Consider the following 71510-nt stretch of genomic DNA (forward strand, 5'->3'; position numbering starts at 1 on the left):
GCTCAAGACTTGATTCAACTTACCTGGCCCCCAAAGGAAGAGTAAGGACCCCTTTCATTCTTTCCTGCAAGTAAAAATTGTTGGCATTGTGAGAAAATACATATGAAACGAACACTCACACAACACTTCAAACAAAGTCCAAATGTTACAATTATTGGAAGAAATCGGAAGTCAATGCCAGAACATGGTGTTTAAGAGTGAATCCACTTGCTTAGGCCAAAGAGGGGCTCGATTACCCTAAGCAACTTCCAGGGCAACCCATGGGGCAGTTGCTACATCGGCAGCTTTGAGATCAACGACCAAAAATTGGTAAATCTCACCACTAACTCCTGTGCCAAGGAATGGGGAAGATAGTCCATCGTGTTCATTGTAGTGTGAGCCTTCTCCATAGTTCTGGAAAATCAAGACAGAAGCAGGTCAAAACTATAAAACATGCCCCAACAACACCTTTAGACCGCAAACAAGGCACTGGGTCTACCTCTACCTGGTTAAAAGAGGGACTGTTCTGATCTCCAGCAGCCCAGGGACTACTACGTTCTTCCATACCTACAAAGCAAGTGATCACACAGTGTCAGAGCAATACTTCGATTTTGGCATGCACTAAACCTTCACATCAAGGCCCATTTTAATTTCTCTTTACATGCATTAAGACCTTTGGATGTTTCGTGGGTGGTTCTGTATTTGTTAGACAGCCTCTGAATCTCATCCAAAACCATCACACCACACTAATATCCATGTCATTTAGCAAGTCTCAACATCACTGACCATAAAGGGAGCATTCATTCAGTCACTGGATCTCATTAAACCAAGTTGGGGGGAGGAGTATCACGGCAAGCAGAACAAAAACAGGCTGATCAAAGAATTGTGAAATTAGCATCATTGTACATTTGGGAGTGGACACCCATAGGGACAACACAAGTCTCAGTTCAAGACATACAGGATACGGAGTGTTAAAAGGTTCTCCTCATAGCCATCAATATGCTTTATATGTAGAAAAATGGATATTCTAAAACATTATAAAGTGTACTGGAGCAGAAACTCCTCATAAAGCATTCCCCTCTGCCTCCTGTCTTATGCCTTAATGCAAAGCTCTCCAAAGACACATGGCTTAATTGCATGCTGATTTGCATGATTGTGCATATTAATGCAGTTGGTTTATGAATATTCATATTCTCCTTTTGATTTTTTTTTTTAATGTCTAATTAAAAATGTGTGAGAGAAGAGGGGTCTCAGCCAGAGCGGCCACTGAAGGCTGAGCATGAGTGATGAAGCTAACAAAGCAGAGCAAATAGCGACATCCATACTGACAGCCGTGATCTATGGAGCCAACGCAGGCAGCATGGGAAATGAAGTGGGCACTGACTGAGTGAGTGAAAGAATCTCCCTGGCAGAAGCATCTTATGTGGGGGAAAATGAAGTGGCAGAGCTACAGATTCAGACACAGAAGGACCAGATAAGATGTTTAACATGAGGAATGGTTTGGATCTGTCAGACTGTTACAATGGTAGAATTTTTTCTTTCTTTCTTTTTTTAAATTTTTTTTATGAATGACCATTTTAGCAACCTAAACTGTTTATTTTTCAGGCAAATTTTGTTGTGTATATATATATTTTGGGTTATTGGCCACTTATTTGCTGGAATCATCAAAATGCAATTCTACAAAGACAAATCTGACATTCAGTCAAGCAGGAACTGATTCCATTTCCTGCGTTCAGGAAAGATAATTTCCTTTATACAGTCCTTTAAATACATCAGCTACACAGCATGCCATTATTCAAGTTCAGATGGAAGCAGTTATCGAAAGTAAAGCTATAATGGCTTGAGGTGTGTGTGTGTAAAGCCCCATTCACACTGCACATTGGTCCCGGAAAATTGACGGATTGTCTTCTGTGTGAACGTAAACACATCCCGGGATTGATTCAAAAGCCGGAACTAATGCCGTAAAGGCCGCAACAAAAAAATATGTGCGAACTGTAATGAAGCAGAGATCAGTTAACTCCTCACCATCCACGCTAAAGCTGAGATTGTTCGCCAGCTACAGTGAAAGTAAATGTGCCTGGCGTTTTCGACTCGTAAATTACATGTCACATCATGATGTCACAAGTCATTATGGGACCTTAACGGGTTGTGTGTGAATGCATGCACATATTCCAGGAAATCACTGGCAGTGTGAATGAACCAAAATCTAACGATCCGGGAACAATTGCCGGGACACATTACTTGTGTAGTAATCCAGAATTTCAGTGTGAAAGGGGCTTTAATGTGCTGGGTTTGACCAGGGGGGAAATGGGCTATGTCCTGTCCTAACCTTGTCCTCAGTGGGTGATGTGTTAGGCAGCTGTGGAGGTGAGCGAGAGAACGCCTGGTGAAGTCCTCCCATGCAAACAATCCCACAAACACCATGGCTATGGAGGAGGAGATGGCTTAATGCAATTAGCACCCTCCCGAGCACTTTTGTCTTTAGGAACAGATGCACATCTGAAGGCCAAAGCATTCTCTAAACATATCCTTACTTTGTGGATGGTCAGATTGAATAGTAGAGGACAGTCGAAGTTTAACTCTTGACCAATGGTTTAAAATTGAAAAGCAATCCAGTCCATGCTAAAAGGTCAAGATCACAGCTTTTGTTCATTTGCAATACTTTTTATGACCTCAAGGAATGTTCAATATAGGTTCATTAAATGTCAAGCTCTTTCAATAGCATTTGTGACATGCTAGCACAGAAAATAAAATTTCCTTTATCCCTTAATTCTTTAAAAGGCAATACAATAAATGTTAAAATACAAGGTTTTGAATTTACAGCTACAAGACATCCGTTTTAACATGAGACTAATTGGATAAATTGCAAATAATAAAAATAAAAAATGAGTTGACCAAGAAATTAATTTTTGTGGTCATTGAGAATGTGTTCACAAACTATGCCAAAAGAGCTTAAGATGTACTGAACTCATAATTCCTTTAAGAGTTTTAATGAATAGTGCTAAGAAACTGTCCCTTGGACCTCTGTCTCTCAATAGCGAATCTAAGTACATGTCATACCCCTGTTATACCAAGTTCACAGGGTGAGGCTTATGTTGACTTATGTGGAGACCTTCTAGAAGCATCTCACAAGTGACAGATTTAACAGTCGGGGTCACGTCGGTGTCAGGTAGCTCTTGCAATAAAAATCTCAAACTGAGACATTATTAGCTTGGCCCTACTATGTAATTGGCACTTTGGGGCGCCACAGACTGAGAGTGAAGCTGGTGATCTTTCACATGGTTTCTTTAGCTGTTTTCATGCGGGCCTCCTGCGGGGTGGTGGGAGGTATGAGAGAGCTTTGTTTCAGAGAGGGTCTATTTCCTGTCAGTTGGCAGGGAGAGAAAGTGTTTTCTTGTGTGGGGGGAGGAGTGTTTTACTCAGTGGGGTGGGGGAATCATTTGGAGACTGCAAGGTCTTTATTTAAGTCTTTGTTCTCAGATTATTCTTATTCAAGGCTAATGTTTGGAGTGTCAATTGGGAGACAGACAGACAGACTGAAAAGACTTGAAGAGAAATGCACCGAACGTTCATGCCTTTGACAGCTTCTGAAATAATCTTAACTGGAGCAACACAAGCCAACAATGGTCGCAAAAATAACACTTTTGTGAGTGTGATGTGCAACTGGTTATAAAGTAAGTGCAACATACAAACAAAGCAAAAATAACAACAACACTTTTTAGATGACAAAGAGATGTTTTAGGCTGTTTATATTTACATTTATGCATTTAGCAGACACTTTTATCCAAAGCAACTTACAGTGCATTCAGGCTATAAAAATTGTTTTTTTTTACCAGTATATGTGTGTTCCCTGGGAATTGAACCCACAACCTTTTGCGCTGCTAACACAATGCTCTACCCCTGAGCCACTGGAACAACACAGGCTGTTAAAATGTTCTGGACACAAACTTGATTATGAACAGCAATCCAACCAAATCAGTCACTTCAAGTTTTTACGATGTACAAGTTTGTACAATAGGTGCTTCAACTGAACAACCAGTTCAAAGTGATCCAAACCGAGCTTTGACTCTGGATATACTACGGTGAATTAATAAAAGAGGGGGTTTAGGAAAACAAGCAGCAGCATGTCCTCTTCTTCTGTTGAGAGGAATGAGCACTTAGCAACTGGCCCAAACATCTCCAATGCTATAAAGAACACCGCTTTAAACGTATCAAATGCAAAAATATGGCAAATTTAAGCAATATGTGACATTTCTCTCTAAACGGGAAAAGGCATGTGTTTAGACTTACCTGAACCACTAAATTGACTGCTAGCAAGTGTGGTTGGTCTGTTCTTCCCATTAGCCACAGGGGGTGCAAACATCTAAGGCAGAAAAATAAGAAGCAGAACTCAAGTTTTAGCATGGTAGCATAGAAAATCTCACATCAACAGGTGCCCACAGACAGCGATTTTTCAGCATTATTGGGGATTCACGCTATGTGACGTCAAGCTTAGCTTGTTCAAAAGTTTAATGCTAAAGGTCATGTCAATTTTGGCGGATATAACCTACTAAAATGGTTCAATCTGAAAGAAACCCTTTCTCACAAAGTAGTATGCCTCTTTGAAGTGCCATCTTGTCTTATACTACAAAGAATTCAGGGTTTCACGGAAAGGACAGAAGAGGTCGTTTACATGGATGGATGATGTCTCTTTGTTTTTGAAGTGCAAAGAGAAACCAATAAGCAGCAACAGTGCTGGCCTTGCATGGTGCATGAGAGGGACTTTCTGGTGTGGTAGACATTTTTCACAATGTGAAACACCTTTTATACTATAAGGAAGAAAATACCAAACGCATAATATGCTAATCCTTTCGATTTTGACAAAGGTTTAAGGCTGGAAAATGAATGCGATATGAGGGAGTAGCTAAACCATTAACAATTTGTAATTAGATGTGAGATCATAATGCATTTGGTCTGGCACGTCTGATTATCAATGTATCGTCTTAATTGATTCGCTGCTTCAGTAAATGGCAATTTTCCAATGCAATAAATTAAGGATGGTCGAGTCTTTCAATGAATCAAATGATTAACATGTTTATATTCCCTATTTTTTAATGCTATTTAGGATAGCATGACCGCCAAGAATAATCAGATTTTTACAACAGGTAAATGAGAATAATAAATGCAAGGATAAGGATAAGAGAGGATTGAGTGATGGTTATTATGCTGGAGAGGTTTCAAATGGCAAACCACAATTCTCAGAACATAATTTGAGACTGCACATGATTTAAAGATTCATTACAATGTTTATAGCCACCAACAATACAGCAGGCATTGTGACAAGAGATTCGATCAGTCTGAAGTGGCATGAAGAACAACAGCTATCCTCGGAGAACAAGGTCAGATTTAGTTGAAGTGAATATGGAATCATAAAGCGATTCTTTAACGAGAGAGAGTTTTGTCCAGACTAATAACAAAGACTCCATACTCTCTTCCTTACCGCACTGAAATCCAACAGGTCACTGAGTTCTTTATCTGTTCCCACTGTAGCCATTCTCTGGTGAGGCTCGTTCATAACCCTCTGTCTTTAAAGAACCCTGCAGGAGAAAACCAGAGAGAGACACAGCTGGGGTGAGCTGTCTAAAGACCAGGTGAATGAGAAAAGCAGTAATGAAAGTCGAGTGTCCTCATATGGAATGGAACCGTTTCACAAGACTAGGGTTGGGAATCAAAAATCGATTCCGATTCCAGAATCGGATATTTTAAGGTCAGAAATCAGATACTTGTTGTCAAATTAAAATTTCAATTCCACCTATCGATTCCTATGCACTTTTTTTCTTAATCTGTGAGGACCGGACCTAGCGATCTGCCAGGACCTTGCTCGATAATCTAAGCGCTCCAAAGTTTGGCTACATTTGCGACCATAAGCCAAAAAAAGATAAGTATAATATCTGTTATAGCTAAACATGTTGCAAGAGAGGTGTCACCAACAACTTTAATTTAATAGATAGTTAAAGATCGCAAACACGATTCAAACACCAACGTGATTCTATTCCTAAATTGCAATGATTCGTCTTTTTCATTTCTCAACTGTTGACGTGTGTGATCAATGTTGTGATCACTTGGTTCGTCCGTGCAGTGTATGATCAAACCAGTGTGATTTGAACATTTAAATCTGCATTCGCGCTAAGGCTGGACCTGAATATTAAATTATTTGAATATCATTCGATGGGTTGAGATTCAATTTTCAATTTAGAGATTCAAATATTCTTTTTTCTTTCTTTTCCCCGAACACCTGGCATCCCCTGCGAAACGGTTCATGATTCAGTTCATCTGGAAGAGAATACAAAAATGCTGAAGACCTCAGCTGTGTGGGAGCCCTTTAAATTGAGTGAGGACAAGACAAAGGCAGTGTGCCAAATATGCGATTTGAAACTGGCCTACCACAACAGCACATCAAGTTTGAAAATTTCTTAGTACGCCTATAGTACATTGTTGGTGTAAAAAAAACGAGCTGTTTTTATCCTCCATGTTAATCAGTAATTTTACACATGATGGAAAAAAAAAGTGACGTGACATATAGCAGAGTATGGTGACCCATACTCAGAATTCATGCTGTGCATTTAACCCAGTCGATTGGATGAATGGTTCTCGACATAATAAAAATACAAACAGACAGACACACACACAGAGATCCCTGTCTTTATTACACCATGTCTACAACGGACGCTACACTTATGCCCCGCCACGCCAGCTAAAGTCTGTCTTCACTGGATGCAACAAAGCAACTGTTGTAAATCATTTGAAATTTGTGTCAGTGCGTCATAAATGGAACGCAGCAGCAGTTTACTGTCAGAAATTTGTCACTCCGCACCGCGCCGCATCCAGTGTAGACCGCATAATAGGTTCTATTGTATAGTGACACGCTGCTCGCGTCCAGTGTAGAATATGTTCAGCCCCCTCCCTCCAAAGTTTCGAACATTTGGTGTTGATTACTACTGAAGCTTCAAGCTCAAAAAATGGTATTCGGACCAGCCCTAGTTCGCGCTGCCATTGACCTAAAGAGAGCAACAGTCATCTGTCATGAATGAAACAGCTTCAGTCTTTTCAGCCACACAGTATGATTATTTTTGTGTTTCAAACATTTAAATCAGAGAAGTACTGGAATATACTATAGTTTATAGTTATATAAACTGCGTGTACGATGTGTATGGTAGCGATTAAAATAGAGTAAGTCATCTTTTGAAAGTAAATTGACACTTCAAATGAAGATTTATCGATTACATTGCCAGCAGGTGTCGAAAAGGGGCTGTTAAAATGTATTTGTCTTTAAATCATACAAGAGATTCGTTTAAAAACTGATTCATCCAGTAATTAAACAACTAAATCTTGAGTGGGTCATTTAATCATTAATTCAGAAATAACATGTAATTTTGTTTAGTTGTTTAATGTTTTTTTCTTCAGAATCATAAGAGAACCACAACTTCTACTGGGGAAAAGAAAAAAGAAGAAACTGATCCTGAATCATGCAGTTTTATTTTACACACAAACAGCTCTTAAAGAGTTCAGTTTTTTTGTAGCCTGTTGATTTTTATTCATGGCATTCAGCTCCAATACATGGTAATTGGAAATAAGAGACACGTGATGAAAGTTTGCTATCATTATTTAAATCACATTGGAATCGATACTGGGAATCGGAAAAAAGAATCTGATTCGATTAGCAGAATCTGAATCAGAATTGATAAAATTCAAACTATACCCAACCCTACAGAAGACTGTGATGAAGCGTTTAACAGTCATCAGCATCATAAATCCTCGAAGGTTTTTCATATTTGTATTTTTCATTTATAACACTATTCTTTGTATTATATCACCTTTGTATCAAAGAAAAAAAAAAACACAGTCAACGCTAATGTTATGGTGTCTCTAATGCAGCTTCTATGGGAAGGACGGTAAATTTGACCATAGTTCTCTCTTCTGACTGACGTTATCAGTCTCTCTCAATTTATTTTCTTTTATTGGAGTTTTTCTTTTGCTATTTGAGCAAATGGGAATGCTTTTCAAGTTAACCCAACTATGATGATTTCCACTGCTGAGAAATGTGATATGTGAAAAGGGCCAATTGTAGATATAAACGAAAATGTATTGTACTTATAATACACATATCTCTTAAGAGTATATTACCAGTATTTCCTTGTCTCAAATGAAAAATGAGACTTATTTTAATTAACTTACCATGAATCGCTTCAGGAGATTTCACAAACAACCAGTGCCAAGTTATTATCTTTGGCCAAGATTTTAATCGTAAATCTAGAACATGCCTGATAATTAATTAGGCCAAAGACATCCTGTATGTTTTACAGAATACAATTTTTCTTGTGTTGCAATGAAAGCATTACAAGACAAAAATTTTGTTTGTTTTGAAAGCGCCAGTCCTTCTATAACGTCTGCCAATCTTATTAATAATTTTGTTGTGTTATGCAACATCAGCACAGCAATGAAACTAAATGCATTCACCAGTCAATAAGTTTCCATGAAATCATGATATCAGTACATGGAACATGCAAATCAATGTTCTTAACTTATTGTACATCTCTCTTCTGTGTATGATTTATAGTTATCTGGCCAGTTGATTTGCATAAAAGGAGACCATCCAACAAGGCGGGAAAATTTTATACAACCACCAGTAAAATCTTTTAAAAGTTGCCTTTTCTTTGCTAAAATACAATGAAATGGTAAAATATTGTTAAATGAGAAACTTTTTTTCTCAGAAACATCTTAAGGGGTTCTGTATGGTGTTGGATGCAAACAGGTATTAACCATTAGTTTCTCTTTGGTGGTCTGATTATAACACCATTACAAGCCAATGGCTAAAAATGGCTCAAAGTACATATTCACACTGCTTTTTCAACTCCCAAACAAAAACAGCTAAATGAAAACATACAGAATGTGGCCCCTTTAGTAAAAAAAAGACAAGAAAGATAGTAACAAAGCCCAAATCCCCCTCAAGCCTTTGCCAACGAAAACAAAGCCAAACCACAGGTAAAAATATATATTTTACTCCGTATACTAGCATATTTATATGTAAAATGTGACAAAGGTCCCAAATACGAGAGACACTGAGCGATTGTAACTGGTATAAACAGCCCTAGTTGTCGAATGAGGTGAAGGCCATATGGTAACATATTAGAGTTGGGAATCGAGAGTCAGTTCTTTTTATATTTAAAAACGGAAGTGAATTATTTATGATGTACAATACATTAAGCACTTTTTGATCATGAAGATCACGGTAATCTGACAGCATTTCCTATTGTTCATTTTATCTAGAGCATTCAAAAATACATCGCGACCAGTCTAATCCGATTCCTGAACGAGTTACTCTAGGAGTCGATTCTTTTAAGTGATTCAAAAAAATACATCGCACCAGTGCAATTCGATTTCCAAACGAATGATTCTTATGAACCGTATAGTGTATAGTGGATCGAAAACACGTATGAATTAGTCGGAGCTGTTAATTAATTAATCTTACTCACTTACTGAACCCCAAGTTATTTATTGTGGTATGTCTGATTAGAAATAAACCAATTATTTAAATAAGCATAATTAATGACTGGTTGTTCGTATGACAACATGCAAATAAGATAAGGCCTGCACATCATGTAGGTAGGCCTACATTCTATATGAATAATGAATGAAACCGGTTATCACCTTTTTGTTTGTTTGCCATTTGAATTAAAATTAGAGCCAGTTTCATGATGCATTCATGACAGCTCTAAAAGTCTGTAAATAAACACCTATGCGAGAGATGTAGACCTACATTTACTTATGATTTGTTATGTTGGTTCTTCCTAAATCTGAAAATGTCCTATAATTTACCACAAAGATATGCCTATAGGACTGTAAATGTAATTATTTTTCCAAATATTATTTTAAAAATTATTAAAATCGCCAAGAAATCAGTATGAGAAGAACTGAAGCAGAATCGTTTAATTCTTTTAACGATTTCCATCCCTAACGGTAAAGGTCTCCATCTCTCTCTCTCACACACAAACACGCACACACACACACACACAGGCCTACGACGAAGATAAATTAATAAGGTGACACCAAAAACAAGGCCAAACACGAGTTTTAAAACGTATTTCGTAGTTAGAAGGTAAATAGTATATTTAGTCCTGTATCACTGCAGCCATTTGTGGTTTGTAAGAGAGAGAGAGCGCAACAGTGTTAGCACTAACCACCAGTTTAATGTAGGCTACCCGAACAAAATCAACGTTATAAATAAAAATGCTTAAAATATCCCGCGAGTGTCTATTTTAAAACCCATCTCAATCGCTGAATGTGCAAACACTTTTAAACTAGAGTTCAGTCACAGCCCTGTCTTTGTGTTAGCTTCATCCATACATGAACAAAGTCAACATTTATTCTCAGTTGTAAACTTATTGTATTCCGATAGCTTAACCATTTCGAAAACAAATAGGCCACATCGATCGCGAGCACGTACTTTTGATAAGGGTGGCATTATTATCAATATTAACCATCCATCGAGCCGACAATCTCAATTATTCATGTATTGTGAGATAAATGTACAAAGCTTGGCTGGGGATTAAGCAAAAGTTAATAAAAGTACCGCGACAAATAGTCAACTTTTCCCCAAGAGACTCGCGATTTGATGAAGGGTGGGGGGGGGAGCTTGGGGCGAGGAATTTCCTGCCAAAAAAATATTCAACTAAGTGAATTAACCAAAGGTTTTTCTTGTTGTTGTTTTTTTTTATGAAAAGCAAACCTGAATACAACACACTTCACTCCTGTGCTTAAGTTAAGTAGGAAATGGTACATCTGAATAAGTCTAACCGATTAAAGTAACTTTCAGGCATTAGTTATTTGTAAATTACATGTGCACTGACAGCTCGCTCTTATGGTCACTTAAACTCAGAAGCGCCCCACAAAACTAATCCTTACTTTGATAAAAGGACAAAGGAGTCACTTCTTTTAGGATAGAACTGGGTTAAAGACCACCAGCACAAAACTGGGCAGGACTTTCCACTACAGCCTCTAAATCAAGAAAAAAAAATGCATCCCCCCACTTTCATAAGCAGCACACATCCATAAAACTTGCTAAATGATACTTTAATATGCAAGTAGCCTATGTGATTTTTATGAGGTTAATACGAGACTAAAATAATTAATCTTAGTAACCCAGTAAAACACGAACAAAAGCCAAAAAGCTTTACCTCTGTTTATCGGTTGTTTTACATCCAATAGTCAAAAAGAAAGGTTGAATCTCGTAGGGGAAAAACAATAAAACTTGAAAGAATTTGAAGCACGGCGCATTAAAAGCGGAGAGGCGCAACCATGTGTGTTTTTACTCCTTTGACATCCTCCTACAAAAACACCAACGTCATAAATACAATGTTGCAGGTCTGTATCCAAACAATCCCGCGCCACGACTTCCTTTATGTTGTTACAATTGAGGTGAATTCTTTCTTCTAGTAGACATCTTGACCACCTCCATCCACATTGTGAGCAGCAACAATGTATTCCTCCGCGTGGAAAAGAGGGGCCTCGAAAGCTCGGGTGTCCAGTTTCATGTGCCCAGGGGAGTCAAGGGTTTTTTCGACAAGGTCTACCGATGAAAAAAAACATGGATTGTTCTGAACGCGCAGAATAGCTGTTAATCATTTATCAGACATGATTTAGTAAGTGTAGTTTAAGGGGAAAGGAGTTGATAATAGGAACTATAATATCCAGCGGAGGTTGATGGTAGAAAAGTAAGCGGCATTTATACAAGAGCAGCAAGAGATTGCAAGATAAACCCGCATTCAAGTAGCCAATAGAAAGGCGACAGAAAGTGACAGGCAGTTGGAATGTCCAATGGCCTCAAGCATATTCCCTCCAGAACCGCCCCTTTCATGACGACATTGTGTGTTCAGTGAGGCTGAGTGAAGGGTCTAGAGCGCAGCCTGCGTGACAACATTTTGTTAGTCTGGTTAATGTCGACGCCCGCTCGTTGTGTCGCTACTTTGGTTAAAAACGCTCGTAAGAGTATTCATAGTTGGACGCAGAAAGGTTAGGAATATTGCTTTTTTATTTATTTGTATACATTCAAACAGACTTTAATATCCTTCAGTTTGAAAGAAAAAACACTAAGTTCACATTGGGGGCTTCGTGATTAGGCTAATAGTCAGTTTGTAGCTAAATCTGTATTTGATTTGGTTACACTATTTGTTCTCAAGGTAAGACTTTGCTAAGGTAAGTTGTAAACATTATATGACATCTGCCTTTATTGTTCTAATAAGATTATGTATGTATGTGTGTATATATATATATATATTATAATACACACACACACACACACATATATATATATATATATTTGCCTCATGTGACTGTTAAAAGTCATTAATTACATTTTTGTCCAAATATAATACATAAATAACATAACATATATTATGTTGTATTTAACATTCTTGAGCAGTATTATTGAGTGGCTATCATAAGAATAGCCTATATGTAAAAAATGTCACTACCAACTAACTTGGCAAAGTTGCATAAATCTTTAACCATTACACTACAACCATCACACGCAAAATGTAATTTAACAAGAAAGCACTTATTTTAAAATGCATGTGTTTAAAGTACTAGGCTGGTGTGTGGAACCAAAGCAAAAGTGAAGCCTACGTATATTGCTAGTCACACCAGATATTTTGCCCTACTGAGCATGTAGTTTCAGTCATAAATCTCTCCACAACCACAGAATCGTTTCCGTCTCTCCCTGTGGCTGATTCATAGAGCTGGTCTAGTGAGGGGGGAGAGGAGCATGGGATCACAGAATACAGGGATCATAACAGAGCGTGTAGTGGGGGGATGGGATGAGAGGCCTTACAGCATGGCCAGAAGAAGAGAGAGGGATGATGGCAGGAAACAACAGATAAAGAGGTAGAAGTCAAAGCTCCACTCAATTGTACACACCAATCCTACAGAAGGGAACAAACAGAAAGAAAATAAAAGGAGGAAATGAGGTCAACCGAAGCAAGAAGAGGAGTCTAAATATTGGTGAAGATCACGGAAAATGTCATGAAGGCGCTTAAATTCCAATACTGAATACATGAAACCAATTATTTAGTTAATTGTTATAGACCCAACAGCTGAAAAGGGTGTGGTTTAAAAAAGCTCATTAATAATAATAACAACAATAATTCAATGGAAAGTTTAATGTTTTTTCTGAAGAAACCACACATTTTATTGAGTGGAAAAGTGGACAAATTAGCAAAATCAAAGCAGAAAACTGAACTGTTTAAGACCTCCACTGCAGAGAGTAAGCAAAATTAGGAAATAATATCATGGATCTCTCTTGAATAACAAAAGGCATAGTAAATTGTAATAATTAGCCCTAAGGGTCCTATATGATGGACAATGGAGCTGTAAGCCAAAGGAATACAGCTGGGTTACACATACCTTTACTTGCGCAGAGAAAGCACCGCATATAATAACTGTAATATTTGATCGTGCATTACATATATAGGCTATATGTCATATAGTTTAACCAATTTTCCAAGCAAAGTCAAATGACCCTACTAGCTATAGGTCAGATTGTGGTTCACAGTGAACAGTGGGATTTCAAAAGTGAAATTAGCGAGTTTGTAAGATCACCTGGTAGTTTGTAACAGCTGGGCCTGACATGGAGAGCATGCATGCAGAAAGGAGGGTTAAAACAGACAAAAGGAAAAAAATCTTGAAGAAAAGACGCATTGTTGTTTGGAAAGACGTCCAGGCAATCTAAGACAAAAAGATATGTAAATTTCTTGATTGAGATATCACTTTGATGGACACTAGAATTGTCATAGAAGCAGTCGTAACATAGCAAACAGGAAAATGGCGAGGGCAATTCAGAAAGTGGTTGTCAAATGTGACAGATTTACACAAAAAAATCCATGATGGTTTAGTATAATATCTTGTTTCCATGCTTGGTAGGATTCATTATCTAAGAGACTCTGTTGAATCCTCCTTCCAGCCATCCTCCGCCCTCTGTCTGTAATTAACGCCAGATGTAGAAGTAAAATTAGCATATGTTTCACACGTTTCTGCTAATCATTCATACAATTGTGTGAGCGTATCAAATATTTATCTATGTAGAAAGTCTGAATAAAGATTATTGTTTTGCAATTGTAACATTTCCTTGGCATAATATTATACTACTCACTTTAAAGCATTCAATGAAATTACCATGCAATTATCATTAAATTGGTATATGGAAATTATTCATGACAGCGTGTATTTATTTAGTTTAATAGAGCGTAAGTATTATTTTCATGTGTTTTCCGTATGCTCTGATGAACCACTTTTCCAATGGTTCAAAAAACGCTTGTTTGGGGACGTTTAGATGGTTCTCCATTGTCAAGACGCAATTTACATATTCAAAACTGTAATTAGCATAAAAATAAACATTTAAATCAAAAGAAAAAACATCTTATGCATTTTATAAAATGATTTTATATATTTTTTATTATTAATAATTTTTTTTGACATTATATTTTGTAATTTAGGCACAATTTTCTTTCCCATACTCCAAATTACCCCAAAATGAAAGTTGAGTTTTTGAGAATACGTTTTTCCCCGTTATTGTCAATAATAATTTCTATTATTTTATGTAATAAGTGTTGCTTTAATCTAATGAATGTGAAGGTTTAATAAAAAAAATTAAAATGAAAAAAAAGATGGTGAGGGTTTAATTAAAAAAAGAATCATGTCTCGATGTTACAAAATCTTAATAGTCCTAAAATAAGTAAACTTGTGCAAAAGTATTTATTTTATTTATTTATTCATGTAAAATTTTTATAAAAATGTGGGCCGGGTCAACCAATTTCACCTTAAAATCAAAAGAAAGAGACAAGAAATTATGTCTAATAGTCAAAATAAATGTAAACAATTTTAAAAAAGAAATGAAAACAAATATATCAGAAATAAAATTATTTATTAACTTGCAGTGCAACATCAAATTCTTACACAATTCTCATTAGCGTTATACAAAAAATGATAATAATAAATAAAAAATATATTTCTTTGTATATTTGTTGCTTGTTTGATTTGTTGTTCATTACCATTACCATACAATTTTATTATTTCAATAGTAAAGTATTTATAAATTGTAGTATAGTTTTGCTGTTCATTTTCTATTCTAATGTTAATTAATAAATTAATTATTTTAAATTAATGTAGTACAGTAATGAGAATCTAATAACAATCATAAGAATAATGACAAAGCTCAGAAGTAAAACTATAGCTGGATTAATTATGGTAATGAGAATGGCAGAATGTATGTTTCGGTTATGTTTAAAAATACTGAAAAAAATATCTCAAAATGCAATCAGTGGCAAACCAAACCATGCTACGAAACAGAGCACCTGCTGTCGGTTGGTTTGAACCTGAAGCTTCTCGCCGTGTGCATCTTCACAGTTTTCCATTTCCAGGTCATCTGAGCATAGAACCCACAGCACTGCACAGTATGAACCCCTAACCTTTTCATGCATACATCCTCCTCGCCGAACCCTCTAATCTCTGATTTACTTCTCTCTTTTCACATCACTAAAAGCCATCTGAGCTCTTCAAAGATACTCCTCCATGGCTGCTGTATCACACAGATGTTTGGGGTGCGCTGTGCTGCACTCGTTGACTACCTGCAGTGGAGGGCGAGATCTTTGGTGCATACGGTAGTGATCAGACATGAAACTAGGCCAAGCTCCACAACCCCAAAGCCTCACCAACCCCCATCAGTTCAAAAAGTGACAATCACCAGCTGAAGCCTTTCATTCTCGAACAAGAATCTAGATTTATTTGAAGTCTTTGAAATACAGCAGTGAATATACGGTCTCTAAAAATCATGTGTTGCCACATGGAAACATTTTTTCTGAAACTCTACTTCACAGATTGATGTCTTTGGCCCTTTGCCCATGTTCTGGGACTATCTGAGTCGGAGGGGAGGAGAGATGCAGAACATGAAGTATCTATCCGTTTGGCTTGCCCTGCACATGGTAAACTGACCCCCGCTGACTTTGCTCGACTGGAGGCCCGTCAACGGACACTAAAATGAAGGCACCACCTTTACAGCACCCTGGAAAAAGGACCATCAACCCAGCATGTTGATTAGTAGTGATACCAATGCTTACCAAATGCCTTGGGCAGATAAGACAAGAGAAGACACCTGACCATGTCAGAAACTACAAAAAAATATATTTTTTATTGTCTATATATTTTATACCATTATTTTACATTTAATTTAGACTATTTTTGGTTATAATTTTTTTTTACATTATTTTTATGACCGTTAAGTCCATTTCTCACGAGTTGTTTCTTAAATGTCAAAAAAGGTTAAATTTTACCCCAAAATCAAAAGACAAAAATATATCAATTGTATACAATTATGATTTAGAAGTTTTTTTTGATTATTAATTATTATCATGCCAACATGTTTGTAACAATAAAGCACATTTTTTCACAAATGGTTTCCAAAACAGTTTAATATCAGCATATCTTGCAGGCAACATTAAAAAAAAAAATTCAAGCTAAATAAATAATTTAGCTTATTTTTGATTATTATTTAATTATTTTTGTGACAATTTAGTACAGTCCCATATTGTCGTTAATGTAATGTGTAAGTTTTATAACTGAGTTTGTCTGTAATGTCTGTAATTGTCAATAATAATTAGATTAGATCACTAATAGTTAGATAATTATTATAATATAGTAAGTGTGCATTATGCTGATAAAAGTGTGGGTTAATTTAAGACAAAATAATAATCAGAATAATGTTACAAAATCTAAAATATCAATTAATATATTTTTTTATTTGCATATTTTATATTTATTTATTCATGTGAAATAGTATCCAGTTATGTTCTTGACAGGTTTAAGAACTGAAAAATAAAATGAGGCAATGTGGTTGCCCTCGGTATTTCTTTTGTTTTCCCAACCATTTCACACTTAATCTCTCAAGGGTCTCGTAAGATTATATCATGTGTTTCCCTATCTCTGACACACCTGCCATTTTTGGATCCCAGCGTTGCACAGTTTGCTCGGGCAGCCCCTGCTCTTTCACCCACGCATCAGGTACAGTGAGTGTAGCGTAGACTTCCTGTTTACAAACCCCGAGCCCTCCAGCTTCCCGCCACACAGACGCGCGGTCGCTCTAGCGCTAACTTAACGTGACACGGAGCGAGATGCAGTATAAGTTCATTAACCCTTTCGCAATTCAAAGTAAGTATGTTTGTATACACATCCACATTTAATAAATTATCTTTTGAAACAAATATGTTGTAAATAATAGAATAGTACGCATATATATTTCTGTAATGGAGGGACACTTAGGCCTGCGTGTTAAAGGGATAGTTCAGCCAAATATTATAACTAATTATTTACTCACATTCATGTCGTTCTAAATCCGTAATGAATGTCTTCTTCTTACACAAAATAAAAAAATTCTGAAAACAACTTAAGTTAAATAAAATTACAATGACTGGAGTTTTTAAGCTTCCACTGGGCACCATAAAAGTAGTTCTATTATATTCCACAGCTATCTAAATCATACGATAGATTTGTGAAAGAATCATACTGAAATATTATCGTCATAAATTGCATCAAATGACCCCATTAACCGCAGTGAACAGATTGAGTCAGTTGGTTGAACACTAAAACGAATCTGATTCATGGACGGATCCTTCAGACAGATTTTGTTAACCGAACCAACCGATTCAAAAGAATGGTTTCTTTAACATTCTAAATCTTTCCTTTTGTGTTCCACTACTCATCATCCAGGTTTGGAATGACATGAGGATAAGTAAATAGTAACAGAATAGTCATCATTCCTTTAGGCGATTTTTTTTTTAATCACATTTTGATGAAGTTAACTAACAAGGAGGTGCGGAATGCTAAGCAAAGAGCAAAAGAAAGAAGGAGAGATGGATGAGGAGGGTGGAGGGGTGCCGTGGGACTACTTCAGTAACAATAACAGCATGTTTGTGTGTGCCTGTGTGAGCGAGACAGAGTGGGGGGGGGGGGGGGTGTTTTTGCTCGCAAAAGTGATGAAATAACATCTCCTCTCCACAACACAGCTGGTGCTGCCATGCAGACAGTCATGCTACCTGACCTCTCTGACATTCTCTCTGTCACCGTCTTTCTCAGGAACTCACCGTAAAACAAGATGTCTTTTTCGAGGACGTACAGCATAGCCCTACAGTATCCTGTTTATTGTTTAGAAAGTCTTCCAAAGGGCCTTTGGAATGTCAGGGTTCTGGATTGGCTCGTATAATTCCACTCTGGGCCAGTTGTTAGCATTTCTAGCGAACATTTGGTTGTAATCATCGGATGTCCTGTACACTTTAGTTTTGTTGTGTGATTCTGGATAGGAAATTAGATCTTTGTAGCTTCCGTAAAGGATTATATGATTACATATAGGAGCGACTTTTTAATATTTTCCTCTTTTATTTGTCTGATTCTTTAATCCTTTTCTTCTCGTTCCCCTCCCCCCTTCTTTGCAGATTAGAATTCATTAGCAATCAAAGAGCCTCCAGAGAGCTCCAGCTCTTAATTACCCACTCATTTGCATTTTTGCATATTAATGACTGCAGAGTTTTGGTGGGGATTTTTGCCGCAGTGGTTTAAAGGTACCTCGCTGCTTAGTCTCCAGAGACGACTGAGAGATGTCCAGAGGCAAGGCTTTGGGGCTGAAAGCATTCTGTGTGTGGGACGGGGTTGGGGGGCACTCGCGATATGGGATGTGAGGTTCAGGGGTTAAAGGTCAAGGTCCCTAATCAACATATGAGGGGGGGGGGGGGGGTGGAATTGTCTTGAGCGGCACCAAATTATTAACATATGGAATAGTCACCGACAAATCTGTACTCGAAAAGAGACTAGAGTGATACTATTAGCTTTTTCTTTATTTAAATAACCAATGTGGTTGCAAGTCTACTTGAGTAATGATCTATTTCAACCAATTCAAGTGTGATTTTAATGGCATTTGACTCTCAGTAATAATAGGCTGTCAATGAAGACGATTAAGACATATTTATCTCTTTGAAATGGCCCTCCTGGAGTTCATTGTTGGGAAATCTGCAGGGTTTTTATATAGTCCTGTCATAGCGTGAAATCTCTCTCTCACTGACTCACACACTGCAAGAAAAAAAGAGAGAGAGAGAGAGAGAGAATACAAAGTGCCCGCTGATATGTTTAAAAAATGTAACAGGCTGCTTCAGGGTTTTCTTCGATCCCAGTGATCCTGTTTCCAACTCAATCTGTTCGGATATAAAAACACCCCTGAGTGAGAAAAACAATGTAACCCTTTGCCTGCTCTGTTCTGCTTAATAATTTATCCCCCCTCAATTCTCTGTTTTCATCCTGTTTCTGTTGTGTCTGGGACATTAGGAGGAGGAGGACACTATACCCATAGTTTCAAATAAGCACTTTACCTGAGAGGAGGGAAAATATATTCACATATTTTACTCACAAACACCTTATAAAGTCTGGCACAATTGTTGTCAGACCCACATGCCATTCATATTACAAAGGAAAGAATGTTAAGTGACAAAAGAAAAACATCTAAACTGATTACCAGTTTAACAGTAATGCCATGAAAAAAAAAATGTTTGAAACATTTCAGTTAGGGAAAAGGGAGAAAAAAATACAATATTTCTTTAATAAACTACCAGTTTTGATGTTGTAGTAGAAGTAAAGAAAGTAGTGCATAGCACCCAGGGATATGGTGAAAACCAATGTAGTGAAATGATGTAAAGTTTAACTCCTTGCTCACTTCTAATTGGATATTCTAATAAAAATAACTTTCATATAATTTCATCGTTAGTAATATTTCTTTCAAAATATTAAGACATAAAAATATGCTGCATAACAGAAATGACCCAGTCTGTAAGATTTGCCACATTTCAAAATCAGATTAATTTATACTTATTTATACAGTAATAGTTATATTAACCAGCCCTACTGTAAATGAAACTCACTATACACAAATAACAATGCTGATCATTTGGATATACACCCCAAATCACAAGGGACATCTTGAAGAGATTGTGGCTGGAGAACAGTTGGTGTAGTGACATCTTGTGGTGATGTAATGAACTACATTGACACTCTTTTTTTAGCGCCGTCTCCGAGCACGCTGTCCGTTGGCCTGAGGTACACAAGAAATAAATGTTAAGAGGTTAGATTAGAGGCTACATGACATCGCACGTAAGTGTTTATTTCAAATTAAATTAATAATCTTAAAGTGTCGTCAGATCGCTACCTATTTTCAGAATTGGCGCGAAATGACGGTTAATTAGCCTACAGTAGCATTGTTCACTAGTGTATAGAATTCTTTCAGCTTTGGTAAACTTTTGTAAATATAGTGGCTTATAGTTGATCTGAGCTGGTACTTAACTTTTCTACAATAGTTATTGGCTGGCTGACCAGCTACCAGCTTCTATAAACTAGCATTGCCATCTTAAACAAGTAGGACCACCACCTTGTTGTGGACCAAGATGCTTTACCAGATATTGACCACTTTAAACCAGCTACCAGCTTACAAATTGGTGTGATTTGGCCATAGCCAAAATGTATTCAAAAGAACAGTATATTTGCAAGCGTAAGATTTCGTTTGTACACCAGTTATATAATCAAATGAATCCTTGATGTATGAAAATATAGCCTAATATGTTTCAAATGACTGAGGCTCTTGTGAAAAGCAAGCTTTTTACTCCGCATAAGAGTAATCTTATGGGGAATGCCAAGTTGAGATCACATGACCTGCCAAATAGTGCTAAGTTTATCTCGGTAACCTCCCTATTATCAGACACTTTTATTTGAGGAATAATTAAACAAATATGCCTGCAAATACAGCCTCGGCAAGCTAAAACTTAAGTTTCTGTGTGATGTTGCATCCACACTGATAGGTGTCAGTATTAAAGGTACAATTTGAAAGATATTTGCAGTAAAAATTCCAAAAACCACTAGGCTAGTGTTATATATTTTGTCCAGCTGATTACTAACAATATCTCTAATGTTTTCTACTTGTAAATCATGATAAAATTCCGATTCTAAACAGTGACACGGGGCAGTGCAGTCGCCTGTCAATGACGTTAGTTACCCTTTGTTTCCGCCTTTACTGACGTAGAAACCACATGACAACAGTGTCGTGGACAAATGCGGAAGTAGTGTCTAGCATCCAGCAAACCTTAAAAAAAAAATTACTTCTTGCACATTTTATGGTGGATTGTGTTACTATTTATGGAACATAATTACTGTTTACCGTCTGCCGCTGGTTCCGTCGACAAGGACAGCTTCCGTAAACGTAAGCGTACGGGCCAACCAAACGACCCAAGAAGAGTATGGAACAAGAGGAGAGTTAAGAGCGAGGATCAATATCGGTGTTGCATTTTCTAGATGGAGAGAGCTTCGCGACAAACTCGACAGGTGAGTATTGATGATTAGTATTATGGGGCATACACGCCAAACGCAGGGCATCGCGTCTCTAGACCCGCACGAGGACGCATCTGATCCATAGTCTGATCGCGTCTTTGCATCCGTTAAATCCATGATTTATCTTTCCGTCTGATTAATGGCCGTCAGTGGTTGGGTAGAAGACAACAAATCCCATCATTCCACGCTCCTTTTTAGCGTCATCAAACCACATGATTGTTACTGTTTTGGTAGTGCGCCCTCTCGTGGCAGGTCCTACAACCTGTACCTTTAAGTTCAAGATCATAGTTTAAACAAAAGACCCAAGAAAAAAGATAAAGTACAATTTTGTTTACTCTGAAATTGCAAAGAACTTACATTCACAACTGAGAAAAAAAAAGAAAGAAAACACCTTTTCAACCAGTGGTCTTTCAGTCTGGTAAGGCTAGTCATTTGGCTGAGTTTTATAGGGATTTTGGGCACTTTTCAGCTGGCCTCTTAACTAAATTTCAGTTTGGCTAGGCTGGAAGACCATCTTACGAAACTGACAAGTTTTAAGAAGTGTTATTCCAGCAGGGTTAAGACGGCTTCCTTTTCATTTCAATCATATACATATCCATAGACATAGTAAACCCATTTGTTCCTTTTGAAAAAATATGGCATACAAAGACAGGGAAGTTGTAAACATTCTGTTTTTAATAGAAATGTCTCATTTCTTAAAGGTCAGACATTTTTGGATATATTTTGTAAAAATAAAATGAAACAAAAAAGAAAAAGAATAAAATGAAAATGGAAAACAACATGGAATTGTATGATTTAGACGATGTAGATTTAGTGGTCTCATATACAATACAAATTCTTTTCATCGCCAAAAGTGCAAATTCTCCCAAATTCTCCTGTACATCTCAATAGCTTCAACACACACTGACAGACAATGGAAAGGAACTACGGAATTCACAAAAAAAGGGGGTTCTGCTGTCCAAGCCTGAGACATTGGAAATTTTCTGCCGCCCCCAAGTCAACGTAAGTGTTAAAAAGTGCCCCCAAAGCCTGAAAATTAATTATTGTTTTCTGTGCAGAGCTTGTGTCCATTCAGCTGAATACCCACATAATGAATTAAGCATATAGATTTGATGCAAGAAATGTGAAAAGATGTTAGCTTTGAATAGAGTATAATGAGCCCCTTATAATCTCTTAAACTTTGTGCAAAAACATTATGAAAAATATATTTTACTGTCTAATAACAGAGAAGGAAAGTACTTAGAGATATATTTTGTCCATATGCAGGAAAGTTGTATAATGGACCAAACCTGACTGCGTTGGACAGGGTTGCAAGTTGCATATCTGCAGCCTTTTAGTGGACATTGTTTGGCATAGTTATGCCCTAACAATACCAATAATCTAGATCTACTCTCTTATAAATGCTGTATTTGTCTATGAAGCATATTGCAGAACAATGGAAACCCAGGAAGAAATTTCCTTAAAGCAAATGTGAAGTCCTTTGTAATGAGATTTGGGTTTAAAGGTACAAAACTGTTAAAAGAAAACATGTATGACAACTTGAACATATGCCATTCCTTGTTTCATGTGTTTTTCAGAGATGTGTGTGGTACGGGGCGGCAGTTCAGATGGACTTCAACCCAAATATATCACATGTTCAAGTTTCTTTTCTTTTCATGTAGTTTTTGCATTTAAATAAGTCATTACACCCACAATGAGATAACAAAAAAATTGCATTAACAAGATGAAAAAACAACAATAACAACAACAGTAATCAAAGGAGACAGCACACAATATTCTGGATGGCCTTTCGCAAAGTGCTTTTTTGTTACAATCCCAGAACTGCTATCAGCTTGATGGCTTTGTGAAGCCCAACACACATTCTTCCCTGCACATTCTGGGTAGAGGAAAAGAGAAAAACTTTTAAGAAAGTCCTTAAAGACTTAAGAAACCACCTCTTTTCCATCTACCTGCATCTGTTCTTTCTAACAGCTATTAAGAGGAAGTTATGGAATGCATCCTTGACTTGTTGAAGACCTCAGACTTGATGTCTCAATCCCACAATTCACTGCTGTCTTGGCCTCATTCTGAGACATTACAACACTCACCATTCTAGAATGTTAAAATGTAAAAAAAAAAAAAAAAAAAAAGTGTTTTTCTACACCATAAAATAATGTACAATTATTAGACAAAACAAAACTGAGGGTGTTGTGGTCACATGGGTAGTTGGCTTTTCAATATCATCTTCATAACTCATAATATATATTCGGTTGTACCAGAGACAGTTTATAAGAGACATGTCACTTCCTCAATACAACTATATAAGGAAAACCCGTAACGGCAAAGATGGCGGTTGTGTGCACATGTCCCGCCCCTCCCGCTGGGAAGCCAATCATCTGCTTTTAACAGTCAAGCCGGGAAACATTTAAGCCTATCGTCTGGTTCCACTGACATATGCGCACAGTTGAGGAACCCTTGCGCATGCGTAGTAAAGGTATAATCTGTGGGGAAAAAGGCGTTTTAAACCTTATTTTGGGGCAAAGTCATCAAAATATTTTCAGCGATGTTTATCATATTTCACTGCTGTTTCTATATAGCTGTTTTTATGTCCCGGTGACCAGTGAAAGTGCAGTTCTGACTCTCTGCCCATTCATTTAGATAGGAGCTGGTCTTGTTATTCTGAAATAGCTGCCCGGAGGCGTTGCCAAGATGGCGGCCGAGTGGCACTACTTGCCTGAAAGGACTTTGGTTGTACTCTCAGTACAATAAAGCTTTGATCACACAGAAGGCAAAATTTGAGCTAAAACCAAACAACAAAAATGGACATGGACTGCAGTGATTATTTAACCTGAGAAGCATAAACAATGGCCCATAATCCCCAAATCCCCCTGCCTCCCACCACAAACTCTGACATCTGCTCTCCAGAACATCTCCTTGATCAGTGAAACAACAAGCTGAGGCAGTCAAAGTCGTAGATGGCTATAAATTCCTTAGGTATACAGAATGGCACAGCAATACCTGACAAGGCTCTCCAAACTCCCCTTGAAAAGACATAGTTCCCCTGCCCAAACTGCACAAAAATGCTACCCACCCTCCCCAATCTGTGCAAACTATTACCCACCACCCATGAATCGCTCCTTGTGCAACATGCCAGCTGGGCATCAAACAGCAGTGGATCAAGTGAGAACAACTGTGCAAATCTAGCCATGAATTGTCATCCTCAGCTAGTTGTGCTTCGACTCAGCCAGAACATCTAAAATTGTAAGGTTATCCTCCATGATTATCACGGTCATTGTAATCTTTAATGCTTTTTGACGTCCTGTCCAATAAATTAAACAAATAAAGACACAAATAGATTAATATTTGGATATTACATACATCGTGCTCTTAAAGTCATGGAAATGTTTTTGAGACATGTTCTCGCTGTAGTGTCTGTCAGTGGAGTCAAGATTGGGGCAGAAGCAATAAACAGCGCTAAATGGAAGAAGACAGAATCTCCTCACTGCAATGAACTTTTTACCTGGAGAAAATTTTAACTAGTTGTAATAACAAGTTGAGGTGTATTAGACAATCTCTGGACAAAGATCTTATCCAACCTTTTGGTTCTAAGAAATGTCCACAATAGAACATAAATTTCAACCAACAAGTATTTAAGAATTGTTTCTGAAGCTGGAATAGAAGCCATCTTTTGAACAATCCTCCCAATCTCCTTTTAAGTTAAGGCACATTCTCTCCAAAATCCTTCTCCACTTGTCAAGCTTCAAGACTCTATTCCTGACTCCTTTTGGACCCAATGAACAAAGTTTATGTCCCCTCCAGATCAAGCCAATGAGTCTGTGCGAACTCACAAAGACCTCTAATAACTCCACCAAACTGCTACACAGACACAGACGCTTAGGGTTTGATCCTGTTAACCATTGGAAATAAGCCATTCCATGAATACTGTGTCTTTCCTCAAGCTGCTTATTTCTGTTCAAGTTGCTTTGGACTCTTGACCTACACTCATCTAGGAAATGGTTTTGTTTATGCTGTTGTTGAAAATGTAAGATTCACCTCTTTCTTCTAATGGCCAAGAATAGTCTTTAAGTAATCCTAGTCTTTCCCTGCTTTGGTTTTCAAAGAGTTAATTGCAGATGTAAGTATAGAGAAGTGAAGTGGAGATTAAACAGACTCTGTTCACAGAAACTCAAAGGCCTTGCCCGGTTCTCCAGTCCCCTTCCTCCAAGGACAAGGACATGAGTGACTTTTAGTGCAAAAACTCTTTTTCAGCTAAAGCACCATTTCCAGTGCTATCAGGCTTTGTACCTCCCTTCCCCTCCCACCCACCACCATTTAACCCTAAACTCCACAAACACAGCTAGCACAATCTAGAAAAACAAACAAGCTGCAGCAACCCATTTTACAATAAAACAAATAAAAGAATTGCAAGTTTTAAACGCGCACACTCAATATAACAAAAAAAAAAAAACTAGACAGAAAGGGAACTCAAGTAGGCTTTTTCCGCAACAATTTTACCTCTAACTTCTGCTTCTATAACGAGGGAGAATAAATTTGAGTCGTGGCATAAGTACAAATACATCCCGGAAAAAAATCTAAAAGCTACTGTGAACTTTGTATGGGATGAACACAGGCTTTGAGTGAAACGGTTGATAAGAGATGGTCTAGGTCAATGTGCTACCACACACCCTTGCAGGCATGTGTTGTATTATTAACTGTTTGGCGTGTGAAAAACAAAAGATCATACACTGGAATTTCCAGAAGAATTAATTCAGCCGGGTTGTCCAGTCACACAAAAGTGTAGTGTGATGCTTAGGGTGTGGCCTTCATCAACAAATTTAAAGTGAACACTACACTTGACCAGCGAAACTCCGCATATCACAATGCACTGACAGAAACTAAACAGAAGGAGTATGTGGTTGTAGATAATTGTCATAAATCCCTGTAGATGCTGCCACACCTTACGCTCTTCTGTATGAAGACAAAATGGAGAACTTTTGAATCAGCTTTAAGTGCAATTTATCATTATTCTTTCATATATATATATATATATATATATATATATATATATATATATATATATATATATATTTCTTTTGACTTGAAAGTGCCCTTCTCAGTAACAAAGTGCATTCAAATCTTGCTTCTTTCGTAAGGTGCAAAAGGCCGATAAATGGTACAGCACTGCAGAAGGAATGATGCCACAAAATAAAATCTAATTCACCATAAATCAAAACTGTGCATCCACAGCTGTAACCATAGCCATTGTACACACCGAGATCCACTTGAAAGATTTAGCAAGGATCACAGTCTGCTTTTAGAATGCATGCGCCAAGGATGTTTCTTTCAAATGTGCCATTTCATCGGCTCCACCTTTTCTCTTGTCCTCACACATGCCTTATTTAAACGAGAGTCCTAACTTAACCAAAGCACCCAGTCTGCTGGATTTTGGGGAGAGCCTGTCTCAACGTGCCCACAAAGTGCCTGCTGATGCTCCAGGCCCCTCTCAGTGAGTCATCCTGCTCTGATGTGGCCATAGGACGTTGCTGCACCCTTTCTCACCAGCACAAGGAAGCACATATTACTTTAAAATAAAGGTCTCAGTTTTCAGGACACTTTTTTTTTTTTTCAAAACTTCAGCCAGTCATTTGCATTGTGAGAAAAGCGATAACATTTTTATAATTGATCCCATTTTGTATCTATATACATTGCATTCATTAATGATGCTCACATTTTAAACACTAAAAACTCCCTCCTTCTTACTCTACTACAGCTGAGTGCTTATTTGGAATTGGACATTAATTTATTGCTCATCTTATCACTCAGGTTGTTTCAGATTTCTTTTTCTGTGGTCCCTTGGTAAAAGAAATTGAATAAGCACTTTGTGTCTCCCCAACCCAAACTGCCTTTTTAAATAGATATTTCTTTATCTATATTGGATATTTTTAGTAAAGCTGTGCAAATGCATAAAAAAAGTGTTCACTCTTAATCTCTCCTTCTGTCGCTAAAAACAAACAAACAAATAAAAAATTCCCTGCTTAAGTTGCTCACCAGCCGTTTGTATAACAGCGGTGCCCTCACTCATCTGTTGCACACAGTTTCACTCTCCAAGAGAAAGACTCGAAATGAAGCACATTTATACCAATTCATACTTTGGGCTGAAACTTCTGGGTTCCATTAAATGCAGATTAGGAAAAAATGGGTTTCTCAATTATAATGCTCTTAAACATCAAACAGCGTATTTCCCCCTGCAAACTTAATGCAGTGAGATACCTGGAGTGAAGCTGAAGGAAGATGTTACCCTATCTATCCACAATATATGTCTAATAAAGGGTCTCATAAGATTACAACCTAATATACACACACGCATACAAATATAAAGTGTCAAGTACCCAAAATAGTCAACTCAAAGGACAAGAAAAAAAAATCTAATTACAAAATATTAAGACAATCCCAAAAATCAGAGAGAATATAATGAAAGACTGGTAATAAGGAAAAGCAGGCCTAGTTAGATTTAACATGATTGTGCCCAGTGGCGATCAGATGAAGGTAGTGCTTTAGAAACACAGGACCTCATACCTTGTCTTACCCTCTCTCTGCAAGAAACAAATTAACAAAATCTCCCCATGTAGATTTGACTCAAAGCGGTAACCTGTAATACCACGAAAAAGATAAACTCTCAAAAAACATTTTATAGAGAAAGTAACACTTTAAATCAAACCCCTGTCCAATTCTTTCTGGACCATTTAGAAAAAAGGTGCTGCATCAGAATATTGCATATATTGCAATCTGAGACAATAAAATCTTTTATAGTGTATGTACATGTTGCTCATTGCATTAGAAAAAGAGATCTATTGGTTGCGTTGATCACATCTTAGAGCATTCAAAGCTAACCTGTTGAAGCAGCAGTCAGCCTGGTGTTTGACACCTTACTTTTTAAGACAAGGCCTTGTAGATGCAACCCAGAGATGAGGAGCTTGTTTAATCTGCATAGTAGCTTTTTCTCGTACGCACATGGCTATGCCATTATGTTACAAAAACACAAACAAAAAGACCCAGAAAGACGGCGACAGCACGGGTGAGTGATTTTAAGTGCTCTTCGCTCTTCCAACCAACCAGTAACTTGGTGGTCTCTATGTGGAATGCAGAAGCTAAAAAAGGAGGAAAAAGAAACTAGAAGGTTAGATTTGCGTGCCACCCTGATTTGTTTTTTTTTAAAGAGGACCATGTAGTTTTAAGGGGTTTTTTGTTTTGTTTTTCTTTTTTTTTCTGTTTCATTCTTCCTCTTGGTTTTGAGTTAAGCCCTCTCTGATGAAGTTTGATTCATGATGTAACGGAGTTCCTTAGTCCCGAGGCCAAATCTTCACTACCTTCCCCATCAGCAACCGGACTGTGCGTGTGACTACCGTGATTTTCCTCCATGACTGATGTTCCAGTGCCCCTGTCCGGATGCCTCCGACCTCTCTCAATGTCTGCTTCTGGGCCATGAAGTTCCATAGGACCTTCCGGGAGCTCAGCATCTCGTATGCGTGGCTTGCGGCCTCGACGGGAAGGGATGCCGTTGCAGCCGTCTTTCTTGAGATGACGGTGGAGGTGGTCCGAGCGCACAAAGGTTTTAAAACAGCTGGAGCACTGGTAGGGGCGCAAGCCCGTGTGCACACGCATGTGATTCTTCAGGTCATAGTTGTGGGCAAAGGCGGCACCACACTGAGTACACAGGTAAGGCTTCTCTCCTGTATGCTTGCGCATGTGAACCTTTAGCTTGTCCTGCCTGAAAAAGAGCATACAAAATCTTATGATGAGCCGTTACCCATGGGTTTGTGTGAATTAAATAAACAGTAGCAATTTATTTTACATTCCTGTTCTGCACGTACTATGTGCTTGTTATAGTAATTACAATAACTGCGTATGAACCCTGAACCTACTCCTAAACCTACCCCAACCCATGTAATTACCTTATATCATCCAGTACTTTCTTAGGTAAGTACACTGAAATTTCAGGTAGGTACACATACTCTAAAATAAAGTGCAACTGAATTAACAAGACAGACTCAACAGGAATTCAAGGTTATAAAATTAACAAAATGATACCATGATACATAAATACATGCCTTATACACTTAGAATTCCTTAAAATGCCCACTCCCAAATAACTCGATGTGCCAAAAAAAAAAAACATTTATGGCAGTGGAGTGAGTCACTAACTACTGCCTTGTGTTAAAATTACAAGACACGCAGGTAAGGTTAGCCACACTAGCCTCATTAGCAAAGGCAAACATGTACACATATAACTACATATAAACACAAAAATATAAGGATGTTAATACATATATCTGTCTATTCTTGAACATCAAAGACAACATGTAATCACAAAAGGAGTCTGACCTCTGTATCTTTACTTTTAAGAGTGTATTTAAGTTAATTTATCATTCTTCTCTGCTGAAAGCACCCAAAGACATATGAGAAAAAGGGCCATAAAGTTCACACCTTTATCAACAATTTCTTTTTAAGCCATTGAGGCACTGAAGGGCTCAATGTTTAGTTCAGAGGCATAGTGGCCCCTAAGCTTCCCAAAATAGCCACTTTAAAATGGTGAGCCTTTTATAAGAGAATAATTGCTCTTGTTTTACAAGCAAAATTTTAAATCTTCAGTGGCAAGTTAGTTCAACTGAGGACAGATTTTAGTTTATGTGAAGAAACCTATGTAAGATCGAAAAATCAAAAGGTGTGCTTGGTTGAGGAACAGGTTTGGAAGAATGTGGTTTAACTTTTTAATGTCTTTCCTCAATTGTCCTCCAACCACTTCAAAGCACCATTAACAAAGTATAAAATACAATAATCATGTAACCTAATTTTGCACTTTATAGTTTATAAATGTTTATCTAACAAAACTAACTCTTGTGTTGGTCATCAGTATATATACACATTTCTGACGTCTGACACCCCACCTAAGGCAAACTGGTCTGTACGGCTAAAGTGTAGGCTTTCTTCAACAAGAGACAGCGTACTGTCAAAGTGTATTGTTTTGCACCAATAAAGGGAGCTATAATGTGGTATCAAATACAAGGCCTGTTCTTAAGACTCTGTTCTCAGCTTACCCTTCTCTGTCCCTCCCCCTAAGCTTGTGACCAGGGCAGAGTACAACTAAACAAACTAGGGTGGTTGACCCGTCCAGAATACTGGAGGCTTACCGAACACACATACACACTCACTCGCGTCCATGGACAGACACACACCCGAGAATGTAAACACAGACATGTGCACACGTTAATGCCTACTTGTGTATTTAAACATTTCTGAATATATCTGGACATTCTTTCACTCATAATTCCTCATCTTTCCTCCACTTTCACATACGGCCACCAAAATACGGATATATACAGTTGTGCACATAAGTTTACATACCCCTTTCAGAATATGCAAAATGTTCAGAATTTTCACAAAATAAGGAGGATCCAGAAAATCCCATGTTATGTTTTTATTTAGTACTGTATTAAATAAGCCATTTCACATAACAAATGTCCATCTTTTCAAACTGAGGACAATTGAGAGACTCATACATAACAATTACAAAAGGTGAAAACATTTACTGATGCTCAAGAAGGCAACATGATGCATGATTATTTTTTAGATGATCAGGGTAATTGTCCTTATTTTGTCTTCTGGGAAACATTTATGTAATTATGTAGCTTCTGAAATGCAGTACAAAATGAAAAAAATATATTATCTTTAATCAAAATAAGAAACATTTACACATCATCATCATGTAGTTTGCATCGTGTTTCCTTTCTTGAGCATCAGTAAATGTTTTCTCCTTTTTTAATAGTTGAGTTTGAGTCCCTCAATTGTTCTCAGTTTGAATAGATAGATCTCAAAATCATACAGTCACTGCTGTAAGGTGGTCAAAAATGCATAAGATGCTGGAAAACAATGGAATTTGCAGGAGCTGGAGGATTTTTCTGAAAAAAAAACAGGCAGTTGAACTGGTCAGGACAAACAAGGGACTCATGAACAACTATCACAAAACATAAAAACAGTTGTGGATTATATAGGAAATGACACACAGAATAAATGTAAACTTTTGAATGGGGTCATTTTTATAAATTCAGTTATTATTTTGTCTTTTGGACTATATATAAACATTTGTTATTTTAAATAGCCTATTCATGACAGTACTAAATAAAAAATAACATGCGATTTTCATGATCTCTCTTATTTTGTGAAAATGATTAACATTTTGAATATTCTTCAAGGGGTATGTAAACTTATGAGTACAATTATACATGCACGCCTGTGAGAAAATGTCTTTTCTCTCTCTCTCTCTCTCTCACACACACACACACAATGTAACAGAGTGGAGCACAGAGAGATGAATTATTTAGAAGATAGGATTGATTTATTTCAGTGTGAGTGAAGCGCACTCTTAACCCTGATCAAACAGGATTAAGATTACAGTACCCCTTCCCTAAAGGTGGCGTATTTAGGTGGCAAATTTACATTGATCGCTACGCAATTAATGTACTGGATATTTTTGACATAGCGGCTATTTCCAATGCATGTCTCTTGATTAATTCATTAAGGTGATGGTTTCATGGAATAGGTAAGCGCAGGGTAAGCCATGCTAGCAACTTGCCAACAGAGATTCAGTAAAGTATTTTTCATCAGCCAATAGTCTGAGAGAGGGGCTGTATGTGCCAGGGGCAATAATCAACGTAACACACAGGGTCACAAGTTCAGCTGACTAACTGACGTAGATAGGCCACCGTTCTGTAATCCCTTTCAATATCAGCATGGAGAGTTTTATAACGGCCTCATCCCTGATAACAGTAGACCAGGCTGTGCTACCACAACCCACTTTTATTGGACCCACCTTGTTAAAATTCCAGGACTTTGTCATGCAGCCTTTCTGTCAACATAAAACAACTTTATGGCTGACTCTGTTCTTGTTAGTGTACTGAGTACCTGACCATTTAAATTTGATAGCACACAAGATGCTGAAATGTATGTACAAAATACAAATTGAACTCAAAATCTTCCCGAAATGACAAAAAAAAAAAAAAGGCTTACCTGGTGAATCTCACTTTGCAGATGGCGCACTCATAGGGCTTTTCTCCTGTGTGTGTACGGATGTGGCGTGGAAGCTTGCCCGCACCTTGGATGACCTTGGAGCAGATAGGGCACTTCTGAAAGGCCTTAGACCGCATCTTCCTCTCACTGCTGTTTCCCCCTCCAGTCGCTTGATTTCCACCTCCGTTGCCCCTTACTGACCACAGTGGTAGCAAACTTGGAGACATGGGGGCACTGGTGGCTTCCTCCTGCTGCACACTATTAAAGTACTTCAAGTAAAACTCCACATCTGGCTCTTCACCCTCAGGTCCATCCTCCTCACCTCCACCACCTTTTGTGGCCTGTTCCCTTTTCCGCTCCAAGGAGTCCATCATCTGTTGTAGCAAAGCACTGGCTGGGCCTTGTTCAGGCTCACACTCATCTGTCCCCTCCACCTCTATCTCTGATTTGGGCTCTGTCTGATGGAGGTAGTAATGTCCATTCTGAGTTGGCGCATAAATGGACATCACAGCCTGTGCACCTTTCCCTCGAGCTAGAACTGAAGGTCCATCCTGGCACTCCTCATCCACAATCTCGTCTTCGGGTTCACGAGGTGGCTGTGATAGGGCTTGGGCCAGTGAGGAGTAGTAGTCAGCAGGGCCGATGGGTGTGCCATTGCTGTCAGCACCATTGCGTTGGCTAAAGTGCAGGTGTGCAGGCAGGTCCCTGAGCTCTGGAGTACTGCAGCTGCTACCCCAATGCGCCCCCCTCTGGAAGAACTCCAAGTACTCACGGGCACGCAGCCGGATGCCCTGCTCTTTTCCATTTTTTCCTAATTCCTCCTCTTCCTGGTCTTCTTCTTGCTCACTACCCGCCTGCAAAAAGAAATGCAACTACATCATCATATCGCTCCAAAACATTCATTGTTGTAAACAACACACGTTACCCACCGGCGGGGAGAGCACTTTGGTGTCCAGCAGGTGTGTGCAGACGTCTTGGACGGGTGAGATCTCCAGCACATGGGCGGCGCTTAAGATGTCAACCACACTGTTGCGGCTGACTGTGAGTGTGGCCGTGTAGGCAAAGTCCAAAAGGGCGGCCAGTGCCTCAGGCCGCACAAAGTCCAGCGCATAGACTTTCTGGCGGTCAGCAGCCATGCCCGAGGTGAAAAGCTTGTGGAAGTAGGTGCTGCAGGAAGCCAACACGGAGCGGTGGGCAGGGAATTCTCTCTCTTGAGCCACTAGTAGCACATCACACAGTAGCCCACTTAGCCGTTGGCGATTGAGACTGCCCAGCAGGTCAGCACTGTGCTCGGGGAAGGGGATGCCCACTGGTCCTTCCTCTACCTCGCCTGCACCCCTACAGGCCCTCCCCTCACGTCTTCCCCGCCCACCTGCTCCCGACGACATTTTCCACCAGCCTGCCGCCGAGCCGCCAATCGCAGCCGCCACCCGTTCGTCCGTCCTGCCGTCTGTCCGTCTGCCTGTCTAAGAATTTTGAGGTACAATAACAGTTACTAATCAAGAAGTGACAAAGTGGCTGGCAGATATTAAAAGAAATATAATTGATACAAAATTGAGGCAAAGTATTTTACATAAAAATACCTCAAAGTCCTACTACAAATGACCTGAAGAGCTCAATTCATGCTGCTGCTTAATACACTTTAGACACTTTATATTTGGACCATATTTATGTTGTCCCTTCTCTTTGCATTCTATTACCATCCAGGGTAGAATGACCAAGCCCTGTATGCAAATGAAGCAGAGAGGCTAATAGATAGTATCTACTATAAGACCACTGGTCAAGATTATGCAAACCACAGATGAAAGCATCAATTTATAAAAGGACATTATGACAACTAGCCATGACTGTAAATGCACAATGTACTGGTTGCAAGACTTATTTTAAAGTCCATAGTGAATTGGTGTAATTATTAAAATGAAGAAAAGGTATCAGTTATGCATATGATAATGAAATGTTTGTTTTAAGTACTATTACAGAAAACATATATAACTTTTAGTTCAGTTCACCTTCTCAGTTTCTTTTTTACTATTAAAAAAGTTTGCCTAACCTTATTTACTTGCTGTGCACTGATGGTGCAAAACAATTTTGCTTTAAAGTGGTCTTTATAACAATCAAACAATCTAGGTTATGTACATCTTCTGATGCTATCAAAAATATGCTGTTTGATTTCAACTTATGGGAATTGAGACTTTAGTCTGACTTGAAAAACAATCTAGACAACTTTCTTGTTTACAGCAATCAGTTTAGGGTGTTAACTGAATTAAAACATAGCAGCATGTCAGAGGGTAGCAAGCCTGCTGTCATGATGGCAGTGAAAGAGAAGAATATGTACTGTGGAGCTTTGCTGGGGTGGGGAGTGTATGGCACATACAGTAGGGCTGGGCACCATGTGCACTGAATTGCGTGTCAGTTGGCTTCTGGGGAAGGGGGGTTGCCGGCTAAAGGCTCGAGTGGAAAAAAAATCCACTAGAGGAGGAGGAGGAAGAGTAGTAGGACACACGCAGGGCTGCAAGGGAACAGTATTAAATAGGAGGTTGTCAATCCAGTCTGAGCCGGTTACCCCACCCAGCACTGTGTGCCAAGTTTCAGGAAAGGCCTGTCCCCTTGATCACGTGTGGGGGATTAAAATGATCAACCACAGTTCATTAGAGGGTGGGGGTGTGGGGATTTGATAGGCAACCTTCCTCGATTTGTCCATTGGCAAACATGCTCACACGTGAACACCAAACAGCCTAACTACCCAGAGTTACCCAGCAGGCAGGGGGTGAGGCCACAGGGGAACTATACTCAATAAGAACAATTCATTCAAATGACATTCCTTCAAATCAAGCCCCTTGGTATGTATGCAAGACCTGCTCAACCTGGCTGCTTGCTTGCTCTCTCTCATGCTTGAACAAAGCTGCCTTCCTCCACACCTTGAGAGCTGGCACCAAGTCAGGTCCCTATTGGTGTACCATTTGAGAGGTAGTGGGAAGGTAAAACACAGCAGCAAATCTGACCCCCACTACCCGTCTTGCATTAATTATGTGGATGACATTCAGGCTCACCTTTTGTATGCAGTTTTTTTCATGCTGTCTGACTTCAGCAAATATAGTTAAAAGAGTTTAGTGTCGGAACATGATGAAAATACAATAAAATAGGACACATATGCACTACACAATTCTATATAGCACACTTTAGTGAAGGTATTCCAATAATAGTGCCCCACTGGACCACATCTTGACTTGTTTAAGTTAGATGGTAATGCCCATAAGCCAATGGCTTAAGCCCTTCTCTCTGTCTCTCCCATCACCTGTGAGCTAAATGATGGGCACCTGTAGGGCAAGCTTTGACACCACACACTTTTCTCTGTGGTTTTCTGTTATCTCTCTGATAACATATATATCCCCCCCCCCCCCCCCCACACACACACACACCATCCATCTACTTGACTAACAGTAGCATTCTGACACATTGTTTTATTGCAGAGAATTTGAATAAGTTAAGGTCGAAGCCCGGCTAGAGGTTGGGTTAGACAATAATTTTTTCCAGTTATGGTTCCTAATAAATCAAGGACACTTGTCTGACTCATATTTATGTTTAAGGGATAGTTTGTCCATAAAAAACCATACAGGTTTGGAATTACTTGAAGGTCAGTAAATGAAATAATTTTTTTAATTTGGTATCATTGCACACTAAAATATACCCTTTTAGATCAGACAATTTACCTTGATACAACTAGAACCTGTGCTACAACTGGAAAGAAAACTATGAAATAATAATTTAAAAAAAACTTGAAGAGAAAGAGTGTAAGAGTAGTTTTGCTATCATAAGGGAGTTTCTTAGAAGGGACACAAAACCAAAAGTCATCTCTCTGCACTTCAGCTTGTGGGTGTTAGCAACGCACCAGTTAAGCAGCATCTCTGTCCCTGAATAAACCCAAGGCAAAGCTGAAAGAAAGCGGAAACCGTGCAAACAAACCTGATCCTGACACCTTCTCAGGGCTCCCAACATTCTTCATCACTTATTCATGGCTATGGGTGACAGGGACCATGAAACGGCCCCAACGTCTCATTTCAGACCTCTTCTGCTGGCCGCACGCACAGGCCTCAACTACTTTGCAAGTCAAACCACAAATTACTGCGAATGCTCATCCCTCCACAGCCCCCACCCTCCCCTAACAGCCCCTCCCAGCCAAAGTGAAGTGAGGCTATCGAAAATAGATTTCAGACAAACTGTCTTAACGAGTATTTGAATTTATAATTCAAGTAAGTTATAATTCATCTGGGCAAGTATAAAATAAACGAGTTTAGAAGTTTAACTAGCACATCAACTATTGGTATGAAAGGTGACAGTATAACTAGTTTAGAAATAGTTCAGAATTGTGTAATCAGTGGGAAATAACACCGCCAACACAGTAAATTCTTTTTTATAAGAATCATAAGGGTAACAACTGTCAATCAAATTGTATCATGGGTATTTAATGTGTTTGGTGATTAAGTTCTTAGAATGCAGCTGCTACTCTCCTCAACTAATTCTAAAACAATGCTAATCCAGCAAAGGACACCAAACATTAAATTTACTTGCTTATTATATGAACCGAAAACTGACACCTCAGAATGAAACATCTTAGGCAAGCCCACGCCACACATTTCAGGAACACAAACTGACTTAATCACATAAACCAAAACAAGCAGCAGTGTTTTACGGAACACTTCGATGTCTTTCTTCGCCAGTCACACCTGTGTATTTCACGAGAGCTTTGGAGTCCTTCTAAAGAATCTTTTGAGAGGATTAATGACAAACATGTGACTTAGGGCATCCCTCTGACATGCATGTCCACTCAGTATGTATGTACAATCTAGTGTGTGTGTTTGTGTGATTAGCTCCTCCTGCCTCATGAGGGAGGGAAGTGGAGTCACTACACTAGGTTGACAGGGTTCAAGGTCAAGGCAGAGAGGATATTACCGGATAATCGTAAACAGTATAGAGAGGGGCTGACTGGTTCCAAGAAGAACAGGATTTTGAGCAAGGCCCTGCAAATGAGTCACTCCTGCCAGCATTGGTTAGAAAAGCATGATTGGTCGCAAAGAGAACAAGCAGGAAGTGGGTGAACAACTGATAAAACTGGAGTTGTAGTGCTGGGCCGTTTCACTGAAGATATGTCAGTAGGCTGCCAAAAATCTAGACTTGTATTCACAATGCCCCCCAAAAGGTATTGGGTGAGGCTGCTTGAAACAAGTGCACACTAGCGCAATTTTATTTTATTTTTTTCACTTTAGTTGCTGAAACCTTTACCTTTCGTTGCTGGAAAATTACGTCCTCCTTTGAGGAAGAAAATAAATAAATAAATCGATCTAATGTCATGGGGTCAATAGTACAAGCAAACTGCCTTCTCTTTATGGTGAGATATTAAAGGTCTTAGTTACAGAAGTATATCAGATATACAGCAAAATGTAGAGCAGATAAGCCCAGCTTCAAAAGCAACAACATGCATACAAGCTTACTAGACCAGCAGTAGCTTTGTTAGAATTCCATGTAAGAATAAAGCTCAAGTGTGAAAATGCCACGACGCCCCCTCATAGTTTGACCAAACTTTTCCAGGCCTAACTCCCTGCATCGGTCTTTGAGCTGCCCATGACTTAAGAGTCTTTTGGACAAACTGTGGCTGGGTCAGGAAATAAGGAAAGAGCAAGAAACCCAACAAATGAAACAAACAAAATTGAGTAATGGCGGCAGCGCTACACCAGCCCTTCCAGTGCCCTTGCGCTCAGGCCACAGTGCATGTCTTGAGCTCTTCTGCTGCTGCAGCAACCTGGCCGGTTGAGCGGAAGAAGACTTCCTGCGTGACTCTGGTGATGGTGTAACAGAACCCGTTCTGTTATCAGATGACCAGCTCTCCCAGACACTTTACTGCACAATCCACCACCAGTCCACCACAGCTTCCACTTCCCTTTTCTGCCTCTGCTGAGGAGGCAAAAAGACATGACAACCCACCCAGGATTTTCTTTTTCAGCTCTATCTCCCAGCACATCTCTGAATGATCGCACTAAGGCAAGTATGTCAAGGACTCCTCCACCTGCTGGAGGTCGAGTTCCACAATAGCAAATGGGGGCGAGAGCATAAAGCAATTGGATTCCACATTACTGTCAAGGAAACCAAGAAGCCGGCCTCACTCATCATGTCGACAGACTCTCAGCAGATAAGAACAAGTGGAAGGCGGCCTTTTAAAGAGTGCAATGAGAGAATAATGAGATAAGCTCTCTGATTACAGATAGTGACGCTAGCTTGCAGCAGCCCATCTCCCAACATCAGTCTTTAATTTGATCACCTCAAAAATGTTTCACAAATGTCCACTGTCCCCCAGAAGTAATAAAACTAAACCTTGTTCAGAGAGCCAATTCAAAGTGTTTTGTAAGAGCTCAAAGATTACTTTAGCATTAGAATTATACTTTTTGGTCGAGCAGTAGCTAGTAACTTCTACTGCCTTCAGCCCTAACTGATTCACACTGGATGTCTAGCAAATGAAACTTTAAATAAACACGAAGGCAAACAAAACTAATATTTAGTTTCTAAAAAGCTAAAAAAATCTAAAATTTCATAGATGTAAACAAACGACAAAAGAAATCAGAAATAAACTAAACACATTGATCAAAAGAAAAAACATAGGATGATGTGTATCAGCACGAAGTTACACACATACATTTCCTGCTATAAATACTTACCTGAAACGACCCTGTCAGGTAATTTAACTATACACAGGGTTAACTGGTTTATGGTGGGTAAGAATCTCTTTACCACTTTAACAAGCAAAAGACAATAAAGATCGACCTCACCCCAGTGAGACAAGGAGCCTTGTCTGTGCATTATTCAGACAGTGGGCGTCATCTGTGAATAAAAATACCCCTTGCGTCCTCCCTATACCCGCACTAGTGAAAACGAGTTGAACAAGTATGGGTTGGAAATGATCTGCATACATCTTTGAATAAAAAATAAAAAAGGGAGAGAGAGCGAAAGAGACTGCAGCTTCCTTTGAGTCCAGGACAAACATGTAGTCTACTAATTTGACAAGTCATGATACCCTGTTAAAGACCCTTACTAAGGGAGATGATGTTGATGTGCCTTATGGCACAACTATTAAAAGAATGAGGGGGCAGAGAAGCCTACAAGGGATCTGCCAAGAGAAGAGGAAAAAAACTTTCCAAGGTTCTTAGAGATCTCAGTGAGCAGGATGTCTTTGATGTGAATTTTTACTTTATCTGAAACAATTTCACCAGAGTCCACCGGAGATGTCAAAGTGTTAAACCCACAGTCAACAACCTTTTGTGACCAAAACGTAAATGAATCTGCTTGAAAATATATTCTTAATTAAATTACAATGTTGAACAGTCAGATCAAACAAAATTAAGAATCACAACAAAGACATTCATTCAGTTAAGAAAGTACTTGGAAAGTGAAACTCGCTGCACAGAAGCTCACCAAGTCATACCTTAATACAGCAGGCCTCCGTTTTCCATCTCTGTGCCATCTGCAAGTGGGTCAAGCGCTCTGAACTTAATCAAGCCAAGTCCCTCTCTTTCCCCTTTAAATATTCCATTATTTCTCTTCTAGCTTGCCTTTCCCATCTCAGACACCAAAGAGAGTGAGAGTGCATTTGGAGCTCTTACCGGCCGGCCAGAATTTTGTTTCCCTGTGGGTCAGCTCAGTCTCCCTCTGCCTGCCTGCCTGCCTGCGTGCCTGGGCAGGGCTCCGGTCTGGAGCAACTGCAGACAGGAAACTTCCGAGTAGCCCTAGTTACACAGGCAAGCCCTTGCCTGATCCCACTCAGGCAGACACCTACCAACTCCCCCACTCTATTTTCAGCCCACTGCTCTGGCTTCACTTCCCCCTCTGCGATAGGCTTGCCGGCTACTCAATCACCACACCTCCCCACTAGGATAGGCTACCGGCTGTTCCCTTTCCTGTTTGGCCAAGGGCAAGGCACTCTGGGAAGCGCAGTCCTTAAGTATGACTTCACCTGCTTCTAGGCCACTGCTAAGGACTACAAGTCCCAAACTGTTAGCTCTTGCCACCCCCACATCTGAGAGCTTGCTTCAACGTAAGCATTCAGAGCTGAATTATACACTACAGTGTGCTGCTAGCAGGATGCCAGGTATTAAAAGTAAAGACCAGCCAACGAGCAGTGCCAAGCTTTGTACATATAAAAACAAAGTGATCCAAACACAACTCTGTAGAACTTCGATACAATACATTTATATTATCACACTACATTTTCTGACATATTCAGCATTCTTGACCCAAATTAGACTTTTTTTTAACCTAAAATATTCCATCATAACAGTAACCAGTGTAAACACAATTTGAGACAGAAGAAAAAAAGCCAAAAGGTATGTGCCCAGGTTATCAGAGTTTGTTTCTTCATGAATGACAACAAAGGTATAAAAAAGGACCCCAGTGCTTAGCACTGTACCTTGTCCTATGGAATTATTTTTGGTTCCTTCCTTTTACGTTGTCCACTTGTCTAACCGCTGACAAACACAGCCCTTGAGATCTGCCTCCAAAATAACAACAAAAAAGTTAACTGTAACTACAGAATTTTTTTTTATCAAAGCAATGCCAGTGAACCGAAGGTGTACCAAAGCAGTTATTTAGAATACCAAAGAAAAATAGGAATAGTTCCTCACTGGCACAGGAGCCCCCTCCTACCCCCTACACACATAGTCTCTCTTTCTCGCCTCTCTGTCCCCCTCCCTCATTCCTTCCTCCTCAGCCTTGCTCCCTTCAGTCGATAGGCCCTGGGCAGACGACACAGGGGACAAGCAGGGGGAAATGAGCTCACCTGCGATGGCCGTGGCGGTGCTTGTTATGGGTTAGCTCTTTACTCGTCTTCTCTCCTCCTCTGTGGAGCTCTCTCTCTCTTAGCTATCCCTGCTGTTCAAAGCTCTGTATGCGCTAACCAAAGCACTAGCAGATCAACTCAATTCCCTTCCTGGTTTCTGGAGGGCAAAAAGGTCCCTCCCTTTATCTCTCTCTCTCTTGCTCTCCCTCTCTCTTAAAGAAACACCATTCCCCCATGCTGCTCTCATCTGTTTCTCTCTGGGGAATACAATAAAAGGCTGTTATCATGTCACAGTGGCCATCATCACTCATGACATTACCACAACAGTGGAGTTCACAAGGATATTGCTGGTATAATTGGCCTGTATTTGTTTGCAGGGGTAGTGCACGTATACTTTGGGTGAGCGTGTGTGCCAAAATAATGAGAGTTAACCATCCTTCTTTCTCCCCTGTGTGCGAATGCAGTCGCACCCACCCATCCCATTGCCTGAGGTCATGGAGTCCCACCCCAGAACAAGCCATGGCACATTCCAGTACACTCAGGCTATGCCAGCAGTGCCAATGTCCCCCTCCTCACAACACTATTCACTTCACCTTTTTGACAGGTATACAGGTATCCCTTATATGTAGCAACCAAACCTTCCAAAACACTATGAACGGTGAAAAAAAAGTAACCAACTAAATGCGTACTGTGATTCTCCATACTCACCAAAATCATGCTGAGAGAAGCAATGAATGCAGTTGACCAGCGGGACAGACATGGATTATCCTCCACCGCTCAAGATACCAGTTCACCTGCTAACCTGCTGCTGGACTGAAAACTGGACAAAAACAGCAGGAGCCATATATGACCTCTCTAAGAGTGATTGTACAATTGAGTACTCTCCTGTAAAACAGGGAGTGGACGCATAGGAGCGTAATTATGTATGACGAGTTGTGCTTTAATGCTGAAGTATTAAGTAGGAGACGAGCATGATGAACTAACACACACCAGACGTGGAGGGTGGTATCATTGGGACACTTAAAATTTATTAAAAATTTTAAAAAGCTGTAAAGGTGCACAAATGCATTTCAAGTTAATAAATGCATATTCCTTGAAGCATTGGACTAAATGATAATCAATTTTTTTTAAACATGCCATAATTTTACATGTACAAAGTATGCTGTATTACCATTGGCTTAATTTAGGCAATGATAATAATAATAATACATTATATAGCATTAATAAAACATAATATATATCTCCCAGTACTGTATGTTATTACAGTGTGCTAAAATATACCAAAAATGAGCAGCTATAATGCAAATTATTTTATCTAGATGTCTATGTCTTATGTTTTCAATTATGTAAAGAAATGTTCACTTATTATTTAACAATATACATTAAATATAGTGCAATGCAATAAAATATTTAAACATTATCTAAACTTAAGACTGACAACAACTACAGCCAAATAATCATTCACAAATAAGTTTTATTTTCATATTAGAACTGTATTCAAAACATTCCACTTGGTAATAAAATGACTTATATACTCTTCTCTAAACTAGTCCAAATCAAACAAACAAAAAAAAAAAAAAATAATAAAATAAAATGCTATTTTAAGACCATTTGGACTGTACATATATTTTTGTACACATAAGAGTGGCGACGCATTCACTTCGGAGCTGAATGCCAGTGTGTAATAGTTTCAATGTTACTGAGAAGTACTAGAGAAAGAGAGAGAAACACAAAGCTATTTAGAGCAAGTGGGCTTTAGCCACACTTCACAATGCCCATCTGTAACACCCGTGTATTCATAAGACCTACTAATACAGCAATATCTGCTGAGGTTCATTTGATCTGCATAGCACTGTACATGGTGGCCTGAGATGTTACTTTGCATTTTATATGCCACTAAAGACCAGACTAATAGTGTGCCTGTTGTGGTCTTGGTTGAAACAGCTTTGATGTGTTTAAATTCATTGGGCTTATTGTAAAAGCACTGCACTAGGTGCAACCCTGGTTGCATTCAAACTTGATGTCTAAAGCAAAAAATTGTAGGTTTCATAAAAATAAAAAAAGGAACATTGGATCATAATTTATAAACAATAATTCTTCCCAAGTATACTCGTCTAAAGATGATTTTAATTTGAAAAATGAAGATTTGTCAAAAAAAATATATATAATAATAATAATAATACTATTAATATTAATGAATAGTAAATGTCCAATCTTTTCCACAGGCACAGCAAGTAGGACAAAGGGCATCTAATACAGGAACTTATTTTTCTTTCTGCTAATGTGTGCAAACTTACAGTATGTCCACTGGTTGGCGTGATGGATTACTTGACCATGCACTAGTAGTACGTACGTACACCTGTACGTATGCACTTGAGCGTTGCTGATTTGGCCATCTTGCATTTTAATCACCTTTGTAATAAACCAACCTCTATGATCCACAGTAGCTCTCTTTGGCTTTCTTTCTTTTCTTTTTCTGAGGCAAATGGCAGTTGATTCTCAATTAAACGCTTGCCATTGAACCAAGCTATCCATATAAAGGCCAAAGAATAGCGCTTTAACAAAAAAGAAACAAAGAAAGAAAACATAATATAATGAATTAATAAACCAACCTTGAAAAGAAAACGGACACATCATAAAACTAGTGAAATACCTGTTACACAGACAAAACCTTGCTGATCTTTACCAATTTAGACATTCCTGAATAATGTTGTCATTAAAAATACAGCCACTCCACTTAAGTGACTCTACTCTCCATATTCATTCAAATCAATGTGTTCCAAAACCAGGGGCTCTCATAAAACAATGCCCCAGAATGCACCGCAGTGGAAGGGAAGTGCAGGCAGCGAAAGAGTGCACAACGGTGTCTCAGAGGCTTACAAGCATACAGGCCTGTGAGGGCAGGAAGGAGAGAAGTAAAGCAGAGGATAAGGATGGCATGGGTGACTATGCTGGGATCCAGCGTTCATTCAGCACTATGAGTGGGTGTGCTGGGCTGGTGGAGGCCCATGGTTTTACACAACCATCCAGCAAAATCCACCTCCTCAACCTCGGCCCGCTTGATGAACGTGTGGCTCTGTAAATGAACATCACATGATCAATTACACCATGAGCAGGTTTTGGTGCCAAGCAGCAGATTTTAATTTTATTTGCAGTACATCGTGCCTTGATTCTCACTATTTATATATCAATTTACCCCTACAACTATTGTTTTTTGCAATGCATGATATTCTACAATGCATCATGATATTACTGATATGAGTATCTACTGTCAAAACTATAAATTCAAGTTGTAACTACAGCTAATTGCTGTCCTAACATGGCTTAAACCCCGACACACAGGATATGTTGGTAAAACTTTACAATAATGTATTAACTAACATGAATAAACAATGAACAACAATTTTATTACAGTATTTATTCATCTTAAGTAGTTAACTAATGAACCTTATTGCAAAGTGTTACCGATATGTTGTCACTCCAAACAGCTCTCACTCTAAGTTCTATCATGTTATTCCACTTTCTAGATGTTGTGATAAAAACTACAATTTTAATATATCTGATAACTTACAGGGAAATGTACGTACCGTTAGCATCTTAAGGTCAGCTCTGTCAGCAGGGTTCTTAATGAGGCTGTGAAAACACAAAAAATCATCAGTAAGACAAAATTAAATTCTGAAATCAATAAAACACAAGGCCAGAAATCTAGAGGGAGGTATTGAGGGTTTTGTATTATAGCCTTTATTTGACAGCACAGTAAGTAATTTTACATTCACGGTTTTAATCAAGTTTTTATGCATAGTCAAGCTACCTTGCGTAGTCTTAGGGTGCTTTCACACCGGTAGATCGAATGCTTTGTTCTTAAACAGGGATTACAATTATTTCAGTGTTGCTTTTTATTCTTGGTGCGATTCGCTTGCACACGGCAAATTTTCTAAATGGACCAAAATTGTTAAAACAAGTCACGTGTTAGGTAACTGTCCCCTCATAGCTGTCATCTGTCAAGATAGAATGACAACAGTATCAAGGGCTTACTGTTGTTGTTTTTAGATGCCATTATATTAATTTATCATTTTGAACAGGAGTCCAGGATTCGTCGTGAAAACATTTTTAAAATGCACCTAACAGTTACTAAGAAGAAGAGCAATAAGTCTGCATTATAAAATTAAAAGGCATGCTTTGATTTTGAATAGCGAAGAAGAACACCCACAGACATTGCCTGCATCCCAATGTGCAAACGATCCATCATGAATTCTATGTAATATTAGTAATTTTCAATACTATTTAGGGCAGATAGAGTGGATAGTATGCACATTGGGACACCGGGACAATCTACTGCTTTTCACCAAATTTACGTAACTTCCCATTATACATTAGATACAGCCTGGTTTGTTGGATCGGATTGCTTTCTTACTACAACCGAACGGTGCCAGAGTTTGTTTTCAATTGAGCCGAGACCACCTCGCTCAGGTGATCTTGGGTTGATTGTTTTGGCACAGATCCAAGTGCGATTGCCGTGTTCACATATGCCCAATTGAACCGAGATAAGGGGGGAAATGCGCCAGGTTCGGAAACAATGGGCCAGGTGTGAAAGCACCCTTAAACTGCCAGCCCCACTAAACAAATTATTTAAGGACTAAACAGATGTTGCATGTCATACCTCTTTCTTTCGGAGCAACACCGGGGCCATAGCGGCACATAGCAGGCAAATCTTTGCTATAATTACGTTATCTAGATCAGTAGATTTCAGTCAGAACTAAACCGACATTTTAAAAGGACAAGTTATCGCTTTAGTATGATTAAACAATTTAAAGTACATTTAAATGCAATCAGCGAAGATTTAAAAGAAAAATGAATCTGGGAACAATGCAGTCCAGATTCAAACCTGCATTCCCCAAACTGTACTAGACGAGAGGTCTGAGGCAGGAGAGGAATCCTGTTCCTGGAGGTCCACTATGTTGGTTTAGCACCAATCCTAATTAAACACACCTGAACCAGCTAATCAATGTCTTCAGAATTAACAGAAACATCCAGGCAGATGTGTTGGGGCAGGTTAGCCCTCCGGGAGCTGGAATGAACACCCCTGTACTATGGCCCTTTTATCATGGTCCAACTTTGCCATAGCTCAGATGCCGTTTTGTTCAACACTGAAGATTTTGTAGATTTGTACAATAAAAACACCAGTGATAACAAGCAGGAGCTCACCAGTTCATCACAAACTCCTCAAAATCTGTGGTGAAGACGCCATGAGGCAGCTTCGGAGGTGGCTGCAGATGTAGAGACAGATGGGGAGCAGAAAAAGGGTTGAAATTGAAGTGAAACTGCTACAGAAAAATACTATAAAAGGCAAAAAGAAGCAAAAAAGAACCAATTTAGATCCTAAGCAAATTCTCTGACCTCATTGACAATGTAGTCCAGTAGCTCAAATATAGCCATGGCTGGCCTGCTGTCCATCCCGTGTCCTGGGGGAAAACAATTCGCAAGACTCAACTAAAACACTCATATTATGCAGAATATAGAGAAGATCGAATGTGCATAAAAACAATGCTAATGTTTGGGGGAATTAAACAAGGTCTTACCGCTAACCGGTCGTACTGGAGGCCTGGATCTTGGAGACATGCTGTGGCCTTCTGCCCCACCTTTGTCCAGCACTGGCCGGCCAAATATGGCCTCGAGTTCCTTGGCATCGGGAGGGGGGATGGGGTAGCGCCCAATAGCCAGCTCAACCAGTGATAGGCCCATGCTCCACACATCTGACTGAACTGAATAGTGTGTGCCCTGGAGTCTTTCCGGCTGTCAAGGCAGAGCATAGAGCAAGTCAAAGCTGTACTAGGGTGGGGGCGACACACCCTGCAGGTGGCCAGGAGGAGTGGGCTAAAACATGGCAGCGACTTCCTCCTCTCCACATGGAAGAATCCTGGGCACCGGCACAGGGCTTGGAACGAGAAGGACTGGGGGTTGGGGAGGGAAGTGGGAGGGTGACTCACCGACATGTACGACCGTGTTCCAACGAAGGAGTTGGCCATAGAGTCGATGAGTTGGCCACTCACGCCAAAGTCGCACAGTTTGATCTCGCCGCGCGAGTTCACCAGGATGTTAGAGGGCTTAACGTCTGTAGGAACCAGAGAGAAAGACCATGTAAGATGGATGGCCAGGGTCCAAATCCCAGCGGCACCACCTGGCTTTTCATCCCTGTTCAAATGCCTTTTTTTCCAGCATGCCCATCAAAAACATTTTGCAAGATGCTCTACTGCAAAGCTATCTCCGACAACACCGTCGCAGCATAAAGGACAGACATGCAATCCACTTTCCACTTCCCTCCTCTTAAACACAGGGCAAGAGGAGTAAATAACAGTGCAGACATGCAACGATTCCACACATGATGGGCCCTCCTTCAGCCCTAACACCCACTGGGAGTGGACAGAGGGGGGAGAGTGGGAAAGGAAAAAGAAGGGAGGGGGTTGCAGGGTGTGGCTGCCATGTAATCACATCCGAGAGGCTGTAATTACCAGCTGGGCTCCTCGACAGCTCCTCACAAGCAGGCGAGCGCTCCCTACCACAACAGCACAACTACAGGCCTGACCCTCCCTGTCTAACCATTTAAACCCAGTGTGGCTCCTTCAGACCCTCATACAACTCAACAGAGAATCTGATACTTTGCATCTTCAGACATTGTATTACTGCTCAACTGTTGGTTATGCCACACTGAAGCTTTTTTCTATGGTAGCTTGTGATGTACTTGCAAAAAATGCAAGTGCATTTAACATTTCATCTTAGAAGCTTGACATTTGGGATTTATATTATTTTATTAATAATAATAATTTTTGCAATATCTTTCCAGTGTTTCCCATACATTGATTTTTTTTTGTGGTGGCTCACCACAATATTAACACTGACCACCACAAACAGATTTTCCAAAATGCTTTGACTTCGTTGTATAAACATGAGCTCTGTACGTTTCAAAGTCAAAACGCAGCACAGTGTTTTATATTAATGTATCTTTGAAGTGCCCCGACTGTGTTTAGAAAAGTTTGTCATTTTCATTTAATCTTTCCTACCATGCCTGATAAACTAGTGTTCATGAGCAGAGTGTTGCTTTGATTACAGCCGTTACCGGGGAAACCGCTATTTTTGCCGCTCCTAAAGTGCCTCCTGCTGGCAGAGAATGAGTGTGTATTTTCAATAATCCTGTTTGCTTTTCTTTATATATCCTACATTTTCCCCAGGTGAAGTGCTGCCACACACTGAGTGCAGTCTGTGGGAAACTGCTTTGCTTCATTTAATCTCGGGTTTGCAGTTGTATGAAGGTCTCTGGTTAGAGTTTCAGTAAAAACCTTTGAAAAATGATCTCTATAGTAATCATTTTTAAGCTTCTTATGTAATTTCAATAGCTGCATTATAGGGGTACTTCCTGCTGCCATCCAGCACGCGTATGCACACATACATTAAGGACATAATAAGGAATGATGCTCTGTGTGTACCTCTGTGCATTATTTGGTGTTTCTCCCGAAGATATGCCAGACCTCTGAGTACCTGTGGAAAGAGAGTTAGATAGATATCATCATTAGGGTTTATCTCTATGTGGTATCTAGCTTCCTGAATTTATAGAACGTTACATAGTGTAGTCTTTACAAAATAACTTCTGCTTTGTGATTACTGAAAGCCGAGATACATTCGCTCACACGTGCAATAAACAGTATGGACACACATAAACAGATCTCTGCACCTTTGTTTGGACTTTGTGCTAAAATGTTTGCGTTTTGTCATGAATAAATGTGAAACAGAAGTTCAACCCTATTCATTTGGAAGACTAAGGTTAAATCCGTGTTGACAAATGTGCATGTTTTGGTGACTCTGACTTGAAAGGGTGTTTGCACATCTGTGGGTGTGGTCACAGCTTTATTATTTTGCGGTCTGTGCATAACAGTGCCATACATGTTTAAAAGGAGGTTGTGTACTATTTTTTGGATTCTGCATTTAGACAAGAAGAATAGCAGTTTGTCCTCTGTAATTTTCATTTAATTAATTCCTATAGACGTTTCACGTACTTTTCATTTAATGGATTCCTATAGTTGTTTTTTTTCCTATCAAAAAGAAACTTAATTCTTCTAATTAAAGTCAACCTAGCTGGATAATGTTATTAGAAATAGCTTCAAATTGACAAGTCTGAACGACCAGTTGGTCTTATGAAATCACTTTATAGTCAAATTGGTGAAGGATCATACAGGGTAACTAACATAAGCTCATAACTATAACGGTCATCTGCACAAAACAAATGTAGCTTAAAAAATACTTGTGAATCATGCATAATAACAAGAATATTGTTCACAGCAGATTTGTTTTGATCAGCAATTGCACCCGTATTTAGTTAAAAGCAGTGAATTAGGAGAACATATCTAATGATAATATGCATACCTCACATACACTTTGAACAAAAGTCCCAGCCAAAAACAGAGTTTGAGCGTCAACACATTCCAAACCTCAACTAGAAGTAGCACCCTAGCATGTATTACACTTAAAGAAGAGTGCCTAATATCAGCAGTGTCAGTACAGTTGATTTTTCATCAATCTTTAAACTTTTTTAAAATAAATTTGAGAAGGATGATAATACTTACAGCTATGCTAACTTTGCCCAAAATTTCTTCCGGGATTCTTCTGGCTTCCTTCAGCACTTGATCCAAAGAACCTCCATCCTGCAGATAAATACATGTCAGGTGTGCTGTAACACTTTTGCTATAAACCTTAAACAACAACATTGCCCCCACCATGTGCTCCATACAGATGCTGATTTCTCCATCGCTGTAAAAGGCGCCGTAAAACCCTACAATGTATGGCGAGTTGCACTCATGTAGGACCTGCAGCTCTCGTATAATCTGGTTCCTGATGGCTGGTTTGATTTCCAAATGAATAAGCTGTGGAAAACACAGAAAGTTCAGCCTTTGAACAGAATGCATTACCTGCCATGAGCAAACTAGCAGCAGGAGCACGAGTTCATTGAACGCTTACCTTCATGGCCATGACCAGTCTTGAAGGTTTGTGACGGACTTTATGAACCACCCCGCCGTTACCTGCACCGAGTTCACATATGGGGCTAAAATCTTCATCTTTGAGCTCGCCCACTTGGGCTTTCTGGGTGAGGAAAGCCTCAAGACGCTTCCTCTGCTGTTCGTCTAAGTCTAACTCCCCTAACTTCCTCTGCAAGGCCTCCAGGTTGGCCCTAAACACAGGAAAAACAGGACCAGGTATGACATAATGTTACTTATGCATGAAAGACATTTGACACAGTATGCAGGAAGGTAAGCCAAACAAGGGTCAGATGTAGCAAACTAACGTTATATACGTACTCTGCTGCTGCATCTATGTTGGTTGACTGTCCTTCTCCTGTGGGGGTTATAATCAAGGGGACCGGTCTTCTTTTTGGTGCCATACCTGTCAGTTATCTATTTCAATGAGACCAGGTTGTCTCTGCTGACATCCAATCCTTCAACTTGCTACACAAACCCTTTCTAAAGTTTTTGAGATTCGTAAGCACTTAATTTCAACACCCTGACATGCTTCCAGAAGCTATACCACATAATATTTCGATGTCAAGTAAAAAGAGCGAGTGTCACAGGCGCAAAAGTGCACAAAATGCAATTTATTTCATCGCTGGAATGTCTCTTCGACTCGGCCTCCGGCTCGCGAGCGCTCCCATAGACAAAAGGCGGCAAAAGACAAGTCAGGCCTTGTCGTTCGCGAAACAGCAGAGCGACCGCGAAACGCTGTCCGAGATTTTTTTGGCCTGGAAGACCCGCGAAAACAGAAGTTGAAATTTCCCCCAAGAATAAAAAAGGAGGGGGAAAAAAAGTCCGGCCAGGAAGCCACTATCCAACCAAGAGGAAGCGTTCACAAGCTCTCGCGAGATCTGTCGTCAGAGCGCTCCAGTTCTCGCGAGCTTTGACAAAAATATGAGCGCTTATTTGAGTAAGAACGACATCTAGAGGTGAACCGAAGAACCGTCACATTCACGAGGAAAGTTACCGCCACATTTCTGCAATATTTTAGCATCTCGTGTCACATTTGTTGTAATGTAAAACTTTACTTTCTGCAGTATGAGCTTCTTCAGTAAACCCTGGTAAGATGTGATGTTGACAAATAACACAATAGCTTGACAACAAAGCTGGGTAGATTTCTGACAAATTGTAGTCCGTTAATTTACCGATTTTAAATTATGTGACAAAAATTGTAGTTAGTAACGTATTCCTTTACACTTTTCAGGTAATACTTTTAGATTACTTTTGACCAAACTCGTTTATCACATTGATTTAAATAGGATCATATTGTACCATATTGATAAAAAATACAAAGAAAAAATAAATATATTACATTTATTATTAACAACATGAAGTAGTCTACATTAAACATTAAGTTACGTCAATGTTTTTTCCAAACTGGGGTTCATGAAAGGTTTGTAAGTTTAATTTAAAAAAAAAAAAACCGAATAATTAATTAAATCACAATAATTTAAATTTTAAATAAATAATTTTAAAATAACAAGTTAAAATAATACACTTATTAAAAAGGGAAATGTATTTGTTTACCTGCATGTCATTTGACCATTAACCAACCACGAACATTCAAATGTGATACTTAAATATGAACTTATCTTAAAATCTGTAGGGTAGACTACATAAAGACACGTAAACATATTTAGTGAAAGAGGTTAAGATGACAAATAAGTTTGGGAATCCGTGCATTACATGTAAATAAGAAATAAGATTAATTTGTGCAGTTTAATATGTTTGAAAGCAAAAAACGTCTAAAGACACAGTAATAAATAACCTATTCAATGACAATTCAAATAAAAAATGAATGTGTTCATCAGTAGTTGATACAATGTTGAAACACTTCTCAAACCTGAAATTATTTTGATTACAGGTATTTTAAAATGTAATTTAATCTAATTACAAGTACTTAATTTTGTAATCAGTACCCAGCTATGCCTAATTTTATACCATACAGTAAAATATATTCATATCTGAAAAGGTAGTGATCATTTAACTAAAAGTAGCAAAATCTTTTTTTTTTTAAAGCCAATGCAAATACCTTGGTATACTAATATGGTATCAAGTTACCAAATAACAAGTACTTATAACCGATTTTATTGTATTAAAATTAACTATAGTTATGGTAATCTGGGGGGGAAAACTTTTTATTGTACATTTCTAAGGTGTACTTGTGAAATATGTTCTTTAAGTAATCAATGGTGTTAAATCCAAGATTTAAAAATCACTGGAAAGACATTTATTTTAAATCCGTTTAATTAATTGCACACATAATTGACAGGGGTTAGAGCTTTTACAGTTCGAATTCAGTTCAGACAGGGACAACTGATTCGCTCCTATTGTCAAATCCCACGTTGAGTACTTCGTAGAAGGTCACTGATGTGCATTTTAAATTCTCAGGAAGGGTTGAGAGTAGCCGATAACAAATGTGTTTTTGCCTGCTCACTGGAGGAAATTCAAAACTTGATAAAATATTTTTTATTGGCTTTTAATATGAACATATAAAAGACACAAACAAAACATTTACATCAAGAACTGCAAGCCACTGCCCATGCTGTCTTAAGCACTGTAGTAAGACGGGATGCCTCCATTCCCCCCAAAAAACCACTTCAACCTCACCTGGCTACACAGAGGCCATCTACACCTCTGAGCTGGAAATATACTGTGATCAATCACCATTCATTTATCTTTTCATTATAAGCAAATGTGCATTTTATCCACATCTAATACCTCGTTCTAGGAATCTAAAGATAGAAGTCTAAGAAGTTCCTTACCGTAATTAAATGGGAAGAATCACAAAAATGTGGTCAAATTTAAGGGAACATACTACATTAAGGGCTTATTATGTGAAACCGTCAACTGCAGCACTGATTACTCTTAAAAAAATATATATAAAGGGGGAATTAAATTGGACTGTCATGTAGAGAAGATGGAAGACCATGCTGATGAATCTAAATTTACAAGTAATTTAACCCTTCATGGCGATATTATGTTGAGAAATTTCCAAACACAGATAGGATACAGTACTGAGTATTCAAGTCAGAATTCAGGATTAGTTGGGAAAAAAATTAATTAAAATAAACTTTAAAATTACCACTAGTGAGTACAGTGATTTTCTCTGAAGCCTTAGAGGACAACCAAACATGCTATACACAGCGATATTTGTATGCCTTGAAAATAGATCTTAATTTCCAGATCAGAAACCTAGACTGCCTTATGTGACCTGATGATGAGGGTAATATTGTACACGATGCTGGAACCTGGTTCGAGTGTCAAGTTTAACTAAGAAGAAAATGTAAAGACAAGAAGAACACGTTCATCCCTGAGTCCTCCTCAACAGATCAGCCATCTGGAGGTGCCATTTGTTTTTGGTCATTTAGCGGGAGTCTAATTCTGCCGAGGTTTAGGTCAAGTCTGCATAGTCCTGACTAAGCCCCTTATGTTCGGACTGTTGCAAATGGCTGAATGTGCGCGTTCAACAGCAGGCCATGAGAGGACACAGTGCTATCTACCACCACAAAGCAACATGCTGGAAATTCATGAAATTGCTGCGAAATGCGTCAAAATAAAAAACTTAATTCAAATAAAAGAAGCAAAAACTGTTAAATCAATAAATACTCATTTCTGACAAGAAATAAAGGAAAAATTTTAAGATTCACTCCTGTCACCAAAACATTACACAAATGTCAACACCTCCTCAACCTGCTGAAATGAACACAAACAACCTCCAAACAATGGGCTCAAACCAATCAGCCATTCGTCCAAAATGAAAAAAAAAAATTCAATTGTAAAGTGAAGTCAACTGAAAAAAGTTTCAGGTTGTCAGTTCAGGTAACTTTTAATTTAGCCAATAACGTCCCCTCCCCTGCTAAATAAACAATTTACTACAGACACGTCTATAAGAAAACTAAAACAACTCTTGTCCTCTCCTCAACCTGATTTAATATTCTGCCTTTGTGTAGTTATGACTTCAAGCAGCCGTGTACAGACAAAAACGACTGAAAGCAGTAAATGACATTGAGACCTGCAATTTTCTATTAAATGATCAGACATAATACATTATCATTATTGCATTAGCTATCATACAATATTTACTCGCTTACAAGCATCTCAAAATGACCGTTGGTGTCAAATTTCTTTCTGAACTGAGTGTCGATTTGCGCACTACATCCAGTCAGTAGTACACACTAGTTGAGTAACAGATTTGACCGGAAAACTCGTTGCTCGAGTCAGAATCGTTTTTAATATGATGTCTAAATGGGCAAGCACAAAATAAAGAGCAATGCATGATGCTTCTCCAGTGTTGTTGCACATGAAAAACAAAAGGGATTGAAAACAAAACTACACCAAAAAAAAATTATAATAATAATTCAAATAAGGGATTTAACACCCTTTCAATAACCCTCTGGTCTAGTCAAGTTCGCTGTTAGACTGAGGTAGCTTGTCAACTTCTGTGGACAAATAAAAAAAAAAAAAAAAAAAATATATATATATATATATATATATATATATATATATATATATATATATATATATATATAGAGAGAGAGAGAGAGAGAGAGAGAGAGAGAGAGAGAGAGAGAGAGAGAGAGAGAGAGAGAGAGAGAGAGAGAGAGAGAGAGAGAGAGAGAGAGAGAGAGAGAGAGAGAGAGAGAGAGAGAGAGAGAGAGAGAGAGAGAGAGAGAGGGAGAGGGAGATATGGAAATTTGTCAGAAATGTCTCCAAATCACAGTAAAACAAACCGCTAACATAAACATTTTATGTGGAGGACCAACAGAACATGCCTCTGAATAGATTGTAAAAGGTTGTATGATCTCGACCCAAGGGAATGAACGTTTTTGAGATACTGTGGCTTGTCTCACAATGTTTCGAAGGCCTGAACCGCTCCAAATAAAACTAAAACTGGCAAGCTCTTAAAAGCCCAGGATGTTTAAACCTGTCAGAACACAAAGCGGAGAGGAAATCGAGGACGATAGAGTAGAACTGAAGATGGTGTTACTCTTCCATGGTCTTTAAAGGGAGAATACAGTATTAAGATGCAGTGAATGATTGGGAATTGCTTTACGGGGCATCTACAAGTTTGTCAATGTGATGCCCGACTGCTCCAGAGGTCAGCAGCGCATGAGTGTACATGTCTGTGTGAGTGCATGTGTGTATGCATTTGGGAGAGGACACGGGGACGTGTTTCTTGAATTTCCAAGGCTCAGATCCCATCTACACCCCCCAACCAAACAAGTCTTAGTGTCCTGCAAGTCTCAGTATGCGGTGACCAGGTCTTTGTCATAATCATATCTGCCCCTTTTAGGGGCGGGGCTGTCCTGGCTGTCATCCGTGTCCTCGCTGTCCTCAGCCCCGCCCCCTCCTTCTTCCTCCGAAGAGTCATCCAGAGTCAGATCCACCACGGCTCCGCCTCCCGGCCCGGCGCTGATGCTGCCGGATCCTGCCGATGCACCACCCGATCCAGACTTCCCGGTCTGGTTTGTGCCGCTGTGTGCTGGGGAGTGACCATTCACCTCAGGAACACCTTGGATGAGAGTTCAGACCTGTTATTTCCCATTAAATATTTCGTTTTGCTCAAATATAATATAATGCGAGACAAACGTATTGAAAAGGACATTTCAGAAGGAAGAAACCTTCTTACATATATCCACCACAGGACAGTCGGGTGTGCGGCTGTTTTCCCGCTCTCTTTCCTTCTCTTTGTCATCCCTGATTGGCCTCCATGAGCCGTCAGTTAAATACTCAATCTCCTCCACATCCTCCGGTGTCTCTTTAAGGATCTCAGACAGCAACCTGAAATGGGTCAAGTTTGGTGAGTTTTACTGCCAGAGCCTGCAAGAAGCGAGGAGTTTATTAACTGTGCTTACCCATCAATTGTTAGAAGCTCAAAGGGAGCGGGTTTATCACATACGGGGCAGGTCCACGTGGGTTTCTTTTCATTCATTTGCAGGAAAAAGACAGCGTCAAAACACTGCAGGTGGGCACAGGTGAGCACTCGACATGGCACTCCAAGTCTCATCTTTACCAGCTGCATTGAAAAGACACTTATTAGATCTATAACATTGCTACAATGGTTCCACAGCTAAAAGTCAACACAGAAGACAAAAACAGGACACTTACAGGACAGATGAGGGACACTCGCAGTCCCGTAGTGGCAATCTCACTCTCAGGATCAAAGCGCAACTTGTCCTGAACTGTGTACATACAAACAAAAAATGTTTCAGTATAATATAGATGTTAAGTATTTGTTTACACACACACACACACAACTGTTCTAAAGTCTGTCAATGTTTTTGAAAGAAAAAGGCTAAAGGCTAAGGCTGCATTTATTTAAGTAAAAATATAGTAATATAGCAATATATTATTGCAATCTTTTTTTGTTATTGTTCCATACAGCACACTTCCAGTTTTTCAACTGTAACCACTGATCAAGCAATGTGACTGTTTGCCCAAGGTGAGAAACTTACTGCGTTCGCGACAACGTTCAGGACTCTCGACTGAGCAATGCTTCAGCTGGTTGAAGAGCTCTCCAGATGTGAACACCCTCACCAGGTACACAGCCACCGAGTACCGCTGCATCCGAAACACAATGGTCAGTTACAACACACTCATCTTCATCTAACATGCTCATTGGCAAATACAGATATAAGAAAACAGCTCTTCGTATGAAGTCTCTGTACCTTTCCAAAGTTGCCCCATGTGATGGTGACTCTGTTAGTGACTGTGGAGAGGTGTAACCAGGGTGTGATGTTGACGGGTCGGCAGGGCCGCCGTGGCTCAACACCCGGTTTATTGGAGGGATAGTAACCCTGAACATAAAAGAAGTAATGTACATAAGTGAATTAATAATTTACAGCAACAAGTTATACAATATTCTAGGAGAACCTTTAAAAACACAACAGACGCGTTCAGAAAATGTATTCTAATAAGGCTGGTGTATTGCTTATGTGATGCTAAGAAAATGCTTAAAAAGTTATTTATATAAAGCAATTTAGATTTACGATCATCATGAGTGGTGAAACCAACACACTCCCTGTTCTTTCAGTCTAATCAAATTCACAACACTTACCGGTACATGACAGTAGGACTGATTCACTTTCACCGCAATATTGGGAGGATACTGGTCCTCCTGAACACCGATCGAGTCTGTGTAGCAGATTCTAGAAGAACAGGATATGTTAGCATGCAATAAATGCATCTCTGACTCCAAAACTTGATGTACAGACATGATTTAGCTGAATGGCATACCTGAGAACAACTTGAACTGATTTCATCCCTGGGCGAAGTTCACTGTGTATGTGTAAGAAAAAATGTTATAAGTAAACAATCGAAGATCCTTTATATTCTTTTGTATTTTGAGTGTTTAAACTAATGTTTAGACTTTTTTTCTAGTAAATAATCTAGAAATACTTCTATTAAAAAAAAAAAAATTATATATATATATATTTGTGTGTGTGTTTTAAATCTTATTATTGAGCCACAATTACCTATAAATAAGTGTAGCCAAAATAATTAATAAAAAAACCATGGGAAGCTGCATTGAAATTTGAAAGTTGGGCATCTGTTAAATTTTTTTTTTTTTTTACACATTATAATCCACATAGGCCTGATCATTTTATAATCATCAAATTGCATGTGTGTATATATATATATATGTGTGTGTGTGTGTGTGTGTGTGTGTGAACTAGAGCTGAAGATCTTGGGCTTAATTTATATCATTTTACACAGGCTCGGGCCGGGCTCAGGCTTGTGCTCTGGTTTGCGAGGCAAACGAGCGGTTAGCGATTAGCGCGAGAAAAATGCGAAAATGGATGCTGAGGTGTAACGGAGGCTTAGCCTAATCTCTGTGAGTAGGTTTTTCAAATGATAACTAAATATTCATTGAGTCTTAAATGGATAATGTGGACAGAGTATTTACGCTAATGTTGTCATTATTCTTTTATTAAATGTCAGCTGCTAGTGCGAAGCAAATCCGGTGGAGCCTTTATCTTAATTTCGTTATTGCCAAATACCCATCTTAATTTAAAATTTGTTAAAAAAAAGACTCGTTTTATTTGTGCGTAAGTCTATTTATAGGCTAAATGAGCCTATGTCTATTTAGAGTGCTGAGATGTTAAGATGTCACAGAGGACTTATTTTATTTCTTTATTCCTACTTCCAAGTGATCAAGTCTGCATTAGTTATGAATAAATTATGTTAAAACATGTATAAATGACTCACTCTTGACAAAAGACAAAAGAGCTGTGTGCGTGCGCACATTTGAATAATGTCGGGCTGTAAACGGGTTCTGGCTTTTACAAAGCTGTCAATCAAAATGTACTTGTCGGGCTCGGGCCGAAACCTGTCGGGCTTGGGTTCTGTCGGGCCTAACATTTCTGGCCCGATTACAGCTCTATTGTGTACACCCTGTTTCCTAAACATCAGCTCTGTTATTGGTCATTGATTGATTGCTAAATAAAGCCACCAGTTAGAAAGATGACTTTACTTACCTGGAGTTCCGGATCTGTTCCACTTGACTTGGTGTTAATTCAAAAACACATTGACTTTCTTGCAGCTTCTCGCTGTTCTGTGCGACTGCAAAGAGTAACAAAAACATAATTAGCTCACTTAATGGTTTCCTTGTTGGCTAGACACACTTTTTATAATTGGGTTATTATTTATTCATAATAAGGGGACTGACTTAGTTCTGTGGGTGGCAGCAGTGTTTCTAGGTTGTGATAGAATGGCAGGGGCACCAATTTGACTTCTGCCACAGGAGGCGGAGCTGGTTTGGGGATGCTGTTGAGGTAGTCTGTGCCCTGGGCCGTGCCTCTAGGCGAGGAGTTAAGGGCAGGATAGTTTACGGGCACAGACTCAGGGCGTCGGGCTCCAAGCCAGGCCGTGGATTTGGGGAACCGTGTCTCATAGAGCTGTCGAACGTTCTTTAGAAGCTCCGGACTGTATTCGGTCTGCACGAGCCGAAGAGCTCTTCCAACTAAATCCTGCTTCAACCCACTTTTGCTGCGGCCCATTGAGGCCAGCAGCGACTGCAGATCAGACACACGGAAACTCTTCACCATGTTCTGGGGAGACAAAAACAGCCCATGAGAATGAGAAATGGGGAAATGCACCAAAGAATTCAATACCTGGGTTGTAAACCAAATGGTTGTGGGTTCGATTTCCAAAAGAGAACAAATCAAGAACCAGGGACCTGTTCACACCAGCTCAAATGTTGGTCTTTAAAATACCTTCCAGTTTTCATGTGATAGAAAAGCAGAAATACAATGGTTTTTGACAGGTACACAAAGCAGCACTGTGCAACTTTGTTTCTAAACCGCTCGTCACAGAAAATTCTGTCAATAATCATCAAATACAGGATTGCCAAGTCTGGATTCTTCATTTGCTATTCACTGTTGCTCCGCAGAGTACTCTGTCCATTATTGGTTGGCCAGTTGTCTTCGCAATTTGTTGTAAAAGAGATTAAAACACCTCTCTGTAAAAAAATGTGATTACTCATCCCAGCCTAAACAGACACATTAGCAGCCATAAATCAAAATGTTTATCGTACGTAACTTTCACAATAAATATTAATCTTCTCTATATTAGGTGTACATAAAGTTGATTAAAATATAAGCATCTACTAAAATTTCATAACTAAAAATTCACAATACTTTTGAAAAGTTGTTTATATTGTTTTGACTTTCAAAATTCAATGCCAAGACAATCCTCAAGCTTCAAAATGACCTCAGTCTCTAGTTTACTATGACTGAACCTCTGCAGGCCAATGACACCCTCCATATAAACACTACACAAAAAGCAGTTCTACAAATCAGGTAAAACAATATGAAGTTCAAAGCATGTTCGTAATCATGCTGGACTACTGAATATCAGCTGTATCATGGCTGTGATCAGCTGCTTCTATTCAATAGTAAAAGAGTCTTGCACAAACTAAAATTATTTATCTTTTCAAGAAACCCACATGCATCATTTGTGCAAGTGACTATACATCTACACTAACCTACAGCACTGCAAAAAGTGTGGAATTGTGTTGATTTTTAGAGACACATGGATGAAATGCACGTGTGGTTTGAAAAGGCAAAGACTGTTTTGTTATTTTGTATTGTGCAGTCTAGTCATTCATACCACAGGCAGCGCGCGCGCACAAACACTAGCTTTGGTCTCAAAGCCTGGTGAGCTGTCTAACCAAACTGCGTTTCGGACATCAAATGCACATTCAGAACCTACAAAAATTCGAATCTAACGTTGGAACGCGCCAAAATATGCTGAATACATAAACAGCTCATTGGGTTGTGAGACAAAACCATTGACATACACACTTATACATATTGCCAACGCACTTTACAGACTGCCACTAGTCCTGAATGAGCACCAAATACGACAGTATGAAGTTTAACTTAAGTTGTTTGAATAATCACCGCTTCGAACTCGCCTGGCTCCTTTTACTTTCACTATTTAAAAAAAATCTCATCTACTCACCATCGCTTCTACCAGTTCGGCCGCCATCTTCGCAGAGCAGCCCCGCGAGAGCCTGAAGCGAAAGGCAACGGCTGACCAATGAGAAGCCGAGAAGGCGTTCGATGACCGCCGCCGGTGTCCAATCAGCACTGCGGGTTGTCCATAAGTAGGCGGGGTCGTTTGCGAAGAGGCGTGACGGCGAGCTTTAAAAGGGACAGTGCGGTACAAAAAAAAAAAAAAGAGAACTTGAAGCGAGGTCTACCTTTTCTGATAGGCCTCTGGTGTTTGTAAACCTACCCATCGTGGCCTGAACTTCACAGTCTGATTTGCCCACTTTAATAGTCTGGCGTGAGAGCGAAAGCACATTGCGTTTTGCATTCAGATGTGATGCGAGAGGTGGGTTTCCCGCGACAAGTGGAACAGGAGCGCATGGCTCCGTTCGATCCATTCCGTGCGGCAGAATCCACTTCATGAGTTGTAAAAAAAAACATGATATTGAGGTCTGAATGCTTTGTGTAATTTCAGTCCTAAAATGACAACACACACTAAAACAACTCTCACGCATATCCACACGCGTTAACAGTGTGTTTTTCAGTGTAATACAACGAACACATTTGTTCACTGAGGACAGTTGGGTAAACCGATCTGGAAAATCCACAAGAAGCTGAATCCACAATCCTCAGGAAACTCCATCCCGGGGTTTTCTTTATTATATGTGGTGGGGGAGGGGACGCAGAAAATGTTTGAGGTCAATTTTCTGAGGTAAAAATAAAGCATGAAAGGCAAAATTGGAAATATACAGGTACATTGTTCCGTAAACAAGCAAAGTTGAGTATAATATACTTATATTAAAACAAGAATAATAGCGTTATCATGATGGACCTGTACAGATATGTATCCTCAAATCACACTGAAATCTCATAAGCAAGTTTAGCCTTACTTAATCACCCTCATGTTGCTCCAAATTCCTATTACATTCTTTCTTTTGTGGAAACACAAATGGGGAAGGTGGGTAGAATTACAGGCTTATCCCTTTCACTTTCATTTTATAGAAAAACAAACAATGAAAGTGAATTGTGACTGAGTATGTTTACATCTATATTTGTGTTTGTTTGTCTGTGTGTGTGTGTGTGTGTGTGTGTGTGTTTCGCTGAAGAAAGAAAGTTGTTTTTAACAACATAAAGGTCATTAAAAGATGACAGGATTTTAATTATCAGTGGAACACTTTCTTTGAGCAAACCACATGTTAACTTCCCTGTTTTGGCAGAAGATGGCACTCCAGTCTAATAATGTTTTGCCTCTAAAAGTCTTTACAAAAAGTCTCTTTAAAATGGTTTGAAGTTTCAAGAAGTGGAAAACAACTAAAGAAATTTACAGATTAACTAATTTCGGATAACAATCAAATTATCCAATCTGCTCAACCACAAGCTAACAATGAAGTAACAAAATCAGGTTAACTATTAATTATTAACTATTAATTGTAATTTAACATTTTCTAATATCTGTTGGATATTGGAAATTTCAACATATTTTCATAGCTCTTTATTTCCAGAAGAATTGTGCATACACTTAAAGGGGTCATATGATGCCATTTCAAGTTTTCCTTTCTCTCGGGAGTGTTACAAGCTGTTTGTGAATAGATAAGATCCCTAAAGTTGGAAAGACTAAAGTCCCAAACCCAAAGAGATATTCTATTTAAAAGTTAAGACTTGTCCACAACCTCCTAAAACACTTCATTTTAACACGCCCTCACATGTCTATGTCAGGATGTGGGAAGATTTGCATAACGCCCCCCAAATGTTTACGCAAAGAAAGAAGATGTAACTGATTCTTGCTGCCACTGCCATGTCGCGGAGACGCTGTTTCGTTGCGAAAGCAAAAATACTTTCTTTGTTCTTCCAAAAGAGGACACAACTAGAAATTAGTGGTTAAGTTGTATTTACAACACTGTTCCAGAACAGTTCAACCCAAATATTCGTGTGTGTGTGTGTGTGTGCAACGCATTTTATTGAGGATTGTTTCCTGATCCTGGGAGACTAGACTAAAATGCTGGCTGTTCTAACTCATAGTCTGTAACTTCGTTTTCATATTAAAATTATTTGCCACTGATGATTCAAACGTGGGTTTTGGGCAGTGTAGATTAGAGCTTGTTGTTTCTCCGATCACAAATGCAGACAAGGTTTTATGTTCATGCGGTGCAATGCAACACAACGCTTAAAAAGACAGTATAAGTCATTACAATAAGTCATTATGTCCCCACTGGCTACAACAAATCCTTGTTTATAATCGGTTTATTGCTTTTGTCTCGTCACGGTGGGAGAATAGACTATATAAAAACATGGAGGTAGTGTCCGTGACGTCACCCATTGGTTTCCAAAGAGCCAAAAGTTTTTGAAGCCAAAAGTAGGTGGAGCCTGCCATCGCCATCTTGCCAGCGCAACACTCCCGGATAATAGAAAATGGGCAAAGAGGTGAGAGCTGGTTGCTGAAACCATGCCCACCTAACTCAATGACAGTGACAGCAGCGTCAATCCACCTGTCACTCAATTGGCCAGACCCTTAATTATGAAGAACTTAAAGGCTTATTTTAATTTAAATGGATGAGTTATATAAAAAAAAAAATCACCCCCTCAAAGTTGTCATGAAGGGCAAAATTAGCTATATAGACCAAAACCAGGCTGTATAGACCATTTTGTACCAGGCTGTAAACATATTTGTGTCTGCTGTAAAGTTGGGCATTTTAACATTTTTGAAGCCAGCCTCTATTAGTCAGTCGATGAACTGCAGTTTTAGTTACTTCCGTGTTGATTTCAGAGAGAAAGCGGAAGGTTGCCGTCACATGCTTGAGGTATTCGGCCAATCAGAACACACCTCAGTTTTCAGACCGATGAGCTTTGTAACAATCGACACATTCCAAAAAGGTGGGGCATAGAGGAGCAACAATAATGTAAAATATGTGGAAAATAATGATTTCCTTTTTTTTTTTACCTTAAAACTGCATAAACAAATTTTCATTATACCTAATACAAAAAATATTGATCTTTTTTAGTCATATGACCCCATTAAAATAAAAAAGAGTATTCTGTTTATTTTTATTAAGAAGAAGACATTCTTTAATAAGACATAAAAGATGAAGAGAAGCAACAAGTATTCAAAATGGAAGATGTAAATATATTTAAAGAAACAAATTATAGCAAAATTTAATCCGAAATAGCATTAAAAAAATAAACAGTGATATAAAATTAATATATAACATTTATATTTCTTTGTAAAAGAATTACATTTTTCTAGAATAACCTTGACATTAACAGTCACCAACATTGTCTTTGTGGGTTAGAAATGTGTTAATGGCACGTACAAATTATACATTGAAAAGAAAAGACCAATAGCTGTGTAGCTCTTTGAGTCTTTTCTTTATTTGTATGTTTATTAAAAAAGTTCTAAACAAAACAAAAAAAACCATTGAATTAAACCTTGATTTCAAATACAGGACTGGATATAGCACATTTAGGGAGGAGTGTGTGTGTTTGTGTGTGTGTGTGTGTGTTTGTGTGTGTGTGTTCTTGCAGCTATTTTAAGTCAAATATGCATGTTAGTATATGCTGTAGCCCACATGTCCAAATTCTCCTACCTTTTAAATCAGGACACTACATTGCGTCCAAGTAATATTATTGGCAACGAAGTGTTAGGTCAGCAACAGACAAACAACCACACTAACAGTGGCTTTAACGAGAACAAAGATTCACGTGTAATCCAATTACTACCTTCATAAGACCGATAATGAACTAATTGACAAAGTCCTTTAGGGCACTCATTTGGATAATCTGAAACCAATACAGCATGCTTGTTCACATAAGACCTCTATGGTATCTACAAGAAATTTTAACTGGACATTTTATTGGCAAGTTTCATTATACAAAAAAAAAAAGTGAAAACGAGATTAGTCAGTGTACTGTGTTGTGAACTCTCTCTCTCTCACAACAGACACGGAAGAGAAGACAATGCTGAATAAATTCATAGTTTCTGCTATTTTTGAACCAAAATGTATTTTCGATGCTTCAAAAAATTCTAACTGACCCTCTGATGTCACATGGACTACTTTGATGATGTTTTTCTTACCTTTCTGGACATGGACAGTAGACCGTACACACAGCTTCAATAGAGGGACTAAGACCTCTCGGACTAAATCTAAAATATCTTAAACTGTGTTCCGAAGATGAACGGAGGTCTTACGGGTTTGGAACGACATGAGGGTGAGTTATTAATGACATAATTTAGATTTTTGGGTGAACTAACCCTTTAATCTGTGTAATCTCTCGTAATTACAAAGGTTTGCTTGGTTTAATAAAAATAATCCCCCTCAATTAGACCCCCTGCCTCTAACTCTCTTATACCCCACTTTGCTTCTAATTGCGTGGTTAAATATGCAGAGTATTTAAATTAAGTGATCATTAACAATCTGGTTATTATGAGAGAAGTCCTTCTAGAATCTAGATGAAGTAAAGTTGAATCCAAAAAACCCACTAAGAGATAGATTCCAAGATCGAAATAGATCCTTGAGATGTTCAGAAGTCACAACAACTTGCTACTGGGGTTCCTCAAGGCTCAGTACTTGGACAACTTCTCTTCTCCATCTACATGACATCATTGGGATCTGTCATTCAGAGGCATGGCTTTTCTTATCACTGCTATGCTGATAGCACCCAACTCTACTTCTCATTCCAGCCAGATGACCCGACGGTAGTTGCTCGCATTCAGCCTGTCTGAGTGACATTTCTAGCTGGATGAATGACCATCACCTTCAGCTTAACCTTACTAAGACAGAACTCCTGGTGATTCCAGCTCACCCATTGCTTCATCACAACTTCTCTATACAGCTGGGCTCATCAACCATTACTCCTTCGAGGAACACCAGAAACCTAGGAGTTGTGATGGATCATCAGTTAAGCTTCACAGACCACATTGCTACAACGACCCAGTCCTGCAGATTTACCTTATACAACATTAGGAAGATTAGACCCTTCCTGTCAGAGCAAGCCACCCAACTTCTTGTCCAAGCTCTTGTTCTCTCCAGACTGGACTATTGTAATGCTCTCCTGGCTCTTCCTGCATGTACTGTCAAGCCTCTGCAGTTGATCCAGAATGCAGCAGCGAGGGTTGTCTTCATTGAGCCAAAAAAAAGCTCATGTTACTCCTCTCCTCATCAGGTTACACTGGCTACCAGTAGCCGCTCACATCAAATTCAAGGTACTGATGCTTGCCTACAAGACGACCACTGGCACGGCACCAACTTACCTAAACTCACTGGTTACATCTTATGTGCCCTCCAGAAGTTTGCGCTCTGCAGGTGAACGACGCCTTGTGGTGCCATCCCAAAGAAGTTCAAAATCACTCTCAAGGACCTTTTCCTGGACTGTGCCCAGCTGGTGGAATGACCTCCCAATCTTAATTCGTACAGCTGAGTCTTTACTCATTTTCAAGAAACATCTAAAGACTCATCTTTTTCGCCAGCACTTAACCAACTAATACTAGCACTTTTCTTGTCTTTCATATATATAAAAAAAAAAAAACACCTGGTAATGCATTCTGTATTAGACTAACTGAGACTTGTCATTGCACTTGTATACTGTTGTTGTTCTTAAGTCGCTTTGGATAAAAGCGTCTGCTAAATGATTATATGTAAATGTAAATGTAAAGATGACAGTTGTGGTGAAAGTATCGTTGTGTGTGCTGTTGTTGGCACCTAGCTTAGTTTTAGTGGAGGAAGACAGGAGAAATGTGAGAAAACTATTGTAGCAATCTATACACAATCTAACCACTAGGTGGCACAATAATCTCACCTACCCTTTACTCACAGGATTCATTTCTCCAACTTATTTTTACCTGAAATGTGGTCGCGGATATGTTTGACATCTATCACCAGTGGTTTCCATGGTGAAAACACTTGGTCCTGCCTCCCAGCGATCCTTTTTGACCCCTAAGGGTAACCTTTGGCCTAAGGGGTCATGGCCAGGGTCAAGAGGTCAGGAGTGGCCAGAGGGCGATGGATGCACTTCTGTGATTGGCTCTCTTACCAGCCCACATATTTTTTATTTTTAGGTTTACCCTCAATTCTGCAGATAAACCAACTAGAAGACTGTACTTTATTTCCTACAAATACAAAAATCTCATTCGAACATTGTGAGCATTTGATTACTCACAATGTGTGGCGGATGAATGCATGAATGCAGATTGTAGCATCGATCATATTCCCTCTGGGTGAGTTTTTGTATGAAACTTCTTGTAAAGAACTACGATATCTGCTTTGTATCACCAACTGGCCTATTCATTTCTTTCACACCTCATTCTTTATCAGTTGAAGAGTAACAGCAATGAAGTGCTTTTAAAGATAGTAATGCATCTCCTTCCTCAGCCTCACACTGAAAGGACTTCATTTCAAGTCGGCGTGCATAATGGCATGAACTAAATGGCCGAAACATAATTTAAAACCTGGCAGTCACATGACAATAGCCATCCACAGTCCCGTAATTCATCCTTCGAATGATGGGTCGTCAATATTGATTCATGAGCATAATGGTAATGGACTGATAGAAGGGTAGGATGGGAGAAGATGAGTTAAGAGAAGATGGAGAGAAAGAGATAGAGGAGGATAAAGGGGGTGCAGAGGTGAAGGTGGACGCCGAGTGCTTGTAGATCCGGAGGAGAAGAAAGGATGATGTATCCCTAACAAAGACACCAGGTTCCTGGGAGATGGTTAGTATTTAATGCAGGTATCTGCTGTTAATACAGTTATTAAAGAATATTCTGAATTATTTTGCATTACAGTGTCATTGTTGCACCTATTACAGGTGTAATTAATTATAAAAGCAATGACAGTGCAAGGCAGCAGTGCAATTTACATGTTGTGCTTTAGTATTGCTTAGTATTACTTGCTCTTTCTTTGTTTTAAATTTAATACTGTTAGATATGATCTGAAAACACCTTTTGAGGTACAGTAAATAATGATATATAACATTTCATAACATCATCTACACATTTTAGGTGAAAGATAACAAACAACAGCTGAATCTAATGTAGTTAGGCTCATTTAGTCATATAATTTTTTTTTACTTGAATTAAAACAGGTGATTTAGAAAAAAAAACATTTGAAAACATTTCAAAAACATGAAACAAATATTTTTGCAGTTTAATAACTGATTACATTTTTGCAGTCATGCAATTATTTATACTTTAAAACTGAACTTCATATTTATATCATGTTTTATGAAAATTGGTGAATAAGGTGAATTTCTATTGCACGCTAAAAGAAATAGAAAGAGCTTTAACTTGACCAACATTTCTACATTCTCATTACCATAGGTCAAATATATATTCAAAGGAAGCATCCCTCATATACAGGTTAACAACCTCAGGTCAACCCACTGCTATTACATAAGATCTCTGAAGGACTCTTAAAAGGTATTTTAATAGGAGCACTAACCCTAAGCTCCTGACCCCACTTATAGACACTACCTTCACTTAAGTTCCTTCCTCCTGTTCATCACTCTCGCCATCTAATTAAAACGGCTGTGTTTATTGCTATTGTTATTAGGTGGTTGTCTGTTACCCCAGTTTCCGTTGGTTCATTTTTGATTGTTTTTATTTATTCTTTTTAACAAGTAATACATTTTTCTAACAAAGTATGCATAGCTTTCCCAAACAAAGTTTTAATAATAATTAAGTGAAATACCCAACATTTTAATATCAACATTATTTTGCAATGCAGAAGTAAGCTATTTTTTTATTTACATAAAATAATAAATAAAAACAATGTTATAGCAAATTGCTAAAATATTGTTTTGCTTTCATACAGGTAAAATAACTGGGAAAAATGACACCGAAGGACTGTGCTGTTAAAAATAAGGCACTTTTGAACAGCCTGAAGAGTTAACCATAGCTACAGTTCACCATTACGGTAAGAATGAAATGGGAAACAATAATAAAAAAAAAAACTTAATTGTATATTTAAATATCACATACATTGCATACCGGCAAGTTTGTGAGGAGCTGTGTTTTTGCGGTTGGAGAAAACACATTTAGTGACACCATTGCGATTGACAGAGGTTAAGAGATGTCAAGACTCTTGTAGAGGAAGGAAGGACTCTCCAACACAAGGACTAACACCCTACAGGACCTCTTGGCTGATTAGCTGCAGTGCCCTCAACTAAAGAGGCTCATGCAATCACACACATTCAATATGACACTGTGACACCTCTGTTTCTTGTTCTTCCTCACTTTGTCGAGAAAGCTGTGACCGTAACAGCCAATGCTGACTCTCTCACATGAGCGAGCAATACCACGGGGTGTTCAGCTGAAGCTATGAATCTCATACACTATTACTAGTGGTGTGAGGAGCCCGGTGGTCTCTCATAGAAAGGTCTGATGCTACAGAAATGGATTTCTCACACTTCAGATAAGTGATGGGCATATGGACAACAAGGTGTCAGCTCATGTACAGCTGTGATTGACACTATATGCTTTCATCTAGCAGTTTTCTAAAATACTAATATTCTAAAACATGTACAGTTAAAATAAGTCACAGACTAAAACGAATAACACTCTATTGCTGCCTTTAAGTAAATTTTTAACTAATTCTGTCAAATTAAAACAAAATTTTGTAATGTTTTTTAGGTTGAAAGAATGAAATGTCACTAAATTTTCTGGCCACTTTCAATATTGTTACTGATGAAGAAAATAGAGATTAAATCGAGTAGTAATAGCATAAATTATTGTGCCAAGTTAAATGGATCGAAACCTTTTTTTTTTTCAGTGTAATTTCTTCAAAGAATGTGATCTTTCAAGGTTATGACAAAAATAATTTGAAAGCTTTGAAAAACGATACAAGGAATTAATGTATCAAATATCATTGGAGATAATGTGGCATTTACGGATCCATGTAGCCAGTTATTCTGAAAGGTCAACATCTATGGCCTTCTAGGTCAGTAGCTGGAGCCCAAGACATTTTAATATACTGAGATACTGGTATCTTCATCTTTTAGCAAGTACTTCAGCAAAGCTATACTGGCTACGTCCAGTGAAGAAACACCCTTCCTCGACCTAAGACTAATGACTGGGTAAGTACCAACCATGGAGGAGTGAAAAACTTGCAAACGAAACTTTCATATCTATGTCTCCAGGATTTTTGATTCAATGTTTTAATCGATGAGTCCCGCAGGCCAAAACAAAAAGGGAGCGAGATTAAAGACCTGCAAAAGTAGACCCGCAATATTTATCAATCCTTCTTCCTCTGGGCTGTGATGTAGAAAATGCGAGGATGCAGGGAATGGTTGACAGTGATAAAGAGAGGAAGGAACAGATAGGGTTGTTGGGGTGTTGATGATGGTTCTCGACACCTTCGCTCGGTTCCTTCGCTTTCCCTCTCTCAAAAATGTTTTTATTAGCCCTGTTAGGTTGCAATTTGCCTAACTGCAAATACACACAGCAGGCTTAATTAAGAATTTTTGACCAGGGAGACTGTCAAGTCCGGAAACATTAAGGAGATGAAACCAGGTGTCATAAAGATAGATGGACACAAAATTGGAAGGATGAGGGATGAGGAGAACAGAAAGAAGGGAGGGGGAGGAGTGCTTGTGGAGTACAACAACGAGGTATTCTTCTGTTGCTCTGGGCGTCCAATTGAGATGGGGAGGAAAACATTGGGACAAATGATTTTTTATGCATTAACAGCCTGGCGGTGGAGAGCAATAACAAGGACGAGATCATGCTAAAATGTTTGACATCCTGTGCAGAGATCAATGCAAGTCCAGCTTCACGCATTAACACGCCATACACACGTATCACCACACATCCGCCTGCGATACCGGCTCAGATAACATAGCCTGCACCCCAAACACTGCAAAGTGCAGTCAAGGAAAAATCAGTTGGAACTCCCCATCAAATGCGGAGATAAAGGTGTAATATTGATTGTGATTTTATATTTTAGGTGTTTATGTTTTTGTAGAGTTAATTGGTGAGGTGGACACATTTCCTACAATGAGTTAAACTAAAAAAATACTTAAAAGGATATTTTACATAAAAATGAATATCGTCTCTACATTTACTCACCCTCGTGTTGTTCAAAGCCTGTATGAATTTCTTTCTTATGTGGAAAACAAAAGACATTAAAGGACTGTTTTGTCCATAAAAAGAAAGTTAGTGGGGTCCAAAACAACACTGGACACCATTGCCCCTATATTACGAAGAAAAAAAACGAAAAAAAGAAAACAGAGGCATTTTTCAGAATAACTTCTTTCGTGTTACACAGAGCGAATTCATACAAGTTGAAAACAACATAGGGGCTAGCGGATAAATTTTCCTTTTTGGATGATTTGACCCTTTAATGGTCTAGAAGAAAGAATGAAGAATTAAACAGAGCAATTCCAAGACATTCAAGTTTTGAATTTCAGTGCAAAAATTGACGCTCCACTTATCATGTACTGGTTACTCCACTGCACACCTCAGATCATTTCCTCCTCACTCTTAACCTCAACATGGTTCCTGACACAACACATACACCTTAACATGTCATCTTTGGACATAACCTATGCTCTCCTATGATCATATGATAATCTTCACTGCCTTCCCCCTAAACTGTTAGCATATTTTGATGCTAACAGTGCTACTGATACTTTATGCTCCACTCTTACACCTTGTTTAGACACTGTCTGACCCTTATCTTCCAGGCCAGC

General features: G+C 38.9%; 4 protein-coding genes and 1 long non-coding RNA gene across 18 annotated transcripts in view; 1 reads left to right on the forward strand and 4 right to left on the reverse strand.

The window, feature by feature from the left end:
* LOC132131084 (transcription factor E2-alpha-like) overlaps positions 1 to 11722 on the reverse strand; it is a 23077-nt gene extending 11355 nt beyond the window's left edge. For 6 of the 10 annotated variants that reach the window (XM_059543016.1, XM_059543010.1, XM_059543015.1 and 3 more), the window contains exons 1-6: positions 11193 to 11722; positions 5459 to 5555; positions 4270 to 4342; positions 485 to 546; positions 321 to 393; positions 24 to 64 (exon numbers count right to left, since the gene is read on the reverse strand). In XM_059543016.1, coding sequence (XP_059398999.1) covers positions 24 to 64; positions 321 to 393; positions 485 to 546; positions 4270 to 4342; positions 5459 to 5533 — 324 coding nt within the window. In that variant the 5' untranslated portion in view covers positions 5534 to 5555; positions 11193 to 11722. The remainder of the gene's footprint in view (positions 1 to 23; positions 65 to 320; positions 394 to 484; positions 547 to 4269; positions 4343 to 5458; positions 5556 to 11192) is intronic. The other 4 variants (XM_059543007.1, XM_059543012.1, XM_059543013.1 and 1 more) reach the window with 4 other exon arrangements.
* Positions 11723 to 28068: 16346 nt separating this feature from the next.
* On the reverse strand, positions 28069 to 41442 carry LOC132131933 (zinc finger and BTB domain-containing protein 7A-like). Of its 4 annotated transcripts, none has more exons than XM_059544116.1 (4): positions 41285 to 41442; positions 33393 to 33929; positions 32464 to 33317; positions 28069 to 29167 (listed from the first exon to the last, which is right to left on the reverse strand). In XM_059544116.1, the coding sequence occupies exons 2-4, from the start codon at positions 33849 to 33851 to the stop codon at positions 28720 to 28722; spliced, it is 1761 nt and encodes a 586-aa protein (XP_059400099.1). In that variant the 5' UTR covers positions 33852 to 33929; positions 41285 to 41442; the 3' UTR covers positions 28069 to 28719. The 4 variants fall into 4 exon arrangements, with proteins under 4 accessions (XP_059400099.1, XP_059400098.1, XP_059400096.1 ...); XM_059544115.1 differs by lacking the exon at positions 41285 to 41442 and adding an exon at positions 40113 to 40254; XM_059544113.1 differs by lacking the exon at positions 41285 to 41442 and adding an exon at positions 39935 to 40100.
* On the forward strand, positions 40273 to 42366 carry LOC132131934 (uncharacterized). Its single transcript, XR_009428974.1, has 3 exons — positions 40273 to 41314; positions 41749 to 41888; positions 42013 to 42366. It is a non-coding gene; the product is annotated as an uncharacterized LOC132131934 (long non-coding RNA).
* A 1628-nt stretch (positions 42367 to 43994) lies between these two features.
* On the reverse strand, positions 43995 to 51191 carry LOC132131093 (dual specificity mitogen-activated protein kinase kinase 2-like). Its single transcript, XM_059543028.1, has 11 exons — positions 50629 to 51191; positions 50291 to 50501; positions 50050 to 50196; positions 49900 to 49977; positions 48766 to 48817; positions 47272 to 47396; positions 46864 to 47077; positions 46682 to 46746; positions 46490 to 46551; positions 44872 to 44917; positions 43995 to 44360 (listed from the first exon to the last, which is right to left on the reverse strand). Exons 1-11 carry the CDS (start codon positions 50709 to 50711, stop codon positions 44250 to 44252), a joined length of 1194 nt encoding a protein of 397 aa, XP_059399011.1. The 5' UTR covers positions 50712 to 51191; the 3' UTR covers positions 43995 to 44249.
* A 3830-nt stretch (positions 51192 to 55021) lies between these two features.
* Positions 55022 to 60961, reverse strand: LOC132131471 (E3 SUMO-protein ligase PIAS4-A-like). Of its 2 annotated transcripts, none has more exons than XM_059543506.1 (11): positions 60805 to 60961; positions 59009 to 59390; positions 58818 to 58902; positions 57577 to 57618; positions 57398 to 57488; positions 57009 to 57137; positions 56796 to 56901; positions 56449 to 56522; positions 56196 to 56356; positions 55970 to 56121; positions 55022 to 55852 (listed from the first exon to the last, which is right to left on the reverse strand). In XM_059543506.1, exons 1-11 carry the CDS (start codon positions 60829 to 60831, stop codon positions 55584 to 55586), a joined length of 1518 nt encoding a protein of 505 aa, XP_059399489.1. In that variant the 5' UTR covers positions 60832 to 60961; the 3' UTR covers positions 55022 to 55583. The 2 variants fall into 2 exon arrangements, with proteins under 2 accessions (XP_059399489.1, XP_059399490.1); XM_059543507.1 differs by lacking the exon at positions 60805 to 60961 and adding an exon at positions 60666 to 60761.
* Positions 60962 to 71510: the final 10549 nt, after the last annotated feature.

The sequence above is a fragment of the Carassius carassius genome, chromosome 48 (assembly GCF_963082965.1).
Source record: "Carassius carassius chromosome 48, fCarCar2.1, whole genome shotgun sequence".
NCBI lineage: Eukaryota > Metazoa > Chordata > Actinopteri > Cypriniformes > Cyprinidae > Carassius > Carassius carassius.

What these genes read in the sequence shown, in the direction of transcription:
- LOC132131933 (XM_059544113.1), bottom strand. Translation starts at nt 39,973, where the DNA reads ATGGCACAGAGATGGAAAACGGAGGCCTGCTGTATTAAG. An exon ending in CGGAGGCCTGCTGTATTAAG is followed by an intron (nt 33,930 to 39,934) that starts GTATGACTTGGT and finishes CAAAATTCTTAG; the next exon opens with ACAGGCAGACGGACAGACGG. An exon ending in TGCAAAGTGAGATTCACCAG is followed by an intron (nt 29,168 to 32,463) that starts GTAAGCCTTTTT and finishes GCTCTTTTTCAG; the next exon opens with GCAGGACAAGCTAAAGGTTC.
- LOC132131093 (XM_059543028.1), bottom strand. Translation starts at nt 50,711, where the DNA reads ATGGCACCAAAAAGAAGACCGGTCCCCTTGATTATAACCCCCACAGGA. An exon ending in GAGGAGTTTGTGATGAACTG is followed by an intron (nt 44,918 to 46,489) that starts GTGAGCTCCTGC and finishes GTGTTTTCACAG; the next exon opens with CCTCATTAAGAACCCTGCTG. An exon ending in CTGACCTTAAGATGCTAACG is followed by an intron (nt 44,361 to 44,871) that starts GTACGTACATTT and finishes GTTCATTTACAG; the next exon opens with AGCCACACGTTCATCAAGCG.
- LOC132131471 (XM_059543506.1), bottom strand. Translation starts at nt 60,831, where the DNA reads ATGGCGGCCGAACTGGTAGAAGCGATG. An exon ending in CCGAACTGGTAGAAGCGATG is followed by an intron (nt 59,391 to 60,804) that starts GTGAGTAGATGA and finishes TTGTCTCCCCAG; the next exon opens with AACATGGTGAAGAGTTTCCG. An exon ending in TGAACGTTGTCGCGAACGCA is followed by an intron (nt 56,523 to 56,795) that starts GTAAGTTTCTCA and finishes GTATGTACACAG; the next exon opens with TTCAGGACAAGTTGCGCTTT.